The sequence below is a fragment of the Anopheles arabiensis genome, chromosome 3 (assembly GCF_016920715.1).
Source record: "Anopheles arabiensis isolate DONGOLA chromosome 3, AaraD3, whole genome shotgun sequence".
NCBI classification, from domain to species: domain Eukaryota; kingdom Metazoa; phylum Arthropoda; class Insecta; order Diptera; family Culicidae; genus Anopheles; species Anopheles arabiensis.
Window position 1 is genome coordinate 43,505,254 of NC_053518.1, and position 72,089 is coordinate 43,577,342.

Here is a 72,089-nt window from a genome sequence, read left to right on the forward strand (position 1 = left end):
CTTTCCCGATTTGTCCCGTTACAGGCTTGGTGTCATTTGTTGAGAACAAGATTTGAAATTTTCGAAAGAACCTAGAAACGAATTAAAAATTTTATTACGTTTACATTTTTAAACATCTTATAAGATAGAGAGGAAAAAACGAAACCGAAATTTTCATCCTCACTACTTCGCTTTCATCTCGATTTGCTGAACTTGATAAGGGTAGTTCACTCTAGCCGCAACCTTAAACCAGCGTTGGGAAAATCGATTGCTGCCTTCGTGTGCCACCAACGCAAACGCTACATTCATTCATAGTACGATTTTCCCTCTCCTGGCATGCGCATTCTATAGCTCCTGCCCCTTGCTTCTCCTTGCCGTAGCTGCTGCTGCTGCTGCTGTTCATTTCATTCAACTTTTGTTCGCTGTGAGTCGCAGGACGGAAAAAAGGACACGACAAAAGGTCAAGAGGCCATAAGCCGGGTCGCATTGTGCCAACCGAACCGAGCGGGAAAACGCGTTCGCGTTGGGGAAAATTCGTGCCCACGCGCGTTACACCGCGATTGACGCACATTGCGCCTTTGCCGTCATTTGGAACGATTTAAAGAGAGAGAGAGAGAGAGAGAGAAAGAGAGAGAGAGAGAGAGAGAGAGAGAGTGAGAGAAAGAAAGGCAGCTATTGTGTAAGCTAGAGTGTGCCAAACGATCCACCCTACCGTCAACAATGTACGTCATTGCCGGTTGGTTTGGAAAATGAGCTCGTTGGATGAAGCGTGTTCGCCGGAAAAAATAGCAGCAAAAAAGCAGGGTTTTGTCCTTCCTCCCGGGGAAAGCTTTGCCTGGCATCGAAAAATAGAGGCAGTGGTGTTTTTTTTTATTTTTTTCCACTGCGACTGCTGCTCCTTTCCCATGGACATGTGCCACCGTGGTAGCACAATGAAAACTGCCCACGCACGTTCCCATTACAGCGGGAAGGAACGTTTCCATCCGGTGCCGTTCTGTTCTTGCCAGTATGAAGGTGAATCGAACACCAGGGAGGGGGGCCACTTTCATCAGTCTAATCGGTCCCGGGTGGGAGAGTGCGTGAGTGTTTGTCCTTTTGCGATTGCGAAGCCACTCGACCGCGAGGACAATGAGGTGGGTGTTTCCAGCACCCAACACTGCGACGCGTGCTGGTTGATATAGTTTCCACTCGTAGATTATGAATGAGTCGTAAGGCATTGGGCAGGGAAAGGTTGGATGTGGGCAGGAACGGAGCATGTGAAGGCGGTACGGTTTAAAACAAGGTTGCTGAGATACAAGCCATACACAGCTAAGCGGTTGCGTGGGCATCGGGAAAGTGTTTGCTCTTGGATGGTTAATAATACACTTTCAACAGACTGATCGTTGTCCTGCTGGTGTTATCCTGCGTGTGTGTATTATTAGCATGTAATTCATCTTAATGTTTGTTAAATTTTTCCAATGAGGTTACTCACGAAGATGACAACGACAGTTAATCAAAATTGTCTACGAAGGCCGCCTAAAGTTATGCAATGGGCAGAACAATATGAGCTGTTTAGCATTTGCTTCCACTCATTTTAGTTTTCTCTCTAAATATTAATCTACTTTTATTGTAATCTAATGTAAATCTAATTATTGTATCACAATATTACGTTTGATAGAATCATATTGAGCAAGACAATATTCTAAAACATTAGTCATTAACCTGTAGATTGAGATTTAAAAAAAAGAAAACATACACTAACAACCTAACTAACCAAAACCAACAAGCTGTAATGTTGAAGCGATCAATCAATTTATTTTATGAAACCATCGTCCAATTGGAATCCTTTTCCTTCTCTGTTTCGGCTTTCAAAATCAAATGTACATGCCCGTGTACCGAGAAATGGCCAAAGCTGGCCGTAGATTTATGGGTCTCCGTGTAATGAATGGTGGGTTTTTCCCTGTGATGGACTGGGCTGACCTTTTGGACCCGGTTGACCAATACGAACGCGCAATTTATGTTATACAAAGGAAGGAAAGCGGATAATTTTCGATAAAAGGCTTTATTCTGAAAACCCCTTCATGCCTTCTTGGAATCCTATTCCGGGAGGCGTTGAGGAATTGTGGAGTTAACAGAAACAGAACATATATCGTGCTGGCAGGTTCTGATGTCTTCAAAACCATGTCATGCGAAAACCCCGGGCACGAGCTGTCAGCAGACGACCGGCGTTTTATTTTGTGAATGAATCCTTTTTCCCTACCCAGCCGTATGGTGCCGGCGAGAGAGTATTTTACAGCCGTACAGGCCACATCGGCCTGGCGCATTGACGTCAATCGAGCAAATTGAGCTCCAGCGGTAGGATCGCCAGGAATACAGCAGGAGAAAAGGCGAGAGAGATAGAGTGAGAGGTCCTACCCACTGGGAAGGAAATAGGTTTCACGTGCCATCGACTTTCTGTTTTGTTTTTCCGCCCCGTTTTGGAAAACCCAAACATTGGTTCGTGGGTTTGTGCCGTTGCTACGAAGTGCTAAACAGCTAGTGCCTATGTGTGTTCGCCCAGAAGCTGGATGAAAAAATCGATAATTTTCTATTTTTCTCCTCCAGCCTCGTAGTGTCGAAAGGAGCCAGCGAGACGAAACGGAGCACGGAGTGCGATCTCACTCTCACTTCATTCATCAAATTACGCGCGCATGTACTGTAAAAAGGACTCGATTCACAAAACCGTCCTGCTGACGTCATTACGCGAGCTCGGCTTGGTGTTACGTTAGCGGGTTCGTGTCCTTCCCGTTCCCGTTCCTCACCGCGCATCCCCTTGCCCTCACGAAGGGGGTTCGCTTGGGTGCCGGTAACCGGGGCCCGGTCCCAGCAGTTTGCTATTCACAACCCGGTCGACGGCAAACCGGGCAAACGGGCATGCGCAGGACCTTGATCTTTGCCTTGGGTTCGTCCTGCCGGGCGGGCTGCCTTGGCACTGAATCCTGACATTGGGCCGGGCGGCCCTGGAATGTCCCTGAAATTGCGTGGGCGCACCAAAAGCCTTGCGTACACGTGTGTATTTTCACCGGTATCGGCTTTCCTGCGATGAATGGCGAAGGTGGGTGAGTTCCTGGAACCTGCCGAATGACGTAAGTCGGTCGTCCTTTCAATGCCCTTTTGCCGGAGTGTGCGAATTTACGTCAGTCCACTGCCACCCGCGCAATATCGAGCGGAAACCGGCCGGGCAAATTGATCACAAACATCTACCGTCCTTTTTTCCCGGCGTGTCAGGGAAAAGTTGATGCGCTTGCTGGAGCTTATTTTCTTTCGCCTCCAAACAATCACTTTTTTCCCAATCCTGGCGGGGGATTTATTCCTGGGAAACGGGTGGCTATTGTTGTATTTAATCAAGGTAATGCGTACGATTTGTGATTATCTTAATCAACTCTCTGGAAATGCTGCGTGGGCTAGGCAGCAGAATAAACGAAGGTGAAGAGAAAAAAAGCTCCACCACGGAGGGAAAAGCTTAGCTCGAATGGTCTGATTCAGTGTTTTACACTGTCCTGGGGAAAAAGGAGGAAAACATATTCAGCGTAGTTTCCCGGCTGACCCGGCAATGCCACACCCGAAGGCGAACGAAATGTCCTTCGAATTATCGATCTTTCGGTGGTCCAGTCATGGAGATACCGGGGTTTCGGGTTGATATTATCACGTCAACTTGGAGTTCTTTGGAGATGTTTTTTTTGCTTTTCAGTTCATCTTGGAGTTCGATGAGTAACAGGTTTCGTCGAGAAAAATAAAACTTGCATTGTCCGTACAATGCTCTTCGGTTGTATTTGTAACGATTTCAACCATTTGAAGGGCCTTCCAGGTATAAAATGATTAAAACAAAATGTAAAATCAGTACAATTGTTTTGTAAATAATTAACCATATCTGTAGCTATCAACCCGCCCAGCGTTATCTAGAATTTAACAGACATTTTTCCTTCAAACCATTTTCTTGTTATGATTTGTATGCAGCGAAGATAAAAAAGCAAGTCAACGAAATGTCTTTCCCACTTCCCCCGTAAATACTACGAAGAAAAAGAGCAAGCAAAACAAACGTCAGACGAGCGATCTAGTTGCGCGTCGGTTGCTAGGGAGGCTGCCTCGTGCGAATTTATCGTGCGAGTTACCAAGTGCGGGTTTTTATTTCAGTGTGATAATTTGTTGTGTCCCTAAAAAAAACGAAAACAAAAAACATGGTTCAGCTGGGCCGGGTCGGACGGCATGTGTGTTTATTTGCTACCATCAAACTGGGGTGGGCGCCTAGGCCGTTTTGTGTGTTGTGTTTGCGAATGTGATTTGTGCCCCACCCGGAGGAAAGGTGAGTTGATGTTTATTCCTATGCGATGCCGAACGACCGGTCTGATCCGGATCTGTTTTGCTCGGTGAATGTGGAACGAAAATAGGGGAAGAATTTGGCGTAACACTGATGGGTGGTGAGCTGTAGGGGGTTGAGGAGTATATTTTGGATGGAATCGATTGTGGTTCCATGAGAAGAAGGTGGTTACGGTACGGAAACCATTCGTCAAGTTGTTCTGCGAATCTTGGATTGTAAACAGCAGTATACTGCTGTCTACAGTTATATACGACACGATTGTCTGACTCGATTGCATTTGATATGAAGTTCGTTGTCGGACAATCGCTAGTCCTGGAATCATCGACTGAAGAGTGTACTTACTACGATTCATCTTGCTGCCCGAGTCTTCCACAATATCTCTGTTTCTCTCCACCCGTGCCAACGTTTCTCTCCACGATAGTAATGTCGTGTGATTTACATAATTATTCTATAAATAGACGCATCACGGCTGTTCCAACAAAAATATAGTACCAAGAACCTCTTTAATCTTACCGTCGTCTACCTGTAATTCGATGTAATTCGCTTCCATGAAGCTTAATCCACTCTTTGGTAATCTTAATCTTCGTAGGAGAGTCGTAGATGAATGATGCTCATATCTTCAGCGTATACACAGATCAGATTTTTGAAATATGTATTATAAGGTACCCGCCCCCAGTTTGTTAATGACCACCAGAGGCGGATTTATGCATCTCAGGGCCCTAACCGGGGGAACGATTTGGGGCCCATAGTTTCCTGCCATGTCCCAAAGGTTCGAAAATAATAGCGCATTTTTATGAATCTCTTTTTATGAATACCGAATACATAATCCTGAATTCGATAAGCAATGTTTGGTGTAAGAAACAATTCATTTTCTATAGTAGTTTGTAAAAACAAATACGCATTTGGTCGTTTTACTAAGCTAAGAGTCTTTTATATTGAAATTAGTCAAACAATGAAATGATAAACTGTCGTTATTAAAACTCCAGACTTTCCAAATTTCAGTTCTGATCTAGTTGTTCTACCTTGATTCAGTTGCCCTGACCTTAACCAATTTGATCACTGTAACAACCTGACAATTGGTGTAGTACATCTAAAAGGCATAGCTTAACAAAAAAATTAAATTTTACTCATATGTACTTTTGCATATTTAGAGAAGAGTGCAATTCATTTGTTTGTTCAACCATGTACATGAGAAGTGAAAGCCACTACACAAAGTTTTTGTGATTTCCTGTTTCAAAGATACATAAAAATTGCTTAAAATCCAAGCGTACGACAATGATTATCCTGTACTTGCGTATTTGTAGTCTTTTCCTTGTGGTTGAGAACATCGATGAAAATCTTAAAAAAAAAACTTCCCAGGAGCTTGTTGACTTATTGTCAGGAGAGGTTTCATTGTTTTTTTTTTTAAATATGGAAGAGTGCGAAAGTATGTGAAGTTTGTCTAGGCCTTCAAAAAATATCCCAAAACTTCGTAACAACTATTAATTGTTATAAACGTTATCACATTCCACACACTTACTTGTAAGATTGTTCTACTTTGAGAAAGATTTAGTTTTCCGTTCATATCTATCATAAAAAGCTTAGATGGCCAAATGGTGACACGCTACCCTATAGGACAAGATGCTTATTGTTAGGTGAAGAATCGTTAGAGAAGCGGCGTGAAAAGGCTAAAACAATCTTTATGGCCAAACTGATAAAAGGAGAAATTGACGCACCTCGCTTATTAAGCAAAGTGAACATACACGTTCCTCGCTCTAGTCCTCGTTCATCGTCCCTTTTGTATGTAGATAGGCATATCACTAATTATGCGGCAAATGAACCGATATCAGCAATGGCACGCAGTTTTAATTCATTCTATGCAGGAGTTGATTTTCACACATCTATGTCCACTATTAGTGAAGGTCTGCGCTACATTAATCTATAATAACTTACGATATCTTGTGGGGCCATCATTGGCGAACAAGAACTACAAAATAAATAAATAATAAAATAATTGCTTATAAAAGAGAACTAACAAGTGGCAGTTTAGCTCGGAGGCCCCTTTATGCCGGGGCGCCCCGCGGCCGCTCAGTCCGCTTATAGGAAAATCTACATGTAACGACCACCGTAGGAAATGTCATGTCATGATTACAAAAGGACAATTAAGGAGTTTCATAGCTTAATTCGGCTATTTTTAATTTAGTTTCAAGATAGCAAGATTTCAAGACTTTAATCAGAACAACATCCATGAACAGATATCTTTTAATTACAGAGAGGGAAACGCAGCACCAATGAAATACATGCAATACGGCAATAAACAACGCACCTTCGCCAGAATGGCAAATGGTTCTTCTTTTGAATTTGAAAGGAATGTGTCATCATATAAAAATAAGCCTTACAATTCAGATACGTTCTTCCCTCCTACCGGAACTCATCCGATCAGAATGCGGACGTGTAGTCATGTGTACAATGTATCTGGCATCCATTACGTGATTCCACGTTTGGACGCCTTTGCGATCATCAACTGCTTTTGCTGCCCACATTTAACACACACGCACACATGCATTCTCTCTGATGGCGCGCTGCTTTCCAAACAGCATCGTGTGTTTGGGCGCTTCGAGAACCCACCCCAAAACGATGACGCACTCGTTTGGTGATGCCTGGTGCTTGATGATGCCAGAAAAACAAAAACCGGTATTTCTTCTCTCCGCTTCGGGCCATTTCAGTTGAAGAAGTTTGCCACATTCACCCCACCAATAATTCGGATAAGATGTGGGAATCAACTTTCGAAGCGACCGAGCATCATCACCTTCGTTCGCCTGTACTGGTGGTTGATGACGTACCGGTCGTGACGCATACATACTCTGCCTCCTGCCTAAGAAAGGTCTGACGATTCGCGTGAATCGAGCCGAACACTCGCTGGGATATTCCAATGAATCATCTCGGACCGATTTGAAAGGAAGGATCTAGCGCGCGCCCTCCACCGTACCACCGGACCATCGGCTTTCTTGTAAGTGCAGTGTGTTTGATCGGGGCGTGTAACCGACAGTACGCACGCGCCCACTGTACAGGCGGTTTTTGCAAACACAACACTGCTAATGAGGTGATGACGCAGGTATTTTTGCCTGCCTTTGGTCGATGGGCAAACAGGGTAACCGTCGAGATCGTCGGATAGGTGAGACTAACATCTTCACCGTCAACTACACGAACACGATGGTGCAACAATAGTCGGGGAGGAAGCACAAAAACAAAACCATGACCGAGCAAGTATTATTCGATGTTTGCTATTTTCGAGCATCACCCGTGGTTGCACGCCCGCAGCACTCGATGGCGCACGGTTCATTCATCGATCGATCACGGCCAGACAGTGTGGTTATTATGCAGGTTTGCAGCTGTCCACAAATGGTGCACATGGGGCACATGTGCTCTGGGTGGGGCTGATGGTCAACTATTTTAGGTTAGGGATGGGGCCCCCGTTTCCCGTGCCATAAATAACGCATGATGCATCAGGAATCACAATGACCATACTACAGGGTGGAAAGTTAATGATTACTATCCTTAAAAGTCGGTGATCCAAACCATTTCCCTGGGCCAGACAAGATACAAATAAAAATGAGTACTTTACCTGATATGAGATGCTAAAGTCAAAAGCACGTACTCTTCCATGGGGGATTTTCCAATGTACTTTTAAGATTGTTTAACTACAACTTTTTAATCGATTGGCTACGATATGGTTACGTTACGTTGCTGTGTGACGTAAAGATCGGTCATGACTTTTAATTGCAGTCATGCAGCAGCGCACCGGGTCTAGCCTGTACGTAGAGTACGTGCTTGGAAGCATGATCCAGTCTCGGATCTTGGATCAATATCCTGATTCTTGCTGAATTTCCCAATGGATGAATTTCAACGCAAATCGAGTTGTTAAAACCAACCGATCAGCGCACTGTGGGTGGTTTTGTTTGCTTCTGATATGAACCGAAACAACAAACCACACAGCTGGTCGAGAGAGATGAAAAAAAACCCATCATAAACAATTTTGTAAACACCCGGAACAACAACAAGCGGGAGCACGGGACAAACAAAATCGCCCAATTGTTGCCGGTAAACAACGATCACTTTAAATGTTGTTTTGCTGCTACGAAAGAAACAAATTAAGACAGGAAAGAAATGCGTCGCTATTTCTTCGCAAACGATCTTGGCGAAAAGTGTAAACACACCGCTTTAGAGCATTCTGACATCAGCTCACGTTTTGCGGATCTGGTTTGTGTTTACCTGGCTGGTTTTGGTGTCAACAGAATCGGTTTGCTGTTGAAGTTGTGTTCCGGTTTGTACCGGATTGGCGTGCCGTTTGCTGTTTTGCGTATCACTCTGTTGACACAGGACGGTTTTAAGTAAAAGAGGCGGGATGATGACCTGCCTGATGGTCACGCTGTTAAACGGGCAACGAAGTGTAGGAAGGGAGAATGGTAAAAACCTAAATTTACAAGCTACGGGGTTGTATACAACCTGCAAAAATTGCACGCAACATTATCAAAACTGGTCGTCATTTTGGATTAGGTTTTTACTAGTGATGGGAAGTTTGTTCTGTACCGTCTTTCCCCGAGATACGCGACACTCGAGTTACGCGAATTTTTATTTTTGACAATTAAGATGTAAAATCAGTACAATTTTCTCTATTGTTCGTAAAAAAATAGCATTTTTTTCAAAAGTTTTAAATCACTAAAAACCCAGAAATAGAAAAAATGGGGTTTCTACACCAATTGCATCAAATACGTAATAAATTATATAAATGTACTAAATTCAATCAAAAATCATTAATATTCAAGTATATTGTGGCAGTAAAACGTGATATCCGACTTAAGCGTAAATCCGAGTCACGCGAATGTCTCCGGAACGCATTATTCGCGTAACTTGGGGAAAGACTGTGTCTACCAGGTTCGTTTCGTTCCTGCTATTGAACTTCGAACTTAGCATAAACCAAATTGTGATATGTTTTGCTACAATCTGTTCATTTTGTTATTCCCACACTTTATACAGTACAACATTCAGATGAATCCAGATGATTCAATAGAATCAGTACAACATTCCAAAAAATCCATTCTGAATGTAATTACATGCAATTTGACCAGTTTAAAAATATGCAATTAGTAGTAAAACCATGAAACAAAACGCTTTATGTAGCTTTTACCTAACGGAAAGCTGTTAGATAAAAAAAAACTGTTGGTTTGTGTCAGGTAATTCAAATGTCCTTCGTTCAGTTAGATATGTGAAACCAGAGACAAATCGAGTTGTCTAAGGCCGAAAATATACGGACCGGAATTTCGGGGCCGCGGAATTCCACCTTCTGAAAAATGTATGGATATGACAGTTCGGTAAAGTAGCCGTTGACAGTTTGTATATGGGTATGACAGCATGCGGAATTCCTCGGCCGCGAAATTCCGGTCCGTGTATTTTCGGTCTAACACGGATCATAATAGAAAATCAGCAGTTTTGACGCTTTTTTTTCTAACACTCGAGTCACATAGTTGGCCCTTATATCTTAGATTATTGTTTTCTTCATTGTTGTTTCATAACGGAGTATAAAACTTACATAGTGTTGAAATAATGAATATGTTTTGAATCCTTAATTTCTTTGCCACTGCAATAATGTTTTAATAAATAGTGCCAATTTTTCCCCGTGTTCTCTAAACATTACACGGATTTACGATTGATCAAACTGATTCGGGAAAATCGGTGCGCCTCGATCATAGATTTTTGCATTGGTGAAAATGTAAACTTCATCCCAACGTATAATATTTGAGAAACACATTAGTAAACTTAAAGGTCAAAATCATAATTAAATTTAAGAAGTATAAAATAATGAGAATCCCCTAAAAAGCTGCCTACAGGTATCTTTAATATATGCCATAAAGTTATATGTATAGATTTTTTTAATTGTAAGATTTTTTTACATTTTGTCGTTAATCTAAACATTCGAAAATTTCAAAAAAGTGAGCTTTTTGCGTGCGTGCTCCTTTACAACGCTATCTGTTGGCATACAATAAAACAAAACTTGCGTACAAGATTCAGATGATTGTCTACGATTTACTGATTCTTGATCAACGTGAACTTAGGCGGCGCTCTGGTAGCCATCAAACGAGACGTCCGGTTCGAACACACTTATAGAATTTTACAGGTTCGTGACGATATTTGTCTTGCTTGTTTGAGAGTGTCTGGTGGTGCATATACATATACAGTAGGTCGCTGCTAACCGGATGTGTTTTACTGGAGTTTTTTTTTAACTGGAAGTTTGCTAACTGGAGCGATTCTCAGTTAAAAAACTCATAAATGTCAAAACATGAAACATCCGGAACCTTACGAAGAGAAATTGTGCAAATGTGCATTTTTCTCACAAATTTAACCTCTCCTTTAGCGGTTACGTACTATAATTATTTACCAGGGGTTGTCAAAATTTTCAAGTAATGGGGCAAATTGAAGAATTTCACGTACACTGCCGGCCAGTTTTCAGACAGCAAACATTATTTTTGTACATGCTGTTTTCAGACTACAGCTTATGATTTTATATATTTTTACCTAGGTTATATTAAGTTTGGAATGAATTTTCAGTCACTCTGTGGTTTGTAAACAGTTTTGTATTTAGATTATTTGTACATTATTTAGGAATGAGTTTACCGTTGATGGTATTACTTATGAACAAAAAATCAAAATATTGTCTATATATTCTTGCTAGTAAACAACATTAATTTGTTTTTCTCATTGATTAGTAGTGAACTATTCATCATGTAAAAGCAGTTCTCAAAAATATGATTGCACAAACAGTAAATGCATCAACTTAAATTCGGGAATTTGCAAAACTATTACGTTCCTTGCTCTGATTGTTTTGCCCATGAATGGCCAACAAGGTCCAACATTTTTCCATGTCAAATTCTATTCGACAGATACTACACCAGTTCCTTAACATTTCTTTACTATTTTTTCAACATTAGTGTCATTGAGTGTCATTTAAAACTCCTTATGTCAATTAACATTTGTACAATACATTTAGATGTTTTCTTTTTGTATTCATTAAAATGATGTTCCAGTCTCCAGGAAACTTGAAGGCAATCTGTGTTGTTTTCTCTTACCGGGTCTTACATATATGCACAGCATGTACAACTGTGCACAATTTTTAATAATTTTAACACTTCATCAAAACACAATACCGGTGCGCTGGACTTAAAAAAATGCGCAAAAACATTCATCGCACAAAAGTACCTATAATGTAATTAATTTTGGTGTGTATTTCACTCGGTGGGGCCGCCCGGTCACTGAACAGTAGGCACCATATAACCAAAAGCGGGTTAAAAGTAATGTTCATTCCATACATGATTTCGTAGGTACAATATAGAGTTGAAAATTTAAATTAAACAAAATGTTAATGTTGTATGAATATATAACAATTACAGTAATAATTTATAAACCCTATTACCTATAAATGTTTTTCTTTGGTTCCGTAATGAACAGACGGGGTTATACTTAATATACCTACCCGAACTGCCAGTTATTGCTACGGAACGACGATCTGGATAGAAATCGATGTTGCCTGATCTTTTAGAAGCTTTTTTATAATACATCGCCGGGCCATGTTCGGCTTTTTTGTAATATATCGCCAGGCAAAAATATATCTTCGTTATCTTCATATACAATATTTCCTTAATAACGTTATATAACTTGATATTCAAAGCATTGCAGATACGCCTTCTAATAAAGATGATAAGCTATATATAGGTGAAGAAGCATATTGAGACGTAGATTTTTTTCTTATTGAAATTATAAATCATATAGCCGGTAAATAATTATGTTCGTAAAATGATTGAACTAGGTAGAGCCTTACGGAGCTTTCTTGTATTCATTTAGCAAGCGTAAGACAAGGTACTACGGGGTATAATTAAACGAGGTAATACTTTCATCAAAAAGTCTCTTTTATTCATATGATTCTCTTGATCTATAAACAGCATGTTTACGTCATTTATATCTCTGATAATAGTAACTCTCTTCACCTGCTCATTTGTCCTCTTATTAGTGACTTTCTTTTAATGAACTACAGTTGTAATAAAATTAAGCTTACATGGTATATTTGGCATGCTAGTAGAATTCTCAAATATTGATGATCAATCATCATGTTATCGATGATGATCAAATACCATGATCAAATTTCATCAACAACTGCCCTAAACGTGTTTTGTCAAGTGTGTTTTGCCATTAGCCATTCTTCTCCAGAAACGCTTTGTTTTTTTTTTTTTAAAGTGTCATTAAAATACCAATATCTGCCAAAGTTGCGTGAAGTAGCAATTTCTTTACATATCTTTTGTTTAGATGTAAAGTTTTGACGTGGTGTCTACGGTGTTTTGCGGTGTTTAAATTTGGCATGATTTCAAAGATACATGATTGAAAAAAATTAGAAGAAGTAGTGCACACTAAACTCTTTATGTTCGTAAGTAATTGACATATTTTCATAAAATAAGCCTGCCCTCTCTTGTTGGCCTACTCACAATAGAGCGCATCGGTGTGACATGGCCCGGTTAACAATTATTCTCCAGGATGCTCGGTCCCTGGCTGCAGCCTCCCATCCATGTAGACACCCGGGCCAAATTAACCAGTTAACACACAACCATTTTTAACAGCAATCAGTAAACTGAAGCCTTAATGGCATTTCATCTTCTATGTTAAAAACTACGCGTTTCATTCTCCCGTTCCATAATTTTTCCAGTTCAATCCTTAAGAGCACTATTGCTTCCATTTGGAAATCCATGTTTTTTTATTTCCATCCGTAGAAAGAAAGATGAGTATAATTTGCTGCTATTATTTTAACGTTCGTGGCAATTACACAATCCACCAGAACTGCTTAAATATGTTCCATTATGATTTGCACTCTTAAGTTAACGTGTCCGGGTGCATGGTACTAATAGGTCTCGAAAGTCTGTATAGGGTACATGTACCAATAGTGGTGCAATTTTTGGTGGTACAGATATGTTTTAATGGATTTAAGGTGTTAGGAAGGACAATTTCTGAATATTTTAACACATAACAGTTGGAATATGTTTTATCTTCGCAATCACAACCATTTTTACCATGAAACACATCAAATTTACCAACACAACATCATCAACTCATACCCAGAAGAGTTTGTTTGATTTGAAGTCGATTTTTCACTCAGCCAAATAGGCGAATTTTGGCCTTCGTTTGGTAAATTACTTACAGAAAGCTCAGTTTTGTTGCTTATTTTAATGAAAACAGTACGACATGTCAAAAATGTCGTCGAAAAAAATCTAAAATTACCTGTTTTTATTGATTTTTGAATTAGGACCACTATAAAAACATGCCTGTTTGGTGTACCTATAATGGCACTATCGTAAAAAACACTTAAAAATACGTAAATATGGTCAAAAGCCAATGATTTTGAATGAAACAATATCATTTGATAACAATTATGTTCAATAACTAATAATTGCGTTGTTATGTGGTCATTTAAAACGTTAACAAAAATATGAGTATCGTTATGAAATCCTAAGGATTTTGGAAAAATGTTGATACCTTTCACAAAATAATGGATTTTTCGGTCACTAAGAAACGGAATGGCTCCATTTCATTTTTAAATCCTTTGTAAAAGGCTAGAGAACATTTCACACTATCGTAAATAACTTAACTGCTGTTAATTTATCGTATGAGACGCATTTTAGTGCAATACCACCACTATTGGTACTAGCACCACTATAGGTAGGTTTACCCTAGGCCTCATTCAGGGTTTCCGGTATTTTTTTGATTTCTATTTCAGGTTCAAGGATCTCACTTAGCATAAAGTGGAAATCATACTCTATATTAAAAAAAAAACCAAATTTCGTAAATATAAAAGAAGTCTCCAGAATGGTTATTTAATTACTCTAATGATTAATAACTCTAATCTTGAATAGTAATGAAAAAATACCTAGGCAGGATATTACATCCATGTTCTAGAAAGATGGGCCATGGAAGGTGCACATAAGCTTTTAAAATACTGGACGGGTTCGATTTCCATCTGTAATCCTCCGATCTTATCGTAACAAGCAGTGCTGAGAAATGTCACTGTCAATTTAAAAAAAAAAATTGACTGAAACAAAATCCATATCAACGTCACGTACTCAATTGTGATAATCAGAGGTGATACTCAGAACGGTTGGTGTGACTAATACATGCTCATAACATGTTTACGAACATCGATGTCACTGACATAGTCATGAAAAATTCCTACTGAAACAAAATCATTTAAGCGTCACGAGCTCTACTGTAATGATCAGAGGCGTGCCTCAAACAGTTGGTGCGACCATCACATGCTTGGTGACATTGTGTGCAACCAACTTTTGGTCAGTCACTTGGTCGCGACATTTTCAGTCGGTGATCATCGCGATGGTCATGGGAGATATGCGGTGCGTGCGAGTGGTTTCAAGAAACAAAATGAACATGTTTCTCGCTCTGTTTGACCCGACAGATAATCAAAACAGATAGAGGGAGAAAGCAGAGCCCACGCGCCAAGTATATTCCAAGAATGTCGTGATTATCGCTGACAACAATGTCGTGACCAAGTGAGTGACCAAAAGTTGGATGCTAAACTAAATGTCACCAAGTATGTGATTGATTCTCCAACTGTTTCAGTATAGTCACTGATCATCTCAGTTGTGTACGTGATCTGATCTGAGCTTCGTTTCAGTCATGAGTGTTGATGACTGAAACAGTGGCATTTGGCAGCACTGTTCACAGCCAGAAAAAATCATGATAATGCTTGCGCCGGCATTAAGCTAAGCTTGTCAGTCAGAGTATCGCATTGGACTCAAGAATTCATATGTCGTGTTCAGCATGTCATGACGCACTTTTATTGACTATCAGCAATGAGCATCAAGCTACCACGGATATGTTCATTGTTTTCGTTGGTGAAAATCTTAAAATTTGGTCGAAAAGATTTATAAATAAGAGATAATTAAGTTCAATAAATTAAGTTTTATTTTATCGAAGATTTTTATTTTTATGTTACTGCTATTTTATAACTTTAGATGATGCTGGTGTCATTTTTGTTTAGAAAATACTATAAATGAAATACATCTATTTCTATGTTAACCAAATATCGATTTATTTATTCACTATAAAATACACAAAATTGCATTCATTGAAGCTAAGCTGGTGCAAAAACTAAACTCTTACTGATCTCATTCATGGAAATAGATTCCAAAAACCAAAAACATCAAATATTAGTTAATTTTCAGTGCACGTTTTCTCCAAATGTGAGCTGTTACAGATGTTCTACGCAATTCAATAATTTATAACCAATAATGTACAAACCCAAGCCTAATAATGATCCTTCAGTCACATGCTTAGGGTAATTGCACCGCAGTTGTTTAGCTTTTCTCATGTCAAATTTCATTTTCCTCGCCACTTAGATTGGGCTTCAAACATACAGCACAGGGTTCTCGTTTGGGGTAATTATCATTCTATACTGTGGTCTTTTGCTTTAATGGTGTGGGACCGGGGAACTGTTCACGAAATGCATTTCTCACTTTGCTCATGGCGGTACGTGCTTTAGGCAAATAATTAATTGAACTGGAACATTAATCACTATGCAAACCCGAAACCAGCGGTTTGTTCATTTGTTTGCAGTTTTTCTCGATGTCGGATCGCTAATCAGTTCTATTTAAGGTAGTAAACACTCCCAATGGAAAACCATTAAGTGTGTGTCATTAATATATCCTCGTGCACTCCGTGAAATCGCAGTTCAAATGCAGATAGTGGTTTCAATTAAACGCATAAAATTATGTTTTAAACCAGCGTGCCAATGTGAAAATGACAAAGACTGCATAATGATCAGTATTTCATTAATTTATCCAATTTTCGCCCCATAGCGAGAGACTGAGAAATCTTTTAAAATTATAGAATTTTGTAGAAAAATTAGGCATTCTGCTTGCACATCAACCCTAACTGACTTTGTACGAATCCCTATAATCTCCTCCCACATTCACCCGGTATTTGTTTCCCTAATGTTAGTCACGGCAGATCTGTTGCACCATCCCATAGCGTAAAAGCAAAAGTTTGGGTAAAGTTTAGTTTTTGTACATATCACATAACACTTTTTCCATCGGCGTGTTCCCGATCGTTTTCTGGAAGTAGATTGACTCTATTTTGTGTGAGTTGACTGCTCTTAACAAAGGTAACATCAAGAGCAGCCGCCCGAACCGCGCAATTTGCCCTGGAAACTGTGTACGCGAATGCTGCGCTAGCATCACCTAAAACAGGTGTAAAATCAATATTTAAATTTCTGAGCTTTCACTTCTTTAACCTACACAACTTACCTGTGCCTGGTCTTGCAGGTTTTCAATTTGTACCGGATCTTTGAGCCCTCGCGCCTCCGAGCGAAATAACACAATAGCTTTCATACAGGCGAATTCGGCCGGATCTACCAGCACCGATTTGAATCGACACAGAGTGTCATTGAGGATCCGCAGATCTTGTGCCAACTTTAAATAGAAGCAAATCGATAAGCACTTAATATGTGATATTTCAATTAACTTGCAATTGTAAACTGTCATTTACCTGTCCTGGTTTAAAGAAGCCAGAATTGTTTGCACTGTTGCAATGTTCATTCAATGAGAATAACGTACAGGCCGTCGTGTCGATGGGCATACACCACTGGATGGCGTTTAATAGAAACAGTTCAGCCCAGGACTCTTCAAGCAAGATAACCTGCAATAAACTGGTTTGTTAATCATCAATTGTATTACCTAACATTATATTCTATCTCACCTGATCGCGGAACGTAAGACTAGCGAAACTAGGTAGGTTTTTAGCCCATTTTACAGCCATGAATAGAAGCCGGGCACTCGTTTCATAAATAGTTTCCTGGAAGTTGAACATCTGTCGAATGAAATAATTTAAATTGTCAGTAATGTAAATTCAACCAGAAATGTATCGAATACCCCGATTTGAATTGTGTTTTTTTTTGTATTTATTTTAGTTACTTTATGAGGGTTATGATTTACTAGTTACGATTCGCATGTAGTTCTTATGTAGTGTAGTGTAATTAATCGCATGTAGGGTAGTTCTTTTACTTTTCGTCTAAAGCTATTTTAGATATAAAATATTTGAGCCAACTTTTTGTTAGATTTAAAGCCCGGGTTACAGCTTGAGTGAAATTGAACGTTAAATTTTAGGATTTTCTGCTATATTTCATTTAACATGATTTATTAATTTATTTAATTAATTAATTCATTTTATGTTTTATTTCAATATGTTTTTCAGTCGAAATATTGGGGAATAAAATGTTCTTTCTATTGGTGTACGTTAAGCCATATTCCGATTAATATTTAATGAAATTCAGCAAAAAAAACTTTCACGTTTACTTTCACGCAAGGTCTAAATCGACCTTAATACTTCGGGCGATATTTGAATATTTTTACAACAAAATCAAATAAATTGGGGGACAAAACATTATAAAATATTTTACTTTTTAACTAGTGAATTTAGTTTTTCAATGAGATATATACTAAATTTATTTGCTTTTAAGCCTAGATCTACTTGTGCCTCCAATTTTGTGAGTAACCTGATTTGTGATTATGTACTATTCTAAATTTACGTTGTAATTAACCGCTACTTAATATTATTAGCTGCTATACTCACCGGTCCTTGTCCATAAAATGGATGATTCATTAGGCTGGGAATGGTGTTATTATTTTGTGGTTGGTCCGTATCTTCATCGTTGGTTACGTCAATAGAATCATCTATCGAAAATGATGGCATATGAAGCAGCAATTAAATAAAGCCAAGTTTTAAGCCCTTAAACCAATGCTTGTCTCAGTCATATGTCCAGGAAAAATAGTAACTGCCGGTTTTACATACATAAAAATCTTCATTGTACCGCCTTTTCCATATGACACCGTCAAATAGAAGTCACCCTTTTTTAAATATCGCTGTTTCATAAATCCTATTTTTTCTGTCGCCGTATGATGCATTCGGCTGTATTAAAATGTTTTGAACTTTTAGGGACGATATGCAAACGAAATAAAAAAATTAATAAATTCAATCAAACCAAAAATTACTTTCACCGTGTTGGTCCATAAAGACGGAGATGAAAGATTATTATGTCAATTCGAATACATTTTTTCCTTCAACCTGTAGGGAGAGCTTTAGCTACGAAAAAAATAGAAATCGTGGGGACACGTGTAATGTAAATTTTCAATAAAAAAAACCTGAGGTATAACATCGTTTCCAACTGATCTCCATTCTATAATTGGATTCAATGTAATTATTTAAATATTTGTACTTGATGTTGACCGGCAGGTCCTGGAGTTTATTCGAAGTACGTGTCGGTTTCTAAAAGACCGGACGGGTTCGAACCCTATTTGGACCCTGGAAGACCATGCGTAAGACCTGAATATTCAGTAGTATGATACTCGATAAGTCTTGAAAGCCTTTGAAAAGCTAAAAAACGTTCTAATCCGTATGACGTGACGGGTAACGTCGTTACGCCCAATAACAAAAACCAAATAGTTAACTAACATTGTATTATCTTTAACATCTGACCATTAATTTAATCAAATAAATTAAGGATGGTCAAATATTTTCGAATACTTATTAAACGGTTTGAAACAGATACAATAAATTCAAATCAATTAGCAAATCGCACAATCTGCAAATCGATTTGTCAAAACTGACAAATTGCAATTAATCAACAGATATTCCTCACTGGATCATTGTAAGTTGAAATCAATTTAGCTATTTTTTTTTCTTCACACTGTTCGATTGTTAATGTGCGAGAGAAAACAAACGGTTTAAAAACAACTTTTATAATACGTCACCTTGTCTCTCATCTATGCGATCCATGCGTTTCCTAATTCGATTTACGATCCATCTTGAATTTCAGTTACAAAAAAATCAATTACTTGAAATTTCTCACACACACTTCCACTTTTTTCCAGTTTCGTACCCGTCATTTCACCAGCCGTGACCGTTGCGTCGGTCTGCAAATCCCTAGAGGGAACTGCCACGGGAATAAAAAAAAACATTTTCCCTATCCCTTTTTCTCCTTCCAGCTTTACAGTTCAAAACAAGATTTTTTTATGAAATTTCCTATAATCCCTGTCGTGGGGCGTCACAGGATCATACTTAAGGGCCCATGGTACATATCGAAATAAGCCTTTCGGGAGTTGCAATTGCACATCTGGGACTTCGATATTTAACTCGACAGCGTTTTAAAATGATTAATGAATCACTGTTGAAAAGGGAAAACATTTTGATTGTTTGATTGCTTCGTATAAGTACACGATATGACACTAATTATAGAAAGATTATTACTAATTATCTTAACGTAAATTTAAACGGTAACGTGTTTAGACATGAATGGTTATTATTTAGCAGCCTTTCATGATTTAATCAATGGTTTAAATTCATTCGAGTAAATGTAAATTCCAGCATATTAACAGAACATTGGGAACAAACATGGTTGGGTCGTTCGTACGTGAAATAAAATTGTTTATGATACGGTGAACAAAGTCATCAAACAAGATGTCCAATAATCTTTTATCTAAAACTAAATAATGCAATCTGTATTCAGAAGCAAAACTAAGCTGACATAAGCATTCTTTCATTTAGTTGTGAATCGAGCATAACTGTTAAATCACATGGAACAAAATCACAGAAAACAACTTCCCTATTCTCCACGTCCCTTTTATCACATGATGGGCACAGTTCAGCATAACAGCATAATGATTTACCAACGCTGCTCATCCCTCTGAATGGATATTTCGTCTGTTTAACTACCAATGCTAAAGATTTCGTTCACTCTTTTAATCGAAGGGAGCGTTTTTCTGTGAGGTTACCATCACACATGCAGAAATGTGCAGTTACCCTTCCATGTGTTACCCAAACCCGATAGTGGTGACTGATCCCGCAAGCTTTGTGAGGGACAATTATTTATGCGGTATTAGACTACCCTCAGGAAGTGACAAATAGTTATTTTATACCCTCGGGAATGGTTATTTCATAACTCGCAGTTTCCGATGGGCTACCGATGGGTTGCAAGGTACCACTTCATTAGCCAAATTAATTTTTCTCCAAAAGTTGAACTCAGGACATTGTTTGACCCTTTCCATTGAAGCAATTGATTAAATTATGAATATACCATTTTATGACTTTCTTGTACGATTACGCCCAACGCAGGATGTTCATTGCGCAATGGTCGACAGTGGTGTGAAAGTGATAAAATTTTCATTATCCAAATTGAGCGATCCACTCTGCATGTGTAGCACTGCTTAACTGTCAGTTATTGCAAACATTCCCATTTGCCACACCTCGTCCACCACTTACCGTCGTTATCGTTCATGTTGTCCTGCTCCAGAATAGGACTGGCCGAACCGCACGAAGATGAGCTATGATGAGGATGCTTTTCAGTTGCCATACTAGTGGCTCCCGTCACATAGCTACCCCCAGTGCCGAGTCCGTTTACCGGTGTCCCATGGGCCGGCGACCCAGCCCCACTCGGAGACTGATCGCCCGCCATCGAATGATTAGAGGAGGATGTCGTGTTGAGATTTTCCGTCGAGCTGGATGAAGCATTTTTGTTATTGTTGCTGTCGCCACTGCCACTGTTCATCAGCACAACGGTGTCCCGGTCTCGATCGGAACCATTTCCACCCGAATGACTCAAACCGGGCGTGCCGTTATGGCCCGGCATCCCCACGCCGTTCAGATTCATCGAAAGTCCGTTCGCTAGCCCGTGCATAGCGGCATGGTGTGGATGGTGAGGATGATGATGCGGTAGACTGTTTACCAGCGAGGACACCTGGCTGTGATGGTGCAGAAATTGGCTGGTCGGTAAGGCAGGCGTTGGTAGGATACTTGGGCCATAGCGGGAAGGTGAGAGCAGTGCCAGTGAAACTGGAGGTCTAGAGTGGGATAAAATGGAAAAATACTGATTCAACATATTTCGTCTCACTATGTAAGCAGTTATTACATAAATGTCTGACTAGTTTAATGTTGAAGGGCGTTTATTGTCACTACGTTATGCTTTGTTTGTTTCTGAATCCGTACTTGTGCTATTGCATATGTTAGCCACCTTGGTGGATAGTGCTCAAGGATATGCAATATTTTGAATTATGTATTCAGCTTTACATTGTTTACCTGTCTATATGACTTTTGAATACTTGTTTATTATTCTTCCCCGTAAAAATGTATTTTATATTTTATTTATATTTTGTTATTTATTAGTAAAAGGACTGGATGGCGTGAATTAAGATAACAAACACTCACCCAAACACTCCGACGGCAACGGCTGCTTCCCTCAAGGCACGTCCTTGTTCCATATCCCGTAGTGCTTCTGGTCGGATTGTTGCTGTATTTCGTGGTTGACGTTCATTTTGCACAGCTAGAACGATTCACAAAAAACTACCTTATTACGTACGTGTCGAAGAACCACAGAGTGTGGGAATTATGACGTTACGAGGTTGAACGCAGCATTTTTGGTGACCCTTGAAAATTAAGCACACGTTATTCAATCGCCTAAAGGAGATGTAGGCGGGATTGAACCATTTTTCTGCATAATTAATTTCGCCAGAAGACCCCTTATCGTTAGCGCGTGTGCCGAAAAATATGTATATATACGAGAGCATTCATATCGACATCACTTCAGCTTTGTTTCTTTCTTTAACTGTTTTAACTTTTCATGACCAAAGTACCCCTGTAGTTACTTTGAGGACTATTACAGCGATGTTACCATATTCACACCTTCCAAACATACGGCGAGGGATCGGCACGTGCCAAAGATGTTGCAGAACAGCAGGATACTGTTTCTGTAAATACCTCACAGTGTGGTTTACGCAACCATTAACAAAAGATAACGTTAACCCGACCGTTTTATGCAAACGACCTCTCTCCAATGCATCTTCTTGTTCCAACAACTCATCACCGATCTTTTGACACCTCGCGCACGTACATCGAAATTCTGAACGTCGTTGTTTCGTTAGTTCAACCCTCTGTCGGATTCCTCCTCTGTTTGCGCCCGAAAGACAAACCAATTTGTTACACAAAAATAATTAGAGCATTGTTCACGTGTTTACCCTTGAAAACCGCAGCGAACGCGTATCAACAAATAGAACCTGTGACACAACCGACCTTGACCAACAACGGATGTAAGTGGTGCTTGTTAAGGTGTTGGCCGTAAAATTGAAAGTAAGATCTCATTTAATGAAATTTGTAAGCTGTTTTTAAAGGCAGTTCAAAGGATCAGTCAATGGTATTGGCAAATTATGTTCTTCATTTTGTCATGTATTTCAAAAAACCAACTGGCAATGCGTGAGGAATACGTGACGGTTTCGTGCCTCATTTAGGTGCGCCGGTGGCTAAATCAGCTACGAATCTCACTCCATTTTGCTGGAATTATTAGTGATCAAACTGATAATCGCTTAAGGGCATCTTGCTTGTTTGTTTAGCAGCTTTACAAGGAGGAAAACGGTGTACAAACGAGTACAAACGTTCAGAAATCTACGCTTGAAATTAACATATAGGAATGAGTCTAAATTCTTATTTTTTCATAGTGTTATAATATAATATTTCCCTGTAACGAAGTTTACTAGCTCTGTTTTTCCTTTTTAAATACATTTTAATAATTGACTGAGCCGTAATCTTTGATGTTTACTCGGGTGCGGGTTTAACCGAGTTGCTTTTATTACAGCATAACAGGTTGTTTCAAACCGTCATATAACCTGTGATTCGATAATGCTACTGGAATGTTTTGTTTATCAAATAAGACCAAATTGCCATACATTATATTCCAAAGCACAGTATTTTTTAAATAAATAATTTGTAAAAAAATATTAAAAAATAACAAAACAATTGTTAGATTGATATGTTATTAACATTAGTTTTTCACAAAACCAAGTTGAAGCTTTATGCTAGATTTGTTAGCATATTGTTAAAAATCTACATCATTGGAATTAATGATTCACAAATCTAACGTTTTGTGTGTAAACATGAACTTTTAAATTGGAGCTGCCAAACTTTCCGAGGGAGGCTCGAACCTAATATTTATACTTTTAGGATGATTTTTAACTTAGTGACTAAAATCATCATATCCGTGATTTGGACCTGATACCTTTGAACAGACACTTTAGTATTATTATTACTTCTATTATTAGCAACTCAACAGCTCTACTTACCATCCTTGTTCATTCCCATCGTAAGGCATTTTTTCAATCGACACGCCTGACACTGATTCCTGTGCGCTTTGTCCACTGTACAACTTCCTGTCCCGGCCTGGCATCTGGAGCAACAAAAATGAGGAAACACTTAAGTTCATTGGAATTCACAATCACTTTCGATAATGCATCACAATTGCACTTTATATCGTTTGATACAAATTTACCATTCACTATCTCATTGACACCGGGTCAGCTAAAGAAACTCTTTCATACAGCAAAATTGCACCAACAACGTAAACAACAGTGGAAAGATTTATGTTCAGCATATTTACATACAATATACAAAAGGTGCCTTCTAAAGATAGTGATATCGATGAAACAATCTTCCGGTAAATTTGCTGATCTTTTCTTTTCATGCGAACCGATGTTCCCCAAGTGTTCTGTCCAAGCAAGACTTTGCATTACGGTGGTATCACGCACAAGCAAGCTTAATACAAGCAAGCTTAATACATTGTCTCTTTCGAAAATAATTTTAGCTGATTAACCAAAATCTAAAACGCCGAGTAAATACAGATATGATCTCTTTCCAAATTAAATTTAGATCGGAATTGCCAACGCTAAAAAGTACACTCAAATGAACCTTTTTCCCGCAAACGATGCAACGAAAAAAAATATTCACTGCTCGACAGGTTCATAGTGTCAAAGTAGCAAACACAATTTTCATTCCATTAAATACATCAAAATACTGCTGACATTGAGATAAAATCAAAACTTAGAAAATACAAAGCCGTGGATAAATACCATTGCCCTTTTTGTCTGGATTAGTATGGTTGGAATGTGTTATCGATGTGTTGGAATAAAGCAGATTTGGTGCAGAATAGCCATGAGGTATAATAGGGTATTCGGCTGCCGGGGATGGCAAATGCGAGAACAAGGAAACAAAACATGGAGCAACATATAATCTGCACGTTTTAAGGTATGTACAGTAGCATAGCAGTACCCGTAGTAGTACCCGCGTCGAACATTGTATAATCGTTCTTGCATTAATGATATGCATTTAAATTTCAAACGTTTTGCAAAAAAAACCCATAATAGATCCGACTAGATATAGATACTTACATATAGTTCAATAGAAAGTAATAAAAAAATTTTGATCAGAGGACGTTGACGGAAATTTGCTTCGGTGGTTTGAAAAGCTTAATATTTTCATCGAAATTGTATTTCTATTACAAATAAACGCTACTCATAACGATTATCACTGTTTGTTTCACTACGCCTTTCAAAGAGCTTTCCCCTTTCGGTATTACCTTTTCTACACTGATTCCGCATGATATATTTCTATATTTCTCCTCTCGCGTTTTCGCTGCGGACCCTTATTCGTTCAATTGTGGTATTCCGTTGCTTTCCAAATCTTGCAAATGTTCCTTACAACTGGTTACTCTTAACACGTATCACACACTGCATCACTGAGCATAGCAAGATAACACGACATCAAGCAACAGCTGGTGAAGTGTGTTTGTGATAATATTCATGATTACTCACAGAAACATCAAAATGTCTGCCTCAAGCTGTATGTTCATTCTGTCTACTCGATTCTTCCCATAGTTTATTGTGGCTGGTTGGAATAGATATAGGAAATGTATTTCCCGTGACAAAGCTTTGCATCGAGATGACGCAGGTGCAACACGACAATTAAGTTTATGTAACTGAGAAACAACGAGCATCTATCGGTCATTGTGTAATATTCTGCCTTAAAGTATCCTCATCCAACGTATGATTTTTCCAGACGTGGTGAGGATGTTTAATTAAAAAGAAAAGCACATACCAAGGTATTGAACATAATTACTAAAGACTTGATAAAAATGGAATATTTGATTATGGATTTAACAATTCCTACTAACATTTGAACCATATTTTCAAAGCGCACTTTGTTTTCATGCTTCCAATATTTAATTCAATTCAAAATTATCATTGAACAAGTTTTTGAATAACAGAGTTATAAAAATACGACGCGGTCTATGAAGAACCGAAAAGTTTACAGTTCCTATGAACAACATCTAACTGGAGTCTGCATGGATTATCAGCGTTGTGAAACCATAAAATATCAATTAATCATTACACCATTTAGTGTTGGGGTAATCTTATAACACCCTTTGAGCATTACTCCTATACCCGGGCTGGTATTCACGCTTCAAATAGTGCGAACGCAGAATAGAGCGGAACACAACCTGACATAAGGTAAATAGCCATAGGAAGGATCACCATTGAATCCTTCCGCAGATCCTACACCAAATGGTGATGTTTTGCACCCAGATAGAGAAGAATAGTATCTCTCCTGCTAGTCATTGTCAATTCACATGAGAGACAAGGGCACGAACTATACCACGCGCCCGCAAGCACCAACCAGAATACAATTGAATGGAAACATCTGATCACTTACTGCCTAATCTGTCGATCACCGGAAAGCAACTAGCAACTATTGCTACTTTGAACGAACAAACAGTCCGTTTCCGAGGAGTAAGGGGCGGATGGTTGATTAATTAGAATTTAATTTATTGAGTGGCACTCTACCTCTACTGCGACCGACAACAACGGAGGTGCATACTTAGAAAAAGCGTAAAATAGCCGCCACTCCCATCAGTCATCGGTCACGCCAACTTGGTGGTGCGCATTGATTTCGACAGGGGTTGTACGTTAAAATGATACAGGGATTAAGTTGTACTATCTCGGGTGCTCTTGGAAATATGCTTTCCCTAACGAGGTACAGGGAGTATAAGCATTAGAAAAAAAAAGAAACCAAACCATCAGGGGTTCCTTTCACCGAAGCATTGATAAATATTGACCAGATTCTGCTCGAAACGACCCTCCTAAAAGGCAATAGTTTAAGGGTGCTATGTCGCTGTGTTTTATGTGTAAATAGGAAGTTATCGGAAAACGTGGTGTTTTGATTGGAAATCTATTATTCTATTTGCGAAAGGAATTGGGATTGTTCGTTATCTTTGAAAGCCACCAAAATTGAAATATTATTTATGTCAACAATATCAACACGTGTTGAGATTACGAAAGAAATTTGTTTGCATTTGGTGATTTATGGTGTCAATGTTGATGTGATGTAGTCGGGAATATAGAATTGTATTGTTTTATAGCAAAAAAATGAAAATAGTAAAATACTTTTGAAGTATAGTTATAGTCCTAGCATAACTTTCTTGAATTTCATTTTAACTTGAAATGATATAACAAGAAAATAATTTTCACTTACCGATAGATTAATTTCCTACGGACGCTACGTTTGAAGAATCCAGAGCATCCATTGCATGCCAGTATGCCATAATGCTTCCCAGAGCTTGTATCTCCACAAACGACACATATTAGACCAAGATTTTGAGCCTTCCTCGCCGAAGAGCTCGTGCTTTCGTTCACATGTTGTGGTGGCCAAGGCAGCAGTCGATTCTGTGGCGAATAACATGATATCGGCGATCCTCGATGTTCTAGTGAAACCGAGCAAAGATGAAGACACAATTACCATTGGCGCACTGTTCAACAAGGTTGCACAACACTCAATTCTTACCTCCTTTTCCCGACATTCCATTCTCGATGCGCGACAATCCTCCATGAGTACCATCTTCAATGCCGAATCCTCGACCACCGTCGTCCTTCTCAAGTTTATCGTAGAACTCGGCGATGGAGCCCTTGCTGAATCCTGCAAAGAAAGCCATTCCAGAACGATCGCGATCAACACCTCTGTCTGGCACGAGTAACATCGTTCTACCCCGGCAACCCAATCATCATCCCTCATGTATCTTTGATTAGCATCTCACGCGATATATTTGCTCAAACAGCTCCGTCTCTTTTCCACCTGAGATATCATTGACCTCGACGCATCACATCCAACCCACATCGGCAGAACCATCTTGCTCGGCACGACAAACAGCGTATCGGACGGTGGACAAACAGCAACCCCCTCGCATACCCTTGCGCGGCTTCACGCAAGCTGATGCATGGCACTACCCCACTGTAACGTCTTCCGCTACGAATAAGAAATTAACTACTGTTGACTCAGCGGCCTCTGCCAAACAGAAATGGTTACTTTGTAGAGCTGTCGCATGGTACATGCACACGCTGAAAATTTCTGGAAGAGTCTCTTTATGTGAGTTTGATTTTGCTATGGATAATAACTTCACTTAATTCTTCTTTAGACAGTTTTATATTCCACAAACACTTTGGTAGTCATAGACATCCATAAAATCTAATTTTCTCTCCAATTTAAACTGAATTATCAAAAACTTATTTTTCTTACCCTTGAAAACGTGGTCAAAGTTAAATAACAATCAATTACCTAACGCTCACAACCAAGATAATCGAGATAATTCCTGGAACTGGCAGCCATTTTCGTCTCGTTGGCTCATTTTCAACCAAGTCCACTCGATCCGATGAGACCATTTTGATTTCAAAACTTCATTTAACGTCATAAGGCCGCTCGCCTCGAATGAGTTTCAAATTTGCAACTCATCGTTTTACCATCTGTGACAACAAAACCTCGCAGCCTCCATCTCCACTGTCTGTCGATGATAACTCATAAATGGATAAGGTCACCAAGAAGAATGAACATCCTGCAAGCCGGTGGCAACACAGCCGATATAACACTCACAGCCCCGATCTGCCCAGCTTCTTTGTCATAATCTCTTTATGATTTTGTTGAATTCAAGTCGTTATACTGCTCTCTTTCATGGGTCCCAGTTTTAAAGTGTGCCTCCAACGCTGATTCAACAAAACCGCTCAATGGAACGAGTAAACTTGCCACAGGCACAATGTTTCAAAATTCCCATCTCACTAAGCAACTTTAACGTCTCCAAATATACATCCAGCAACTGTATCAACATGCCGTCGGATGAAAACAGCTCAATTTTGTTGGATGTTGTCGTAGCTATCGAAGTCAAATGAAGCGCACGAGCTTTCCCCTTTGCGAGAACTTGCTTGCGGTTCATCATTGGTACCACCCAATCCCCGGTACTTAAGTTAAGCATTGGAAGAAGGCCGGGTTCGCTATCGGTCTCATTTTACCATAATAGTTTGATTGAAATGAATCTGATGTAACAATCTTCACAGTAATCTTTTTATGGTTAAACAAATATTTTTTTAGATTTTCAACCTTACTAACAGAAAATAATGAACAACCTTACTAACTGAAACATGAACAGTGGCGGATTAACATGTGTTAAGGCCCTAAGCGTTTACACGACTGTAGGCCATTCTGAAGAGTCGAATAAGAAGTTTTAAGAGAAATTCTAAACCACACAAAGATTGTGAACCAAATTTACTTGTGAGCTGGAAGTGGGTTTCTTTTTTCGGTCCCTTCGAGACGTCTGGGCCCAACGTGGTCGCATGGAACATTCATGAACATTCTTCAAAAACAGTTTATCGATTAGTTTCCAAATATTTGTTTGAGATTATTATTATTAGGGTAAATGTACCAATAGTGGTGCAATTTGTAGTGGTGCCGATGTGTTTTAATGGATTTAAAGTGGCAGGAAGGACAATTTCTGAATATTTTAACACATACCAATTGGAATATGTTTTATCTACGCAATCCCAACCATTTTTATCATGAAATACATCAAATTTACGAAAAAATACATATTTTTGTGACTGCTTCGTTGCACCTATACTGGTGTTATGGTTCCTATAGTCGTCGTATTGTGTTCCTATAGTGGTGGTAAACAAAGATGCATAAAAAACGGTGTAAAATATCAATGAAACTTAGTTTCGAAGCTGTTTTCGTATGAATAGCAAGGATTACTGCCATAATATAGGTTTCTTGAGTAATTTTATCGTAAAAAAATGTATAAATTTGACCAATGAAACTATTGACAAAAGTAATGCATCACATCTGTCGTCAACCTACACCCGGAAGAGCGTGCTTGATTTGAAGTCAATTTTTCATTCAGCCTACAAGCGAATATTGGCATGTGTTTGGTAAATTACCTACATAAAACTCATTTCTATTGCTTATTTTAGTGAAAACAGTACGATATGTCAAAAATATTCTCGAAAAAATCTAAAACGACCTGTTTTCATTGATTTTATAACTATAGCCACTATAGGAACATGCCTGTTTTGTGTACCTATAATGGCACTATGGTAAAAAACACTTAAAAATGCATAAATATGGTCAAAAGGCAAATAATTTTAGTAAAACAATAACATTACATAACAGTTATGTTGAAAAACTAGTAATTGCGTGGTTATGTGGTCGTTTAGAATGTTAACAGAAAAATGAGTTTCGTTATGAAATCCTAAGGATTTTGGAAAAATGTTGACACATTTCACAAAATAATGGATTTTTCGGTCACTAAGTAACGGAATGGCCCCATTTAACTTTTAAAACCCTTGTAAAAGGCTAAAGAACATTTCACACTAACGTAAATAACTTAATTACTTGTAATTTGCCGTATGAACCGCATTTTAGTGCAATACCACCACTATTGGTACTACCACCACTATAGGTACATTTACCCTATTATTATTATTATTATTATTATTATTATTATAGCTATTTTTATTGTTATTATTATTTGTTTAAAATTACTCTTTTTTAATTGAACACTCGCTGCATTATACAGAATCTACCCTATTCTTACTTACCACTCTTATTATCCTGCAGAACCGTCGAGCTATCCATATTGCCGTTTTTCTTGTTAAATCGAAACATTCAAATTCACTTGAACTAACGCTCTGTTTAATCGGATGTAGTGCTTTTAACATCCGAAAAACTTTTAATGTTTGAAGTTTCCGAAATGATTGTTTGAGTAAGCTAATAAAACAATTACAACACATTCGAACAAACAATTTTGATTGTTATCTTATTTGCAATCCATTTTCACCTTTTTAACAATAGAGATGATCAAATTAGCTTTACTCACTCCACTGTAGTATTTTCTTAATTAAACTCCTTTTTTGAACTGAATACTTGTGTCCATTTTAATTAATTCATTTTAAACTGCAAACACTTCACTTCACTTAAAATCAAGCAAATCCTTTAAAATGATCAAATATGCTCTCGTAACAAACACATCGTACACAGAAAGCATTCCACAGAAATCAAATGGCAATCCGATTAACTTTTGACACACATAACTTGGATACAATGACGAATGCACTCATACATGCCTTTCCAGCATATAGCAAACCAAGTGAATCTTTGCAAACGTATTCAACGACGTTTCTGTGTTAGATACACGTTTTTTATGTTACCTTTATTCAGGATTCGAAAAAACAACACTTTCACTGTACAATTTTTTGTATTCCAAAAAGCCTATGACACCAACATCAAATTATCTTTGTTAACTCTACTGCGTTTCACAGCTCCGTTTGGATCCGTCACCACCTTCAGCTACAGCCGTCAGTTCATCTACTAAAAATCACTCAGTCTGATCGAACACACCGAACCAGTTCGCCTTCGCCAGTTCCGTTGACACAACTGCCAATCTTTCGACATCGGGGCCCCGTCACACCGATGCTTGTGCTGCTACTGCTTGTGCCTGTGTGTGCACTCGCTGACAGCATCGCTGACGATCGGGGCGAAAATTCATGCCATCGGAAATCTATGATTCGTCCTCTCTTGATGTCGAAAGTCCACATTTGTTACCTTTGCCGCTTGTAAGCCCTAAGCTCTAACTCCTCCCTTATTGGTGCGCCTCTATGTACACGATGTGCGGTGCGGAAAAGCGTGGAAAACAAAGGCATCACTGAGGGGAGGTGATAAGCGTTCCCTGCCCCTTCGCAATGCCCTCTGGCGAGATACTGCGATGGTGTATGTTTTTCCGCCCGATACGAGGCCCTTTCGCTCACTCTTTCGTTGGCTGGCGGGAATGGCATCCTACCTCCCGGGGATGGCTACGTCAAACAGTACGCTTTTGGTAGTGATATTGTTGCTTTTTGTTGGCTGTTATCGCTCTTCTTTTCTCGCCGGTTTTCATCATGCTGTCTCTATCCAAAGTGGAGCAAATACAGGCGAACAAAATGTTCCATAGTGTATCCATTCCGTAACCCCAGACTCAACGCCATTCGAACGTCATCGTACACAGCAGTGAAAGGGCCTAGTACACAACAACAAAATACAGTGGATACCAAACTTTTCTTCAAATGTTTATTGATTTTTTACATTTATTATAGCTACATTAAAATACTGATATTTTAATTAATTTGTTCATTGAATGAATTTTATCAGATAATTTTATCTATTCTGATAAATATTGACAACGAAAAAGAAACCACATGAAACATCATATCAATGTAGAAGTAAATAATGTCAAATATTATGATTATTCCTCTTTCGTTCCAAACCATCTCAAAACTGTTTTTAAGATACAACATATTAATGCTCGTAAAGCATCTCCAGACATGTGTACTCCTGTTATATCGTATTAAGGAAATCGTTATAGAATAGGAGGGACAGCCACTGTTCAGTTCTCTCACTAGGTGGTTCGATGAATCTGGTTCATTCCGGTATTTTGCAGCTTCATAGGTAAACATACCCCACTGAAACTGCCATCTGTACTCACATGAAGTATTTTTTGCTGCTTTCTGCCATGCAATGAGTATCTGTTTAGCTCATTACTGGTTCTTCCTCATGATTATTGCTAGTATACCACTTAACCGAAAACTCAGAGCTGTTCACATTTGTCTTGTGCTGAACAAGTGCGGCTTTTACTTTGTACATTTTGCTTGCCCCATCAAAAAGGCTATGCGCATGCTACTTCTCTACAGAGTGCAACGCTGTTTGCATCGTTTACGATTTCTTCTTCTCCCCCTGCTCTCCTGGATTATGATGTTGTGCAAGCGGGAAAATGAATGTCCAACACATGAAAGATCTGGGCCTTTTGAAAAGCGACTCAGATGAATCGTCAACATTTGAATGTTTGTTGCCGCTGATAAGACCTGGTCGGAAGCACAAGAAGAGAACGAGTGTTTGGTATAGTCAGCTGAACTATGACAAGCACTTTTTCCCAGTTTTCCACAACCTATATCGCTTCTCCAGCCTGCCTTCATTCCTCTCGGTCATAAACCGTCTGTTTCGGACTTATGGCCGATAGAGACACGCCTTCGAATATGGGCGGAGCTACGCAATGGACAACGTTATCGGTACAGGCATTTAGCAGCACAATCTTGTGACTTTTTGTAAGGCAATACATAACAGCCCTCGGTGTGGCAGCAGCAAAAGAGCAAGAGCGATGCAAAAAGTCAGATTATATACTGATCAAATGCCTAACACCGTAAAGAAGGATTTCGTGCGACAGTTGGTGTTCAATGTGGCTCGAAAGCACATGAAAAAAAGGCTACTAGGTGGTTAGTAAGGTTAAACATAGATCGAAAAAGCAAAGCATAAATATTCAACATTGCCAAAGATGTGGGTTTCGCTCCTGGGACATAATGTGTATTTGTTCACTTTATTTCTCTCTACACATTAAGGGCAACCGATTTGCTCTGTTTTAAAGTTCCCTGAAAACTTTTTTTTTAATCAACACTTGTGTTTGATGACCCAAACTACCCACAATCACCGAACAAGAGTCATTTCGTGCCCAGCCACACAAACATTGGTTGCAAAGAGCGATCTCTTCATCGATCAAATCCGTCCTCCTCGCACCTTAGGACGTCAATGCGGCGTCATCTAACGTTTTGCTCGCTTTGCGTTGATGTATTGATTTTTCACTAAAATAACTCGGTCCTATTTTTTTCTCTTAAGCATAGACTTTCTGTGAATTTGGAGTTTTTCGCATACATATTATTCTATATGGTGCTGCTACTCTCGACGGCCATTCCAAAAGTCAAATTGACAATAACGGGCATCTGTGTCTGTTTTCGCCGAATCGTACGTCGTGTAGTGCCAAGCTTGCATTTTGGTCGAAAACGTTCTACCTGAACGTGACTCCATTTGACATCGTGTTGCACTTGCATTCTGACTGTTTGCAGCATGCAGATGGATTTTTTGTCGCCTCCAACTCAATGCTCTAGGAAAGGACAATCGATTGCACTTTGAATGTCGTGTCGTACGAACGAGCGGACATGTGTAATTTGCAAACGGGAGACACCTGATAACTGATGCCATTGCCATTGCACCTCGGAGGCTTCTACCGAGCTCGAGTAATTGAGTTTGCGTTGCCGATAAACTGATTAACGGTGATCATCATGACGCTGCCAGTGACCGTGTACAGTAACAACACAAGAAACATGATGGAACCATCCAATGCATACAGTTGTGACCCGCGGTTAGCATACGTTTCATTGCAGCAATGATGGCGTTTATTGCATTCGCGGCTCAGCATGCCTTGTAGTGCGATGGACATTCACGAAGTGCTTCCAAATGGAGTGGAAAATTAAGCGACGCTTATTCTGTTGATAGTGATTTCTTTGTGGTTGCATTCGCGCTCAGAAGAATTTGGATGGGAAATTTTATATTCGGTGGTGTGTTGATACAGCTTGTTTGGAATAAAGTTGTATTATTTGTCTAGGCTTTATTTTCTAAATTCCTGTATATTTTTCGATCGTTTGCTGATTACACAACAGTTGTTGTTTCTGCAAAACCAACAAATATTGATATACCGTTATAAGAATTCTAAGAAACTCAGGGCCAACAAAAGTATGCTATGCATAAGTTTTAATCGAATTTGTGGATTTTTTCAGACATGAACAATAATCCTGAAAAAAATATATTAGTTTTAGTTAACTTCTTCAGAAAACGACATTAAATGCAACTAAATTGAAAACATTACATTAAAGTATATTAGTAAAATAACTTTTACATTACAATAATAGATTCGATCTGTCGATCTCATGACAAGACAAAATTTCTCTAAATTTTTTACCAAAACATTTTACCAACAACAAACAGCAGACAAAATTTGACACTTTCATCACTCGAACTCTGATGGTCAAAAAAGAGAAGCAGTTTCGTTTAGAAGCATGTGTGATCAAAGAACGGCACCCCGTAGCGTCTAAAACGGAATCCGTGCGGCAGTTTATGGACGTCGTGGAAACTTTTTCCGAGATTTACAACATTTTGGCACTATTAGGCAACAATCAGAGCATTGAAAGAAAGCCCAGTTCTCAATGGCCGACGTCGCTGAGTGACAAGAAGCTCCAAAAGAGGCTGGACATTGAAACCGAGGGACAGGGCGCTACATCGTTGCCTTCGTTTGGCCGGGAGGTCGATGCAACCGGTCGAACTGTGAAATAGTACCTGAGAAACACGAACAGCCAAACTAAGAAGCAGAAATCGCGTCCACTTGCTTCGCAGCGACAAACAATCACCTCAAAACTCAATGCGACCATTTTAGGTGAATTCCAGAGGTTTTTCGATATGACACCGTAGTCTTTAAGAGGCAAATGAGGCCAACCGGCTCAAAGTCTCTAAAAAAACTCTAGTCCGCGAACTGGTCCAACATCCCCCCAGCTGTGTCCCATCAATTTTTTTCGTAAAAATATGATACAAAAGTTCTACTCCAACAATATTGTTGCGAAAACTTAGGAGGAATTGATAAAAATTGAAGGTGCTTAAAAGATGCCTACACGCAAACGTTTTAATTTTTTAATGAAAATGTTAATGAAATTAAATACCCGAACTCCTGGAATGTGGAAGAATATAATTTTTGAGATAAGAACTTTTATAACTTTTTTAAAACACCGTAATTTTTTTGAGGATTTCTAACGATACAAATCGTCAGCCAACCTGCCTATCAAAAATTCATGTTGCTATGGCACGACAGAGTCAAATTCTTTATGTTGCTTTCCACTTTCCGAACAAAAAGTGATAGATAAACGATTTGTAATTATCGTAATACATAGATACAAACTGTAATGAATCGTAAACTACACAGATGTTCAATTCGAACATCTAAACACACGAAATTACAGCAAACGAATGATAGCATTGATAAGTGATTGATACTTAAGCTCATTAAATATGTACATATGTTAATATTAATATCTACCTATTATGCTTTGAATTTGTTAGTGTTAGGACAACGGAGCAAGCCATAGGTCAGGATAATGGAATTGCAGGATACAATAGAGTTGCGGATCTGGGCGAGAAATGCGAAGACAATAACGGAAACGGTAAGCAGGAATGTCGAGATCTAAAAGAGCGTCGTTGAAGGCCTCTAACATCGATCCTTTTTATTTCGTTTTAATTTTAACCCCATTTTGCACGAGGTCCTCACTATCTTCCATAAAGGGGCATTCAAAAAAGTCAAACTCAATATTGAAATAGTGCACACTCCTGCAGCCTTCTCGTCATTATGTTAACCGCATTACAGTTAAGAAACCAGAACCGATTCGGAAAATCGGAAAAACAAACACTTCAAGCCCATGGGACCGGATACTGGATTCAGTCTGTTAGATTTGTCCGGTCAGTCAGTCAATCTGCCCACCTTTATATCCGTCATTTCCACCAGAGACCACCAGTTGTTGTTGGGTAGGTTAGACGAACGCAAAGCCCACTACAATACCTGGCATACCGCCGTCGCTTCGCGTAGAGATGTGAAATGAATTTCATCAAATTTTTCCGCTCCTGCGTTTGACGTGTTAACCCTCCTCTCATTCACCCTCATTTCGTTCCTGTGGTGCAGCGTGTGCCTTTTCGGTTGGCATTTCTGCATCCGCATGGGTGGGTTAGGGTTTCGGCATGTTAGCATTTCTATACTTCATTCACGCCGTTATGAGCATTAATAGTCTGATTTTATTATGTCAACAAATTTTCGCACAATGCCATAACGAGGGCAGCTTTTCAATTGTGGTCACACGCACATTACATGTTTTACTAGTCATGCTAGTTATGCGCACGTGTCAAACATGTATGCGTATATTGGTTAATGTTTTATAAATCTAAACGCAACTTTTAAAACAGTGTGCTTGAACGCTGAATGCAATGAAAATATAAACGTGCTATGCAAGTAAACTTGATGACCATTTGTACCAGTAGTAACAGTAGTATCAGTTGTAAAAAAATCAAAATGAAAAATGCATTTTTTAAACGATTTGTTTTTACATGCATATCAGCAGCGTACAATCTATTTTGAATCATTTCAAATTCATAACAACATTCCTTCCACAATATCATGTCGTGTCGTAGAAATTTTGTAATAAAAAAGATCTACTAGTACGACTATTATTTGGGACCTACGCGTAGGCCGATAGTGGTAAATAAATGCATTTTACTGCTGCAAAGAAAAAGAAGTTTTTACCATTCTTTTAAGTCAGAATATTTTATTTTTGGCTTGCGTTTATAACATCTATAAGACAATTTATGGATGATGAAAGATCCTTGTGCTAGCTGTTTTCAGCTTTACCTAAAAGTACGCTGCCGCACACCATCACGATTGTCCAGTTTAGTTTATGTGATCGGCAAAGCTGTAATTTATGTTGATTGAATTACTTCACTCTCGGTGGCATTCATAGAAATATCCTTCCGGGTACCGGGAAGACCTATCGTAGAGATTTGGCACACGATTCGTTAAGTCACGTCGAGCCTGCTGGTGGCAACTTTGAACTCGACAAATCAAATAAAAATAAATCAAATCACCCAACACTAAAGAGACCCGGATGTCATGTTGTCGGAAAAGGATGTCAATTGCTGCTGTTTACGCGGTGAGATCTATTTTTGTGTGATATATTCCTAGTTTCTTTTCGTGTTGTTAGTTACTTCCTGTTTGCTTTATATCGCTACCTCTACTAGGGTAAGAAAGTTTCACAATCTCACAGGATACAACACAATTCATACGTTATAGGGAATAAAAAAAAAGTGATCAACGGACGCTAAACAAATAGATATAGGTGCAAAATATGGTTATTACCAAGTTAATGCTTTATTTTAAAAATTTAACAAATATCAGCAAGGTACTGCCCTATTCCATTCTACAAAAGAGCTGAATGAGGCCAATTGGCTCAAAGCCTGTATAAAAATAAAGTTTAAAAAAAACCTTTGAACAAAATTTAAAAAAAAATCATTTGTTCGAGTTATTTAAAGGTACATACCTTTGTACTATATTTCAACATGTTATAAATAGGTTGTCTATGAGGTACGCTATGAATAAGGACCAAGCAATTTCCTCGTATCTCATATATCCGCGTAAGTCAAATTTCACGGTTTAAAGCCTCTATCTATCTTTCCTGTAAGTGTACTTGTAGTGTTAGGTTTCTATGGTAAGTAGCCACTAAATTTATCATTTGATATGATTTTGATCAAATATTACATTTCTGCATCTTTTTTATTTCATATTTGTGTGAAATCACTAAAATTTGTTCAAAGAACTGTTAAATAAACAAAACTGCGTATCTAAAAATTTGCTTTTGTACCGCGTGAATCAGGATGAAACTGTATACCAGAGATGCAAAAATACGGAAGAATGAATCCCATGCAGTGGATTTAACGGTGAGCGGACTGAGTGGGCTTCATGGACTGAGATCTTGGGGCCTCTTGGACGGTAAGTCCGCATATAAGTCCAAAAGGTTAATCCAGCATTTGATTTTGTCTACCCATAAATTGTGTTCGCTTGCAGAATGAATGACTAATTAGAAGAAATTGTTATTCAAAATTGTTCCGCTAGGTACGCTTTGATTGATAAACAAAATTATCAGTTTTCTATGCAAAAAGAATTAGGATCCAGCTTTATTTATGCATTAAATTCAGCGATCAGATACACTGTTTAAAAAATGTTGTTTAGATTTTTTTTATAAAAAATAACGAAATAAGCATACATGTTTGTCACGTGCGACAATGGAAGTTTGACCAGAGCAAAACAAGTATCCACCTCCTATTGTCACGTGTGACCACAATTGAAAAGCTGCCCTCGTTATGGCATTGTGCGAAAATTTGTTGACATAATAAAATCAGACTATTAATGCTCATAACGGCGTGAATGAAGTATAGAAATGCTAACATGCCGAAACCCTAACCCACCCATGCGGATGCAGAAATGCCAACCGAAAAGGCACACGCTGCACCACAGGAACGAAATGAGGGTGAATGAGAGGAGGGTTAACACGTCAAACGCAGGAGCGGAAAAATTTGATGAAATTCATTTCACATCTCTACGCGAAGCGACGGCGGTATGCCAGGTATTGTAGTGGGCTTTGCGTTCGTCTAACCTACCCAACAACAACTGGTGGTCTCTGGTGGAAATGACGGATATAAAGGTGGGCAGATTGACTGGTTGATTGACTGACCGGACAAATCTAACAGACTGAATCCAGTATCCGGTCCCATGGGCTTGAAGTGTTTGTTTTTCCGATTTTCCGAATCGGTTCTGGTTTCTTAACTGTAATGCGGTTCACATAATGACGAGAAGGCTGCAGGAGTGTGCACTATTTCAATATTGGGTTTGACTTGTCTTGAATGCCCTTTTCTGGAAGGGAGCGAGGATCTCATGCACGACGGATTGCTAACGATGATGATGTTTAAGATTTAAAAGTATGATGCAGCCAATAAAGTTACATTAGAGAGTTTGGAATGTGAAACTAACCCTTATAACTAAGAAGAAAAAGAGTTATTGGCATGACGGGCGTTAATGTTTATGTTAACCTGGTCCATTTGCAAACAAATTGCATTGAAAAAATCAGACTTTTCTGTTTACAATATGAAAAGTAAGGTGATGTCTTAAAAAGAATTTCAAAACAGAATGTTTCACTAGTTTGCTAATTCTCTTCGAAAAAGAATATGTTTAAAATAAAAAAAAGTTGTCTTTATAGCACCCTACATCTTTGAGAATCGAAATCGATCAGAGTTATGAAATTGTACCCTCCGACATGCTACATTCGATCCATGCATTACCGATTCTCGGCTACATCTGATGTAGCGAGCATAGCATAGCAAGCCTTTTGCCCTATCAATCATAAAGCAATCCGGTTTTATTGGATTTCAATCCCAGCACGGTTCAGTGCACATGAAACCAACGTTCATCTGTATGCAAAATCAGTACAACCCGGCGCGGGTAGGTACAGCTTATTGGACTGATGTAACTCGATATACTGCTTTCCTCCAACCAGAGGACCATTTCACACTGAGGATATGCAAATAAAGTCAAAAGCTTCTGCGATACATCGTCGCACATTTGTCTCCATGGCCATTTGGTGAGGTAAAAGCGTAGCACCCGACCTATCCAGACAGACACAAGTATTCAATAAAAGTTGCTCCTCTAGCTCAGAACGCCCATTGAGTCGTTTCGTTTCCGGAAAAGTCTTTCATCATAATCGAACTCGTTTCGAAGTTGACTTCGATCGTCGATTGCACCGTTGTCCTTACCATGATTGCTCACACTGTGCACGGGGAAGTCGCTCAACTGTTGTCGCTTGCAACGCTCCGTTCTCGAAAGCCTCCCTGGGATACTTTTACGATGCCGAACCATGGCCAGTGCCTCTCAATCAACAGGAATTATGTTTCCAGCGCTATCTTTTATGTATAATTTATATTCTATGGTACTTATGTATTAGATTAAACCACCGCCATTTAACATCTGCGACAAATTTTCAATATTCCATTAATGTGGGATGTCTCGTGGGGTGGATGTGGCTGCTTGGGTGGGTGATAATAAAAGCGAACGCCCAACGCTTCCAATTTTAGCCTGCAACAGCTCTCTGATGGCACTTTTGCATCGTATTACCGTTTGGTAAATTGTGGTACGTTAGGAGAGCCACCGTTGGTTGAATAAATAGGAAAAAACAGGGATACTCATCATCGTTAAGCGAAGAGGAAATGTGGAGCAGGACGATGGCGGATGAAACTTTTTGTGTCTCATCTTCATGATGATTTGGTGGGGCTTTTTGTGTTATGCACGTTGCTGAATGTTAATGTGGTTGAAAGCAAGAGAGCTTACTGAGACTTGGTTTCTCTTATATCTGACTGATAGCGAGGGAATATATGCGATATCATCGCACTGGAAGGGTGTGATTCTATGACACAACTTATATGAAACAAATTACATATCGTACAGAGGGAACACGGAAAAGTACCATAGTGCAAGTTGAATATAAGATTAAGTAGCATTAGGAGTTAGATTTATAATGTTTCCCAACTATGGACTGTTGGTTGTGGACTGGAGATGTGCTGGTAGAAATGTGATTTTAGGAGGATTGATCTTTTTTTAGGGGCGGTCCCGTGGTACAGACACAACTCGTATGACTAAATAACGTCATGGGTTCAAGCCTAGAATGGACCGTCCCTCCGTAGAAAGGACTGACTATCTGGTTGTGTGGTACTGAATAAGTCTAGAAAGCCTCTACAGACCAGCATGTCCACGTAACGCAAAATAAAAGAAGAAAAAGAAGATGTTTTCGGTTTTTATAAAAATACGGCAACAGTAGATCGTTCGTTGGTCCTAACGTATCTTACGAAATTTAAATTATTGACAAGAAGCAGCACGGATAATGAGCTTTTGGTAAGTTTTAAAATATTTAAATATTTCATGCCATCGTGTAAGCGCATTGTCCTATCACTATTTATGAAATTGTTACCGATAAAGTAATCGATAGTAGCGAAAAGTAGTAATAGAAACATAAATATATACGTACCTTAGATCGCAGATTTCCATGGCAGATAGTCTTCTTCTTCTTTTTGGCACAACAAAATCTGTTGGTAAAGGCCTTCCGTATGGGGGCTCGGTCTATTTAAGGCTTGAATGCTTGATGCGCATGTTTATAAGTCGTACGAGTTAACGACTGTGCCACGAGACCGGCCCCAAAAGGGCAGATAGTAGATACAGAAATATGCCCTTTTATAATATGGTAAAGTACATTCACATTAGATGATGTCACGTCTCCTACTAAGAATATCTTAAAAATATTACTTATTCGACTACAGAATGGTTATCGATCACAAAACCACTGATATTGGCTCTGTCAATCAACAAATTACAGCATGTGCTTACTTATATCACGCAACGCTTAATCCGCCCCTTATTTTCATATATTTCTTGAAAGCAGATCTTTGAATCTCAACCAAGCCAGTAATTATAACAACTCAATAATAATGCATTGAAGAGACTTTGAGTCAATACTGAATTATTAATAATTATGGGCGATTTTTAAATGCATTCTCTTCTTCTTTGGTACAACATCCGCTGTCGGTCAAGGCCTGCCTATACTATACCACTAGAGGGCTTGGCTTTCAGTGATTTTTTTTATTACCACAGCAGGATAGTCTGTCCTACCTACCTATGGTGGTACGTTCCATTCGGGGCTTGAACCCATGACGGGCATGTTGTTAAGTCGTATGAGTTGGCGACTGTATCACCAGACCGGCCCAAATTTTGTAACACTAGAACCGCCGGGCTTTTCAACCTCACTAGAACCGCAAGATGGGACAATTTTGTCCCATTAGTTATGTGTAAATATTTAGACATGTTTATTATTACCTAAGGATTTCTTGTGGATAGATAATGAATAAACATTATAATTAGGTTAAATGAAGCTTTATTAGCAACTCAATCAATGAAAAAAACGAATTGTGATCATATGAACCGCATACCAAAGATATCAAAGCCAGATTTCTGTAGAATAATATAACATTACAGAGCTTCTAGTGATAAACTCCTTATGACAATTATATTACGGATAATTATTGCTTACAGGGTTAAACAACAGTAAATCTAGGCTTATAGCTATAAATTATTTAAACAACCAACTGATTCTTCTTCTTCTTCTTTGGCTCAACAACCGATGTCGGTCAAGGCCTGCCTGTACCCACTTGTGGGCTTGGCTTTCAGTGAATAATTGATTCCCCCCCCCATAGCAGGATAGTCAGTCCTACGTATGGCGGCTTGGTCTATTTGGGGATTGAACCCATGACGGGCATGTTGTTAAGTCGTACGAGTTGACGAGTGTACTACGAGACCGGCAACCAACTGATACGTAGGGTTTTTATGATAATGAAACAGGTCTAATTTTCAAAGTTGTTTGGATATAGGCAAACGTCTATGACTCGCTTTACATTACAAAAATTCGATGTCAACACAGCTCTAAATGGTCAAAAGAAGAGGACAAGGCTTTTTTCGAAAACAAAAGGAACACCTAGATTAATTATTCATCTTTTTTTCATCAGAACCTGGCTCACATGAAACATGAAAGTGATTTGCCTAGCTTGAAAAGAAAATCTCGTCTAGATATCTTTTCTGTTGTAAGTTCTTTGCACAAACCCCAATCATTGATTCCCACCAAATCCAGAAAATTAATAAAAATGAATGAACAGGCCATCTTCTACTAGCACTTTTCATGGAGTACTGTCTACGCATACTTTCTACCCAGTGCTGCCAAACTTGCAGAAGCACATCCGTCACTCGTTGACAGCAGATTTACTAGCCACTTCTACGTATTTTGCCTATGGGACAAAAATGTCCCATATGGCGGTTCCAGGATAAAAATGATTTTTTTAAAGAATCATATGGGATACAATTATTTTTATGAGCGCATTCGAAAGATCGTTCAAAATAAATAAAAGTCAGAAAACTTCAATGGTTTGTCACGGCGGCAAGCGGAATAACACACCTTTTTCGAGTGCGATGGGACAAAAAAGTCCCATCGGCGGTTCTAGTGTTAATGCATTAACATAATACAAAACAATTATTTTTGGAAGTGTCTTTATAGTTATAGTACGTCACTAAATTTTTTTTTCTAAGTAGTCTTGTAATAATTCGCTGTTTTATCTACCTTTCCTGGCGTTTTAAATACATAAAAAAGTGTTGAAATTTTTCAACGTAATATTCATTGTACTGTTTTTTCGTACTTTTATAACTGGAAAAAATAATCAAAGATACGTTTCAGAGCTTTAGCTTACCAAATAACCAAAGATACGTTTCAGAGGATGTATACTTTGTTTTCGTTGGTATCCTGCAACTATCTACATTACTTGTGACCGGCCAGCATTTATTTTTTAGGATGCTCGGTTCCTGGCTACTTTTTTGTATCGATGTAATCACCAGATCTCCTGCAACTTTTTGATATGCCTGATAAAGGGTCACTGTCGAACACCGTTTTGGTGGTGCATAAGTATGGTCATAACTCATCTTCATAACAGGTACTAGCCACCGTATATTGCCCCAGCTATCCGACTACGTAACCGTTACGATGTAGTCGTACAGAATGTAGTTCATCCATGGCCTCCATATGCCATCATCGAATACATTGCCAAGGATGATTAGGACGATTGATCGCTCAACACGCTTAAGCCGAAAATGCACGACGCGCATTTAAACAGTTCCGCAGAGATATCCAGTATGAGCATCTCTGCGTTTCCGCGGTAGCGCGTTCGAAGGACGTTTCATTTTTATGGCTGGATTGTTATACGTGGTGTATTTTCGGCCGTAGATTATTTATTTATTTATTTATTTGCAACCGTCACTAGGATGGTCCAAGACTCTTACGCATAAAGGACCATTGGACGAATCAGTGACATCTTACATTACGTGTGTTGTCGAAGTCTTCAGAATCTCAATGGTTGACGAATAACTTACACGACATGATTCCACAGAAAAATGCGTTTCCAAATTTTGTTGCTTTGTCCGAAGTTCACGGGAGGATGATCCTGTAAGCAGTAATTTCGTGTTCGTCTCATAGTCTCATCTATGCAATTCTTGCTGCTTCAAGTGTTAGTCTGATGTGCGCTCCTTGCCCAAACTTTTGCTATCGTCTTACCAATGATGTCATTATCATCCACGAGTCAATGACATTGGGGCGGTCGGTAGATAATAGAGGCCCAATTTTGACTCTGCAACCTTAGCTGGTTAAATTCGAAAAAAATCGACTTCTTCTTCTTCTTCTTTGACGCAAGAACTGTTGTCTGTCAAGGCCTACCTGTACCACTACTGGGCATGGCTTTTAGTGACTTACTACTGATTACACATACCAGGATAGTCAGTCCTAAGTATGGGGGCACGGTCTATTCGGAGCTTGAACACATGGATGGGAATATTGTTAAGTCGTACGAGTTGACAACTGTGTCAATAGACCGGCCCAATTTCCCAACCCGGACCAACAATTTCGATAGCATGCTCAATATTCAATACTCTATCTTGAAACCAACTAACAGATAATGCCTAGAGATTTGGCATTTCCGATATTCTTCGATCTTACAAGTTGTATTGAGTACTATGATGGTACAAAAAATCGAGCATTCTGCCTGATCAGTGCATAGTGGGTGGATGACGCTCTGCATCTTCTCGTCCGGTGGTGCTTCCTTCTCCGAGATTTTCAAACTGACAGTTGGTACATTTCGACTTGATGCTGGTAGCACTATACATTACAAAGATGGCAGGTGTACCTTTTTGTCTACTACCTCTGAAACTACTCATCTATTGCTGCCGGTGTGGCTACTGCGTCAACTGGTGCTGCTGTTGGGCACGAGACAAACGAAGTTAATTAATAAGCTTTTGTTTACACTAAATTTCATTCTATATTTTTCTTTTGTTATGTACAGCTCAGCCAATTTCATGTTAGATGGGTTTTTAAATCATTTATCTTTATATACCAATGTAAATACTAATTCTAAAATACTAAATACTAATAATAATTTACGGTAACGGTACGGCATATCTTACGCAGAATTTTTTTAAATAAATAAAAAACGCAAATTTTTAGAAACTCTGCAGGACAAACAAGTTTTTTGATAAATTTTCTAGTTGATTAGGAAACATACAGTGAATATCCATCCCACCTCAAGGTATCCTGAGTCGCGATTTCAATAATAACCTTCATTGGTCAAACTATGCGTACGCAAACCATGAGTCAAAAGAGTTCCTACTTCGCGCTGGACGTACGTAAAAGGTTCATGCAAGATACAGTGAGAGCAAATCGCTGCCAGCGTCATGTCAATCAGTTTATTGGCAACGCAAACTCAATTACTTTAGTTCAGTAGAAGCCTCCGAGGTGCAATGACAATGGAATCAGTTATCAGGTGTCTCCCGTTTGGAAAGTACAGTCCCCTCGTTCATACGACAAGGCAATCAAAGTGCAATCGATTACCCTTTTTCAGACGGAGGCGACAAAAAATCCACCTGCATGCTGCAAGCAGTCAGAATGCAAGTGCAACACGATTTCAAATGGAGTCACGTTCAGGTAGATCGTTTTCGACAAACACACAAAAATTGAACTGTTCGTGAATGACTATACGGAGGCTCGTCGCGTTTGCTTTGATTTTTGGGTGAGTTCTAAATTACTACCGATAGTCGCAAGGCCATCTGAAAATCTACATTGCACAGAAACGCTGAGAGATATTTTAGCGAAAAATCAATACATCAACAAAAAAGGAACAAAACGTTACAGGTTGTTGCACTAGGCCATCATTTGAGGAGGGTGGATTTGATCGATATAGAGATCTCTTAGTAGTCCATGTTCGTTGGACAGAGCGTGGAATGACTCTTGTTCAGTGATTGTAACCATTTTGCGTCATCGAACACAAGCGTATGTTGAATGGTTTGGTTAAAATGGACTCTAACCCGTGACTTCAGAAATTGAGTCTTTTATTCAAAAGGGTTCGCGATTTGCAAAAAGGTATAAAACGAGAAAATCAATAAAAAGCAGAAAACACCCAGGACCCACAATTCTTTGCTTTTTCGATCTATGTTTAACCTTACTAACCACCTAGTAGCAGCATTTTATTTTTTTTATTTTCATGTGCTTTCGAGCCACATTGAACACCAACTGTCGCACGAAATCCCTCTTTACGGCGTTAGGCATTTGATCAGTACATAAGCTGACTTTTTGCATCGCTCTTGCTCTTTTGCTGCTGCCACACCGAGGGCTGTTATGTATTGCCTTACAAAAAGTCACAAGATTGTGCTGCTAAATGCCTGTACCGATAACGTTGTCCATTGCGTAGCTCCGCCCATATTCGTAGGCGTGTCTCTATCGGCCATAAGTCCGAAACAGACGGTTTATGACCGAGAGGACTGAAAGCAGGCTGTGGAAAACTGGGAAAAAGTGCTTGTCATAGTTCAGCTGACTATACCAAACACTCGTCCTCTTCTTGCGCTTCCGACCAGGTCTTATCAGCGGCAACAAACATTCAAATGTTGAAGATTCATCTGAGTCGCTTTTCAAAAAGCCCAGATCTTTCATGTGTTGGCCATTCATTTTCCCGCTTGCACAACATCATAATCCAGGAGAGCAGGGGGAGAAGAAGAAATCGTAAACGATGCAAACAGCGTTGCACTCTGTAGAGAAGTAGCATGCGCATAGCCTTTTTGATGGGGCAAGCAAAATGTACAAAGTAAAAGCCGCACTTGTTCAGCACAAGACAAATGTGAACAGCTCTGAGTTTTCGGTTAAGTGGTATACTAGCAATAATCATGAGGAAGAACCAGTAATGAGCTGAACAGATACACATTGCATGGCAGAAAGCAACAAAAAATACTTCATGTGAGTACAGATGGCAGTTTCAGTGGGGTATGTTTACCTATGAAGCTGCAAAATACCGGAATGAACCAGATTCATCGAACCACCTAGTGAGAGAACTGAACAGTGGCTGTCCCTACAATTCTAAAGCGATTTTCATAATACGATAGAAGAGGAGTACACATGTTTGGAGATGCTTTACGAGCATTAATATGTTGTATCTTAAAAACAGTTTTGAGATAGTTTTGAACGAAGCAGGAATAAGTACTATTGTATGAATGAAGCAAAGCATAATATTTGATATTATTTACTTCTACATTCTACTACTTCTACATATGATATTTAATGTGGTTTCTTTTGCGTTATCCATATTTAAACCGCTCTTATTCTTAGTGGAGTTACGAACGCTTATGTAGAAATCATGACATGAACAAATTAATTAAAATATCAGTATTTTAATGTAGCTATAATCAATATAAAATTTTCAATCAACACTTGAAGAAAAGTTTGGTAACCACTGTATTTTGTTGTTGTGTACTAGGCCCTTTCACTGCTGTGTACGATGACGTTCGAATGGCGTTGAGTCTGGGGTTACGGAACGGATACACTATGGAACATTTTGTTCGCCTGTATTTGCTCCACTTTGGATAGAGACAGCATGATGAAAACCGGCGAGAAAAGAAGAGCGATAACAGCCAACAAAAAGCAACAATATCACTACCAAAAGCGTACTGTTTGACGTAGCCATCCCCGGGAGGTAGGATGCCATTCCCGCCAGCCAACGAAAGAGTGAGCGAAAGGGCCTCGTATCGGGCGGAAAAACATACACCATCGCAGCATCTCGCCAGAGGGCATTGCGAAGGGGCAGGGAACGCTTATCACCTCCCCTCAGTGATGCCTTTGTTTTCCACGCTTTTCCGCACCGCACATCGTGTACATAGAGGCGCACCAATAAGGGAGGAGTTAGAGCTTAGGGCTTACAAGCGGCAAAGGTAACAAATGTGGACTTTCGACATCAAGAGAGGACGAATCATAGATTTCCGTTGGCATGAATTTTCGCCCCGATCGTCAGCGATGCTGTCAGCGAGAGCACACACAGGCAGAAGCAGTAGCAGCACAAGCATCGGTGTGACGAGGCCTCGATGTCGAAAGATTGGCAGTTGTGTCAACGGAACTGTGCTCAATAACTCGGACTGGTGCACTGGTGAGCTGGAATGGTATTGACATGGTGTGCCCGATATGACTGAGTGTTTCTAGTGGAACAAAGAACGATAACTTGCCGTCGGAGGCATGCAGGGGTTCTTTTTGTTTTAGCCAGAGCGCTGTATGAAGAACATTTCATATGCAAAAAGCGAAGAGATGTTGAAAATACAAAAAAGAGATTCACCAAAAAATTTCCAAACCAAAGTCAATGAATACCATTGGCAGCTTTTAGCCGAACGTTTTGCTTTGCAGATTCTGATGTGCAATTGCAGTTGTTGTGTTGAGTATTGTGTTTACGTGTGTGCATTTCTGCAACGTACCAGGGTCGTAGAAAGTGTCGAAAGTTAATCAGATTGCCGTTGACCTGACGACATACCAATTGCAGCATTTGGTGTACATTTGAACAGTACTTTATTCAGTACCTTTGGAGAGTTTGCTATGCCTTTCTCTATCATTTTTTGCTTTATTGTAATTTTGTTGAACGATAAGGACAACTATAGAAAAAATAATAAAACTCGTAGCTAAGTTGTGGTTTAGATTGGAAGATAGAAGAGCAGAGTAAGTGAAGATATTTTTTTCATTCAGAAGCAAAGGCTTCGGCCTTAATGCTTTTAATTAAGTTTTATTCCCACCGAGACAAACACAAATGACTGATCCAAAGGTCAATGAATATTTGATTGATTATGCTACGGTTTTGTTTAGAAATTTTAGAGAAAACACAATGATGGAATATACAAAGGAGAGTTATTGAATGTCATGCATAACTGTAACATATCTAACAGACTGCTAGAATTAATACCATAAAACAATAATGTCAAAGTATTCTTTAAATGTTAATCAATTGGTTATACAAACGACAAAAAATACCTAATATTCCATGTTAATGACAACGAGCGATCCCGCGAGATATTGGTAATGGTTTCTTTGAGGTGTTGATTATGCAAACAGTATGCCAATGATAACAATGATTACAAACTACCGTCTTATAATCTCTGGTAGGAAATCTGACTGTTACACTTTACTTTGGAAAAAATTGTACTGATGGTGTAAGAACGCGAACAACCAATACGACACTACGTTGCGATCATCCGACGGCATGTTGACTCAACTGTTACTTGTGGTTATATTTTTGGTACTTGTGGGAAATTCACGTGATTGGAATGTGGGAATAAAACAGTATTCGTTCTACTTCATATTTGTTGATTCAGCATTTGCACTGCAATTAACGCGACACGGGCTGGAAAATCGCGACGAGACAGTTGTAAAACAGTCTGCTAAAATAGCACCAATAACAGAAATTGAAAACAGATTTTGAACAAACAAAATTAACAAGCCTGATTTTTATTACTGTGGCTGTTTGGCAAAACATTATTCATTCATTTTCTTTGAAAACTCTTTTTTGGGATAGTATTTTGGGATTTGCTGCATATTTCATAGATAGATAACAGTCATAGTAAATCAGCGATTTTGTAGCATAAAGAACTGAAATGATATTGACAAGCAAACAAACAATACTATATCAAATGAACATTAGACTACGTTACTCTGTTTATATTAAACTAGTTAAAATGGCCCGGGTACAGTGCACACAAAGTCGGTTAACTGCGGAAACATCGTCAGCGTCTTCTGCGGCGTCATTTCGCGCAGGTGCTGATCAATGATTCGCAGAGCTTTGAGGAGCTTGACAGCTCGCAGCTTCCGATTCTGCTCGGAGTCTTCAACGGGGTACCGGTCCATATTTTGCCGGTGAAAGTCTTCACAAACGTGTTTCACGTTTGCGTCCTACAATAAGAGAGGATTATGGGACACTTCCTCAGACAATATAAGGGCAAATAGGTGACGCAGATAATTGAGCATTTTAAATCAGACTGCAACCTGTAGGGTCCTGGATATTTTGGTGTCGTACTGCAGCAATCCGAACATCAACAGTACACCATGCAGCCAATTAGTCTGGCGGTGGCGCACGATCTACTGGTTACCCGTACCAATATACCAGGGAAGCTGCTGCAATTAATTTTAAACTTACCTGTACTTATTTAATCTTTCTGCTATTTAGATCACTTCATACATATTACACAACTTCACATACAAATGGACGATATTCTTTGACGAAAACATCCTTGTCGTCTTTCGTCCAACGCCTACATCGATGAATCGCTATGTCGGTACAAAGTGTGCAAGAAAACCAACACGCTACAGAAATCATCCAAGCTATCCGCCCCTAACATCAACTCACTAACCAACATCGTCTCACTATAGAGTGAAAAAGTAACGCTCTATAGTGAGAGATTGAAAATGAGAACCTTTTTGTAAAATTTGTTATAGGATTGCAAACCAAGTAACAGTTGAACACATTCAAAATAGGTCAAAACGAAACGAAATTCACCCTACATAATGAGACCTTAACAGAGGCGACCAACATGTGTGTGGAACGCTACAAAGTAATCATTTCTGTTTGGAAGAAGCCGCAGAGTCAACAGTAGTTAATTTCTTATTCGTTCTGGCGCAGTGGTACTACGCATCAGCCCGTGAAACCACGCAATAAGGGTGTGTGAGGAGTAACTGTTTACCCGTCGTTGGGCAAGATAGTACAGCATATGTGGTTTGTATGTGTCGAGGTCAATGATATGTCAGAAAGAGAAGAATTTGAAATGTATAAGTAAACATATCGCATGAGATGAGATACGCGATTATCAACGATGATTCTTTATACATAAGAGTTAGGATCTGCGGATGAGGATATTCGAAATGCTATAATTAGAGTGCCATAATTTGGCGGCCATCAACGCGTTGGTTGGTGTGCGTGAGAGGGCAACAGGCAAAAATGATCGCCAGAACAGCGGGAACCTTCTTCCACGAACGGCAACGGTAGCGATCGGACGCGCGCACAATCCGCCTAGTTTTTAAGCAATTCGTTCAAATAAATTTATATGAAGAAAAATATTGCAACTAGTGTTGGGTCAAGTAACTCTTTTGCAAGAGCGGAGCGCACCGCTCTCGCTCTCTAAAGTGTGCGCACCGCTTGATGCGCTCCCAGGAGCGAAGTTTGGCACCTCATGGAGCGCTGCACACAGGAGCGATTTTGCGATACGCTCCCAGGAGTAAAGTTTCGCACTTTACTGAGCGCTGCACGCTGGAGCGATTGTGCGATGCGCTCCCAGGAGCGAAGTTTCGCACCATACGGAGTGCTGCAAACAGGGCTGCGTATGTGCGATGCGCTGTCAGGAGCAAAAATGCTCCCGCAAAACGCCGGTGTTTAAATTAAACACCGTTAAATTAAATTTTAGCACCGTGTGTGATAACTAGGTCTCGCTGCCACGTTACGCCAGGGTGTGAACCGTAAGACCAAACGGGTGATTTTTTTCTGCATTGACTATTCGACCACAATAACGACGATGGGCACCAAACTACTGAGGAGTATTCTAAGATGGATCTGACTAATGATTTGTAGAGTGTGACAAGACATTGTGGGTTGAAGAAATTCTCTCAACTGCTTGCGTATAAATCCTAGCATTTTGTTCGCTCTATCAATAATTTCGACATGGTGCACATGAAAGTCAAGTTTACGGTCAAGAGTAACTCCTAAGTCTTTTAATGCACTGTGTCAATGTAATTGAGTACCGGAGATGCAGTAACTAAACGCTATTGGACAATTAAAACGGTGAAACGACATGGACAAACATTTATCAACAGAAATTGTAGGTCGTTGTTCAGGCACCAGTCGGAAAAAGAGTCGATCGATGCTTGCAGGACAAGACAATCACCAAAACACCTTACAGGAAGAAAAAGTCTAAGTTCGTCTACATTTCCTATAACAAATTTTACAAAAAGGTTCTCATTTTCAATCTCTCACTATAGAGCGTTACTTTTTCACTCCTATAGTGAGACGATTTTGGTTAGTGAGTTGATGTTAGGTACGGATAACTTGGATAATTTTTATACCGTGTTGATTTTCTTGCACACTTTGTACCGACATAGCGATTCATCGATAGGCGTTGGACGAAAAACGACAACCATGTTTACCTCAAACAAACATACGAATTTTTTTTTTTATAAAAATTGTTTATTTAAAACAACTTAAAATCTAGTATAACATTTGGAACTTGGGATACACGTAAGGAGGACGTACAGGTTTTACAAAGAACATTTAAGGATCTCTTCATCAATCACAGCATTGTTGTTTCCAACAATGTGGATGATGTAATTTGCAAACAAACGTAGGATGGGAATCCTCTTACGTATACTAATGTGACTTAAAATAGGCAAGAGGAGGGATGGGAAGTTTAGGTTGTGGTTGGGAACGATGGCTTCTATAGCCTGCATTAGTATGCTCCAAGCCCCAGCAACCCTTGAACACAGGGCAAATCTGTGCTCCAGAGTCTCTTCCCGAGAGCAGAATGAGCAGGTTGAGGAAGCACGATTCATCCTATCGAGCAGCAGTCCGTGAGGCACCTTGTTGTGCACCAGCAAGTACAGCATCGACCGTTGATGTGATGATAGTTTGAAGCTGCTGACGTTTTTCCAGATCCATCGCCAATCAGTGGAAGGTGACTCCAAAGCCACTTTAGGGTCCGAAAGTCTGTCGATCATCATTTGCCGCAAACTTTTGGTCGTGATGGTAGGTACCGAAAGGTATGCGATCTGCTGGATTACCGTCCGAAGGCAAGGATATGTTGTAGCAATGGAACCTAGGTTTGGGGGATTTCCAGCATAAGCAATGTGCTGAGCCCCGACTTTTAGGTATCGCTGCTCAGCAACGTACCGATTCACCAGCAACGCCGTTGCAGTTATCGCGGGAATGTGGAGATTGAGACCACCTCGTCTGCGTGGGAGGGCCAATTGCGTCAATGGGATTCGAAATCCTCCAGACCCGTCCCATAAGAAAGACCGCACCGTCCTAGATATTAAATCTATGTCCATTGACCGTGCACTACACACCGATGCAATGAACCAAAGTTTGGGCAGAAGGAAGGTGTTTAAAAGCACCACCTTTTGAGCCAAATTCAGGTTACGGACACGGTGCAGCCTGATCAAATGCCGGAACTGTTGAACAGCGTTTTCCCAGTTATGCCCCATGGCCTCCCGTATGTTGTTGGTGAACAATATGCCGAGCAGGCGCAGTCTCTCTACTTCCCGCAGCCACGGTACATGTATTGGGGAGGCTGTTGGTGTGATGTGTCCTATGTCTAGTCCCGTAGTTTTTTCCACGTTCAGTTTCGCCCCAGCGGTTCTGCCGAACGCTTCGATAGCTGCTTTCACTTCCTCGAGTTTGGAAAGGGAGGTTGTCACCACCGAGATGTCGTCAGCATATGCGTTGATCAGGTCATCCTGATCGCAACAAATGCTTTCTAATCTGGTGATGAGCGGATTAAGGTAAAGGACAAAAAGGTGCATGGATAAAGGATCGCCCTGTCTGACAGAACGTCGGATGGGTAAGGATGGGGAAAGGTTTCCATTCACAAGGATACGGGAGGAGGATCGTTCACCAACTGTTCGCAAAAGTCGCACTAGTCCTGGATTGAAACCCAGAGAAGACATAGTCTGCCACAAAAAACTTCTATTAACCCTGTCAAAAGCCTGTGAAAGGTCAAAGGAAACGAGCTTACCACACTTTCGTTGATTCCTGAGATCAACCACCCGCTCCTTAACAGAGAGCACAGCTTGAAAAATGTTGCAAGGTTTGTTGCTACATTTTTGCGCTATCGATATTATCCCCCACTTCCTGATTATAGAATCAAGGCGTAGTTTGATAATTCTCGACAGAAGCTTGTAGTCCGTGTTAAGCAGGGATATGGGCCGAAAACAGGAAACGGCGCCCGTACTTCCTCTTTTCCCCACGAGAACTATGACACCGTCAACAAAGTCCCGTGGAAACCCACCTTCAAGAGCCTCGTTCAAAATGAGATGTAATTCCCTATGGATTATTCCGTATGCACGAAAATAAAATTCCTTAGGGATACCATCAGGACCGGGAGACTTTCGCGACGCAGATTTTTTAATTGCATCCATTATGTCATCAGGTGTGATCTCACCCATGCAATTATTATTGGTATCACAATCCTCTGGAATGATTCGACTGCTGGTAAACGTGTCGTCCGTAGCTAAATCTTCGTCAGAGTATAGTTGTGTGTAGTATGTGTGAATGTGTTGTCTGATGTCTCCTTCTTGATCAATCACTCTGCCATCTTCAGACAAAAGTTTGTCAATTACGGTACGAGTTCGCCTGCGTTCCTCAAGTTGAAACGTAGACACACTCTCGCCAGCAACGCGTGTCTCGTTAATTTGTGTGTATTCTTCAGAGAAGCGTCTTTGAAGAGACAAGATTTTACCCTTGACTCTGTTAATGTTGCTAAGCTCCACAGGGTTTGTTATGTAATTATTGTAAGAGTTTTTTAAAACTCTATGCAGCATGTCCATACGCAAGCGAAACGAGGAGTATTTTTGATTCGTCTTCCAGCGGAAAAACGATTTAATTTTTGGTTTGGCGAATTGAATCCACCAATCCATCCAGCAGCTGAAGTTCCTTCTTTGTCTTTTCCATACATTCCACTTGCATCTGAACTCCTGCATATTTTCCTGTGTTAGAATATGAGGCCTTAGCTGCCAGTATCCATTGCTTCGTGATCTTGAGCAAATGTTTACTGGAAGGCTAACTCGAACCGTCAGAGCTTTATGATCAGAAAAGGCTAGTACGTGTAAGTCAGTCGTGCGTAAGTGTGTCTTGAGTGTAGATGATACGTAGCATCGATCGATGCGAGAACCCGAGCCGCGTGCGATGTGGGAAAACTCCACTAAGTTACCTTTGAGAGCCTCCCAACTATCACACATCCCCATACCGTTTACAGCGTCCCTCAGAGCAAGGCTGATATTTCTCTCACCCGTGGCGTCCTTTTGATTCAACACACAGTTAAAATCCCCTGCAAGAACGACATGCTGACATGCATTTCGCAGGTAGTACGCTAGGGTACGATTGAAAAACTCCTCCCGCTCTGACCAACGCTGACTTCCAGAAGGAGCATAAACGTTACAGAGTGTAGTAGTATTCTCAAGACGAAGGCAGATTATACGAGAGTCTAAACTGCGTTCGACGTGAGAATATTTGAGGTGTTCCCGTAAAGCTATCGCCGTTCCACGTTTATCAACATTTACATTCGAGAGCACTTTGTACCCAGGAAGCGAAATGTTGCCATCATACACTTCTTGTAAGAAAATAACATCTGCGTCAATTGATCGAACAAATGAACGCATCGTATTTATTTTTGTCGTGTTTGAGATGGTGTTTAGATTAATAGAAACAAACAAAAACTTTCGTATCGATTCATTTCTAATAATTTTCTATCCATCAGTGTGTGTACTAGTAAGTGTAATTGTCTGTGCATTTTTCGGTGGTCGGCCAGGTTTACGCCTGACTATTCCCTCGATCGATGCATTAGACGTGTCACTGTCTGTGTCGTCTACGTTTCTGCGCTTACCTTTAGTATCAGGGTCAGGATTGGTGGTGGGAGGTGTGGGAGAGGGATCTCGAGGAATTTTGAACACAGGTACAACAAGCGCCGTAGTGCACTCGTATTCCTTCCCCTGTGCTGATGATGTCGATGCTGTCGGTGCGCTGCTTGCTTCCGTCGGAGCCACCGTCAGAGCCCTCGGTGCTATGGTCGGTTCCGTTGGTGCTACGGTCGGAGCCTTCGGTGCTACAGTCGGAGCCTTCGGTGACACGGTCGGAGCCTTCGGTGCTACCGTCGGGGCCTTCGGTGTCGCATAGACCTTCGGTGCTATGGCTTTGCTAGCATGCGGAGCAGCCGTATCTTTTAGCGTTTTTGCCGGAGCCTTCGATGGTGTATTGTTTCTGGATGCTGATGCTGGTGCTGTTGCTTTTGTCACTCCGGCATATGACGCGCCTTGCTTAGCGAGGCTGCGCTTGCTCTGCATGCATCCCATACCAGTATGTTCGGGCATTAGGCAATACCGGCAGTATGGATTTTGCCCATTGTAAGTGACAGTGGTGCGCTCGTCTGCGATGGTCATTGTTGGTCCGATTTGGATTGCCGGTGATCTAAGGATGATCTTTACCGCGATAATCCCGGTTTTTTTCCCCGGCACTTTACTATCCGGACCGTACTCCGTCTCGGTGATCGAAACTACCTTGCCGAAACAACACATCGCTGTTTCTATTTCAGCTCCCGTGACATACGGTGGAAGCTCGTGCAGTCGCACTTCCGTTGCACCGTCTTCCAGTAGAATTGGCAGCGGATAGGATGTTCCGTCGATCGTTAGGGAATGCTTCCCGTGGTGTTGTGCAACGATCAGCTCCGCTTGTTGCATCGTTTCGGTCTCAAGGTAAACGATTGCCGTCGAGGTGCACAATTGAATTCTTGTGACGACCTCTCCGGCTTTGAGTGTATCGACAATAAAGTCAATCACCTCTGAGCGGGAAGGGCGTCTCGGAATCCCCCTCGTACACTAATTTAAAAGTGTTTGCCCTTATGGGCCGTGGTTTCATTGTCTCCATGACAATTCGTTCGCTCGTTTAGTGTCGATAAGTACTCTTGCTGTTAGAAAAAACACGTCTGATCAATTCAGCAGTCAAGAGCCAACTAACTGCTTGCGTATAAATCCTAGCATTTTGTTCGCTCTATCAATAATTTCGACATGGTGCACATGAAAGTCAAGTTTACGGTCAAGAGTAACTCCTAAGTCTTTTAATGCACTGTGTCAATGTAATTGAGTACCGGAGATGCAGTAACTAAACGCTATTGGACAATTAAAACGGTGAAACGACATGGACAAACATTTATCAACAGAAATTGTAGGTCGTTGTTCAGGCACCAGTCGGAAAAAGAGTCGATCGATGCTTGCAGGACAAGACAATCACCAAAACACCTTACAGGAAGAAAAAGTCTAAGTTCGTCTACATTTCCTATAACAAATTTTACAAAAAGGTTCTCATTTTCAATCTCTCACTATAGAGCGTTACTTTTTCACTCCTATAGTGAGACGATTTTGGTTAGTGAGTTGATGTTAGGTACGGATAACTTGGATAATTTTTATACCGTGTTGATTTTCTTGCACACTTTGTACCGACATAGCGATTCATCGATAGGCGTTGGACGAAAAACGACAACCATGTTTACCTCAAACAAACATACGAATAATAATATGTTGTGTAATATTTATAAAGTGATCTAAATAGTTTAAAGATTAAATAAGTACAAGTAAGCTTAAAATTAATTGCTGCAGCTTCCATGGCATGTTTGTACGGGTATCCAGTGGATCACACACCGCTGCCAGACTGATATCGTTATTGACCGCATGGTGTACTGTTGATGTCTGGATTTCTGCAGGACGACACCAAAATATCCAGGACCCTACAGGAAGCAGGTTCATTTCGAATGCTCAACATCTGCGTCACCTATTTTCCCTTATATTGTCGGAGGGAATGTCCCAGAATCCTCTTTTATGGTAGGACGCAAACGTCGTTCGGAAGACTTTTACCGGCGAAATCAGAGCCGGTGCACCGTACACACTCCGAGCAGAATCGGCTGCTGCGCGCTGTCAAGCACCTCAAAGTGCGGCGACTCATTGATCAGCACCTGAGCGAAATAGCGCCTCAGAAGACGCTGACGATGTTTCCGAGTATGCCGCAGGTATCCGACTTTATGCAGATAGGACCAGACCTGCTACAATGCGCCTTATCTGTTGCCGAAATATTTTCCCTGGTGGACGCGGAGCACTCTTATGCTATCGGTGTGCTGGACAACATATTAGTATACGTGAACCGTTTGAATAACGAATAATAAATTACCATGTAATTATCGCAGCAGTGGATAGTTACGGTTTAACAGAACATTCCAGCCGAGAGAAGACCCATGGAGATAACTTTGTTTTTGATGGACCTGGTAGCACCGGGAAGCCGTTTCTGTTCCAAACTATTATTGCGTACACGGGATGCCAATCAAAAATTGTAATCGCAGTGGCTCCAAATGGAATTGCTGCTCTGCTACTGACCGGGGGACGTACGCTTCACTCTTCATTCAAGCTATCGCTATACCTGGACGCTAACAGTTCCTGTAACATCCATGTATAGTCAGCACAGGCTGAATTGATGCAAAAAGCATCACTGATCTTATGGAACGAGACATTCATGAGCAGCTGCTATGCTCTAGAACAGGGGTCTATAAACTAATAATAGGCTCTCGAGGACCGCATGCGGCCCATGGGCCTTAGTTTGGAGACCAATGCTCTAGAGGCTCGCGCCCTCGATCACGCCCTGCAGGACGTTATGGGAAATCGCCGAACGTTCGGTGATAAGGTGGTGCTGGTATGTGGCGACTTTCGACATATATTGCCAATCGTTTCGCTTGGTACCAACGTTCAGGTCCTGCAGCAGTGCATCCGGCGGAGCATGCTGGGAGGCAAATTTGGGGCATTGTGTTTGCGGGAAAACATGCGTGTGCCGACAGCCCAGACTGTTCAAGATGCTGAAGAGCGGAAAGAGTTAGTAGAATACGACATTCCCGGGATTCGATAAGGCGTATGCCAAGATACCACGGGACTTGATGTTACCTGGAACATATGACCCGAAAGATCAAATTTATCGCAAACAGTGTGTATTTTGATAAAAAAAATTTATTCCAACCGGTACACCACTCACAATTCAATTTGTAGTATATTAAATAAAGAAAATTATCAAATCATATACGCTGCAAAGTTTGTTACAAATAATATTAGCACACAAAAAATTCTTTTACAAAGGATTCAAAAACAAAATGATTATTTGAAGTGCAATTCTTATATCGTTGATAAGACGTATATGTCGCAATAAACGTTGCGTAGCCCTGTAACCGGGCCATTTTAACTAGTACCATAAACATTTAGATTCCCTTACTACAGTAGTAACGTCATTGAAAAATGGAGAAAACAGTAAGGGTCCAAAGTTACTACCCTGTGTGTACCCATTCCCTAGATGTCATGCTTTCAACTTTGACGCGATATCGATGATTGGTGAGGTAAAATTCGAACCACTCCACTAAAGGGGTAGAAAATCCAAGGCGAGCAAGCTTCGCCAATAGCAAGCGGTGATTCACCTGTTCAAAGGCGGCCTTAAGGTCAGTATAGATGACATCCATCTGGGCTCCCGAAACGAATGCTGCATGGCAGTTAGATACAAACTCCACCAAATTGGTGGTCACACTGCGACGAGGGAAGAACCCGTGTTGGCGTGTTGATATCGTATTGTTATGACAGGGTAATTGTTTCTTCCAAAACGGATCCAGTACTGCGCCATAGGCAAAAATGGAGAGACCATCGCTGAACAGTGTTGAATTGACATTTTATAGTATTGGACCACTAGGAATGTACATTATTTGATAACAGCTGTGTGTAAAGGTTTATTTTTATCATAGACCACGCAGAAAAATAATGATAAAAAAGAAAAAAATAAATGACAATGAACACATCATATCAATAACTATTATGATAAAACATGAAAATAAAAATGTCATTTTGTACTATTATTTGCTAGAAAATGGAATAACAGTTCAAACAAATTTATCAACAACCATCAAATATAAAAGAACGAAATTATTTTTTCCTACGACGTGTACGAAGTTTCGTGATTCAGAACCACATAGTGTCTATCGATTTTTTTCACCTGCGTCCTTTGAGTACAGCAGGATTGTTCTGGGAATATGATTTCCACAAGAACCAGGTTTTCGGAGCTTTGGTTCTATAAATCATACGAAACATAATCCTGCTGTAATCCATCCTCAACTCTGGAGAGTAATAGGGAAGAATATACAAAAAATGGACATACATTTTCATGCAGCAGTTTGATGTTTGCGTCGTGTAGATAAAGGTTCTAAGGGTTTGTTATTTGTTGAAGTTCATTTGTCAGTGTTGAGAGGAATCCGTTGGGATCGCCATTTGTAAGATGGCAGTTGATTTTATTCGTGGGTTTATACCTGAAGACGAAATACAAAATATGAGAGAAAAGATCACTTGAGAAGTATGAACTAGGATATAAATTCAATCTTGGTCAGTTTAGTCAGCATCGCAATCTGAGATAATGAAAAGCCGATTTGTTTAATATTGTTGAAATCCAATGGGAAAACAACGACACCGGAGATCAAACAGATTGTTGATTATAGATGAATATATATTTTTTTCATTGCTTCAATCGACTTGTCGTATCGCACAGCACACAACACGACGGTTTTTGTTGCTTTGCTAGTGACTTTTTTTATTTCCATGGTCAGTGACGAAATGTGATCTGAAATTTTCACCATAATGTGGTGATCTGTGTAAAATCATGAGTCATGCATTACACGATGCAATGCAGATTTCCTAGAAAAGAAAACTGAACATTGATTTACAGCATAGGCTATCAATCTGGTTGTACGTTTATAAACATATCATAACTTCATCGATGTAGCTCTACTGACTCTACTCTCGATTACAAATAAACTTGTCCAATATGGTTTACAATGAAGAACAACAATTATTTAATGTGTTGAAATTTTAATATTTTTTTTATAATAAAAAAATAAGCTAGACACTATATGATCATTAATTAACATAAATAATGGACACGATAAATATAAAAAGAATGATAACTTAACACAGCTCACGAATTGTACCCGGTTTGTTTGTTAGCCATTTACAAACCAATCAAACCATAATGCAAAGTTAACCTAGCTTCGGACGGTAAGGTTCGTGCATACCTTCTTCTTCTTCTTCTTCTTCTTCTTTATTGCCATAACAACCGTTGTCGGTTAATGACTGCATATACCATTAGTGGGCTTAGTTTTCAGTGACTTATCGATTACCTATAGCAGAATAGTCAGTTCTGCCATATGGGGGCACAGTCCATTCACGGCTTGAACCCATACCCATGACGGTCATGATGTTAAGTAGTACGAGTTGACGACTGTACCTCGAGACCGGCCAAATAGCATAAAATATCAGTATAATTACTCAGTATAATTCACAATGAATATTTGCAAAAAGAGTGACAAATGTGTTACGCTGATGTGTTGCAGATTGATAAGTGGAACTTGGATTTTGTTGTTATTGGACAATGTGAAATGATCAAAACATGTATGCAACGGCTCCCATTGAGTTATGGAAAACTCCGCAAAGCAATGTTTAACACCGGAACCAAATAAAAACCTCCAACAAATTCAAAACAAATATCTGAAGTGAGTTCACCTCCGCAATGACAATGCAGAAACACGTAACGTGAGTGATAAACCAACCAAGCGAGCGAGTGTCTCACAAAACTTGATTAGAGAGTTTTTTGTGGTGTTTTGGGTTTATTTTTGTGCGGTTTGCGTTGCAGTAGTAGTACTTTTAGCAACAATCTGGACATGCCTTGTTAGAAGAATGACATGAATAACGGAATGCAAAATTATAGACACTTGTCAAACGAAAATCATTCCGTTTCTTTTTCAAATTACTGAATCAACACGAACGTTTGTAGCCATCAAAACCGTTTCGGTGTGTTGATTGCGAGCGGAGATTTGTATGTTTTTGTTGCTACACTTGGGCGCTGTAAATTTAACAAGACACGTGTATGCATTTGTCCTTGTTTATCTTCTAAACGAAGGTTGTATAATGTTGAAACAAGATGCCTCTAAAGTTTGCTCATTAATAATGCGATCAAAATGGATCGGCATTGGTGAATGACTGAGCTTATAGTATACACAAATGAGGAACTGTTGGGCTAGATTGTTTTGAAGAGATAGAACCTGCTTTGATGGGGATAGTTGGAAATAAAATAGCAAATAGCGTATCAATGTAACAGCGTACAATGTATCTAATTTTATAATATTATTTCATTTTTTTAATGTCTTGTCTTGACCTGTAAATGTAACAACAAATTTCTTTTAAAAATCAGATTTTTTATTTTCAACAGCCGGAGCAAGAAACTTCATTCAGAAGAAGCATAAGCTTTCGAAAAGGTATTTTATTTATAAAATGCTTGAGACATATCGGGACAATTAGATGCCGTGAAGTGTAAAAAAGTAGCCAAACAATTCATGCCGACATGTATGAGTCCAACTGTCATTCTGTGTGGTACGATGGCATTCGAGGAAATACCAAAGATTGAACGCACCAATGAATGTCTTGAAAATATTTAACGTGAAACAGATTGTTTCTGTGTGGACGTCTTATCGAATATCATCTCAGGTCATCGATTTTGGCTTCATCTTTCACGGCACGACGCTGATCAGTAGCGGGTTTACAGTCTCGGGGGCCCTAAGCAGTAAGAGTTGTTGAGGCCCCTTTGTACATGATTACCAGGGGTATTCGACATCCGTCTTTGATTATGTAACATTTTAACTTAAATTTTGTTGCTTCCGGGGGGGGGGTGCTTATGGTTCGTCTAGCGCGGGGCCCCAACGTCCATAACCCACGGGGCCCTCCTTGCTAATACAGTGCCATATTCTATCAACTGTTATGGAATATGTACTAAAGATTCAGGGCGGGGCCCCGCAATTGCTTACTTTGCTTACCGTTAAATACGCCACTGACGCTGATGGTGGTGTTGCTAGGGGCACGGTATCAGGAAACTAAGTCTTGAAGTAATAAGTTTTGAGATCAATTTAAAGAAACAGTAAAAAAATCATGAGAATAATCATTAAAAAAAAACAAAAAACAGTAAAAACAATGAAAAACCCAGTATTGTGTAAGTTAATTTTATTAGTAATCAATATAATAAATAATGCACAAGATTATACAAACCTAAAAAAAATTAAGTTTTCTTTCCTTTGTCGTCAATAAAATGCAGAATGGTGGCATCTTTTTTTTAAAGGGCACAGGTTTTATTTGTATGTTTATTCAAATGATCTCATACCTTCAATTTTTGTCCAACACCGTAACAAGCACCATCGACACCAGTTGTCGGCCAAGGCCGTCGTTACTGAAGGTTCCATTTATTGAAACGATTTGTTGGCCCGCGTTCGCTGCGGCTTTCCGGGGGAAATGACCAGTGGCGTATTTAACGGTAAGCAAAGTAAGCAATTGCGGGGGCCCCGTCAATGAGGGGCCCCGGAATCTTTAGTACATAATCCATAACAGTTGATAGAATATGGTACTGTATTAGCAAGGAGGGCCCCGTGGGTTATGGACGTTGGGGCCCCGCGCTAGACGAACCATAAGCACCCACCCCCCCCCCCGGTGGCAACAAAATTTAAGTTAAAATGTTACATAATCAAAGACGGATGCCGAGTACCCCCGGTAATAATGTACAAAGGGGCCTCAACAACTCTTACTGCTTAGGGCCCCCGAGACTGTAAACCCGCTACTGGAAATGACGTGTACAATGTTCTAATTATTTTTGTGTAACAAATTGGTTTGTCTTTCGTGCAAAAGCAGGCAAGGGGAAATTCGAGAGAGGGTTGAGCTAATAAGACAATGACGTTCAGAATTTTGGTGTACGTGCGCGAAGTGTTTGCGGGCTGCATGAGCAATCATGTCAAAAGATCGAGTAGTTGGTATAAGAGTGTTCGTTTCATAGAGGTAAATACCTCTCCCTATACTTGTTATAGCCTTTTGCATAAAACGGTCGACTCTTTCAGATTTTTTTACGTTGCTAGATCAGAAATTCGAGTATTTGTAAAAATGTACCCTGCTGTCCTGAAACATGCGAGGCACGTGCCGATCCCTTTAAATATGTTTGCACTTGTGATGTATGAATGAGACAACATCTAGGTATAGAGCTCGACTTTTTCCTAGCTTCTACAGGACCCCAAACTTTTCGTTAGCGAAGAGTTAAAATGGCCAATTAAGAAAATAAAACTGATCCAAATCCGTATGCAATGTGGTCGCAAACATACTCGTTCAGTGGCAGTCATTTGTTGAGTATAACAGTGAAATACTAATGCATAATGTAGTTCAGCAATACAACGGTGTACTTAAGTTCTTTTAAATATTCTTCAGAAATAGAAGATATTGTTTTGTGTTCATTGCAAGAGATAGAGAAAAAATAGTTTTAGTCACTTTCGGCATCTTGCGAGGGACTAGGTTATTCAATTGTTTTCTATTTTGTTTCTGGACTCTAGACCTAGTTATGGCCAAGACACCATATATGAACAACGAACTACAACGAAGAGTGCTCAATATAGCAAGATGATGTGTGCAACAATTATCGATCGAATAGCCTAGATCCTAACTCAATTTACTTAATGAAACATGCACAACATCTTTCTAGGGACGCATAAAAGAAGGCCATAAAACGCATATTCATATCTATTTCGTTGCTCACCAGGCTTTAAGGTGTGTTGAACGGCACGAAAAGCGATTAAGAAGAGTTTGTATTTGTTGTAATTAATTCTGGCCAATGAAGTGCAATATTTTGCAGCGGTACCATCAGCAAGAGCTAATTTTAGCAAAGTTATGGCAAAAGTTAACTTCTGGGGGTGTTTAAATACCACATAAACAATTGTTCCTTCCGGAGTTTGTATGGCCAGTCGCACAAAAGGGCAAATCCTAATTTTATAAGAAGCTGTGAAGTTGCTGTCATTTATTGCCTTTGTGTTAAAGAGTGAACGAAACTATAGTATGAGAGTTCAACAGGTTAGATAAGGAAACGTAGCGAAGTTACATCATTATGCTGTTATCATAAATAATCCTACCCTCTTTTGACAACAAAATGAAGGAATAAGCCCATCAACTTTAGCAGTTTTACTATTTGCCCTTGTGCATTTTTGCATTATAGTGAAAGTTATGATTGTGTCCATATAAAATCGAAATAAAATTGTTGGAACAACCAAATACGGCTGGGATGATTTAGTGCGTGATGTAAGGATCAGTTAAACTATGGTTTTCAGGGGCCAAAATACTTAGCCGGAACGGTAATCAAATTAGATAAACCTAATGGCTTGATTTTTCGGCTTAGCGATTTTCACCTTCCGTCAATAATATGGTCCCCACAACAATTTAAATCCAGGATTGGAGATGTGTTTAGCTTTAATCCTGGTCCTTATCAAATGAATCGTCTCTGGTCATCACTACAAATCACTACAAATAGATCGAACCATAAAAAATCAGCTGCTACTTGGTTATATTAGTCTCCACGCTAGCCGTAATAAGTTCAGCAAACATTACAAAACCGCCATCTGGTCTTCATCGACGGATCAGTGCACAATGATTCCACTAGTTGTGGAATCTAATCCAGAATCGATAATATTAAAACATTTCAATCTTCAGCGTAGAAGCAATAGACTTAGTCAGCGCAACCTACGAAGGTCTGCGCTGGGATGAATCCAACGAGATCTTCACTGACAGAGTTAGTATCTTTTATGAACATGAATCTAAAACCACCCATTTCTAACCACTTTAAAGAACTTCAACCACCTATACATACAAAAAATTATATTTTTAAAATTGGTTTAAATTAAAATTAAAATTAAATTAAACTAAAAAAATTCAATGATTTGGTAAAATTTGAATGTGGTGTAATCATTACGTTATAATTTGTCTATTACTTCGTTCGCACAATGTAAGATCCTTTACGATGTACTCACGATATACGATATATGAGCACCACATCAAGAGAAATATATCTAAATATACATTCAATAAATAATAGATATTTGTAAAATAAAAACATAACATTAACATGTTCGTCATGGGTTCAAGTCCTGAAATGATCGTGCCCCCATACGTGACTAACCTGCTATGGGTAATCAATAAGTAACACAAATCCCACTAGTGGTACAGACAGGCCTTGGCCGACAACCAAAGAAGGTTGTGCCAAAGAAGGAGTAAAAGAAAAATAATTTGAAAAATTCATCAAACCTATCTTACACAGTTGTTATGACCATTGAGATTTATTGATAAATTGTAACAACCATTGGGATGCATTGGTAAATTGTTGTCAAATTCAAACGATTTACGAAAGTATTTTAGTTTAGTAAAACGAACAGTTGTAAAGAATTGCATATTTATTTTTCAAATAAATATAAAACTATAAAACTAAATGGTAAACTAAGTTAACTTACATGAAAAACTATCTTATTCATCATGTTGTGCATGAAGCTGTAAAGTGTAATTAAATCTCGCTTTGTTTGTTTTGGTGGCTTACGAAAAAAAAATTGTATATTCTTTTAGAGTTATTTGGCAAGATCAGCCATGTCGTATTATTCGATATGTATATTCCAAATGTTAATCTCTTTCGTAATCGAATCTAGCATCTTAAGTCATTTTGTATAACATGCTGAATTTTGTTGGTTCATTTTTTACCTTATCAAGTAAAACACGTTCTTTCTTTTTTGTCATTTCATACCCTTCTAGCCGATGGCTGATCGAGCAATCCGACAAAGAGAAAAAAAAACATCACAACATCCACAAGTATGCCTTGTCATCATGAAGACTTCAGAAACTTCCTTCCACCATCATGGCATCTAGATCAGTCCAGCTTTATTTGTGGGTGATTTGATTTATTTTGATTTGATTTGTTGAGTTCAAAGTTGCCATCAGCTCTCACGCGACTCGACAAATCGTGTGCCTGCTTCGCGTGCCAATTCCGACGACAGCTCGACACTTCAGTGAATCTTCCACAAAAAGTTGTATACTCTAAGCGTGGATAGGGAGGTAATTCAATCAACATAAATTACAGTTTTGTCAATCGTGGAGCTAAGTTTGGCATTTGTGATGCTTCATAGCGATGCAATTCAATGGAAGTAAAGTTTCATGACTAAAAATGGCAACATCTGGCAAAAGTGGCAAAAAAATGTTGAAAACGCAAGCTCGAACAATGTTTGCATCTTTGTTAAAATGAAACGGTTTGTTTTATTTTTTGTATACATACTTTTCACTTTTATCGATGTTAATTTAAGTATTAGTTTTGCAAGAAGCAACCATACATAAAAATAGGAGAGATCCAGACATTATACGTTACTATTTCATAAAAATGCCGGCATCAAGATTAGATGGAATGAAATCCCATTCGGGATTGACAGACTTTTTTTCGTCGTGCATGTGTACTTCTACCATTTAGGCTCTACTTGTTTTCTGAAATTCAACAATTTGCAATGTATACTGAAATAACCTAATTGAAGTAGAAAGAATAGGTATTAGAATAATTTTAATAATTTGCATATTTAAACTCATATTTACTCATATCATATTCATATTTTAAAAAAATATAAATAATTGTTATAGAACTATTTGATTAGTTAAGCAATACGAAGTAAGTAAATTAAGTAAAGTGAAGCGCTGTTAAATGTTCATGTTTTTACTTTTTTTATTGTTTGATAAAAGCTTCGAGCCTCTTGGTTGATATTCACCACATTATTTTAGTCGAATAATCTAAAAAAAAGGAAGATATGCAACAAAAGTTCTACACAAGGTCTATTATTTTTAATGCTTACTATCAATTAGACGGAATAAACATACCTCCACTACATCACCTCCGCTCTAACTTCGCCTGTACCTATCGTCAGTTGTGGATCCATGAGAAAATTTGATGGCATAATCAAATTAGACTATTAATGCTCATAACGGTGTGAATAAAGAAATGATAACATCCCAAAAACCTAAACCACCCGTGCGCATGCAGAAATGCCAGCCGTAAAGGCACGCGCTGCACCGCAGGATTGAAAGGAGGGCGATCGAGAGGAGGGTTAACACGTCAAACGCAGGAGCAGAAAAATTTGATGAAATTCATTTCACATCTCTGCGCGTAACAACGGTACTGCAGTTTGCTTCGCAACCTCACCCAACCAACACAACAACCACAGTCTCTGGTGGAAATGACGGATACAAAGGTGGGCAGATTCACCGACTGCCGGACAAATTTGAGTGACTGGTCTCATGGGTTTGAAGTGTTTGTTTTTCCGCTTTTCCGGATTGCCTCTAGTTTCAGATGCAAACCACTTTTTGGCGTGAAGGCTGGAGGTGTGTGCACTATTTCAATATTGGTTTTGTTCTTTTTAAATGGAGAGAGGATCTCATTCCCAACTTCTTGGCAATGATGTAAACGACGGCTGCTGTCAATCAATGCACAATAGATTGTATGCAACGTGGAACTAATCCCCGTAAATGGGCTGAAGCTTAACTACCGTAAACAATGTATTTAGCGAATTCAATTCTTACGCAAATATGTACGGCAACTACTGAAAATAAAGTCAAACTAAGGAACAATAACAAATTATTTTTATTCGTTGATTATTAGCTATTGAACTAACTCAAAAAGATGAGTTATAATCAAAAGAATAATAATTCAGCAATTAGATCTTTATGAACCGTTCCTACTGAATAAAAAACGAGCAACTAATAAATGATAAGTGAACAATTAACTCAATGATAAAGTCTTATTATTGTGACTAACAACCGAATGCACTCCGATCGAATTTGATTCTTTTTTATTAGCTTAGTGCTTAATCCGCCCCTGATTGATGTGTTCTAAGTTTTGTCTTTCGGTTGTAATTAATTGTCATTTCTCGAACTGTTGCTGTATTTCGAGACTGAATTCTGAGACTCTTAACAGTATATAATCTTTGCGAAATAAAAAAACACAAATAATAGTTTCTTTTATACAATTTAAGGTTATCATACATTTACTGCTTAAAGTTTAATGTTATATATAAATTAACAAATTAACAAAGCTTAAGGTTATAAATTGATAACAAATGAAGAAATGTAAGATGTCTAAATTACAAATTTCAAGAAATTGTCGACGTCATAGAATTTCGTGAGCTAATATTCTCATCCAACCTAATACACTATACATATGGGATTGGTACATAACATTATTTGCCAAATCTCAACTAAACTCACTACAAGGTGGTTTAGGTATGACGGCTTCTGGTAAACAATTGAAAATTTTATCGGAAGCAATGCACTATCGACTCCCAACTACACTTGACACAGTTGACACAAAATAGCAAGCCTCTTGCCCCATCAATCATAAAGCAATGCGGCTTTATTGGATTTCAATCCCTACATGGCTCAGTGCACATGAAACCAACATTCATCTGTATGCAACATCAGTACGGATCGAAATGGGTACGTACTGCTCATTGAACTGATGTTCTCGTCGCTCTTATATCCTCCAATAACGGTACAACCATAGCACCGTTTCATACGACCGATATGCAAATAATGTCAAAAGCTACAGTGCTATGGAATGCCGGGAAACATTCGTTGCCATTGCTGTAGCGTTCTGGCGAATCGTCCAACAGATTCCGGAACAGATGCAATAAAACTTTGTCCTTTAGCCTTGAACACTCGTGAGGTCGTTACGTTTCCGGAAAAGTCTTTCATCATCATCGGACTCGCTTTCGAGTTCGTTCGACGGTTGAACCGTTTTCTTTTCCAAGATTGCTTACAAAGCACGGGGTAGTTGCTCTTTCATATCGCTGTGTATCGTGATCACTGCTCAAAAGCCTCAATGGAATACTTTTATGGCTATGTACAAACATTACGTGCCTCTCAATCAACAGGAATTATTTTTCGAACGCTATATTTCATATATAATTTATATTCTATGGTGCTTATATATCAGATTAAACTGCCGCCATTTACCAGCTGTGACAAATTTTCAATATTCCATTAACGTGAGGCGTATCTGACTGACTGAGGCTGAGAGTGTGGGTGACGATAAAAGAGAATTCCCTACTCTGAGTTAAGTCGGCAACAGCTCTCTGATGGCACTTTTGCATCTTATTACCATTAACGTGCGCTACGTTTCGGTCTCCATTTAGTTTCAACGTGTACGGTAGGCACCATAGGTTTGTGCTGCAGAAGTAGGAAGGAAGCGGTATGATCATTGACTTAGAGCGAGGAAGAAGCGTAGGGCCGCATTCTGGAGGAGAAAACTTTTCCCCTCTCATTGTGGCGCCTTGGTGATTTGCTGGAGCTTTTGTGTTATGCACGTTGCTGAATGCTAATGTCGTTGCTCAGAAATGGTTTCTCTAGTATTTGACTGATAGCAAGGGAACAACATGAATACGGTACTATCACACAGGAAGGACGTGATTCAGTGTCTAAGAAATTTCCATCACGTGCAGTGTGATACCGGAAGAGTAGCATAGTAGAAACGGAAGCTAAGATTAAGTAGCATTAGGGGTTAGATTTATATCGTTTCCCTTACGCTCTTGCCAACGGTGAAATGGGTTTACTGGCAGAAGAGCAGGGAACCATATTTATAGTTCAATGAGCGTTTCAAGAGAATGACTACGCTCTTTGGTACCAACATTTAATTAGTGGTTGATGCTCCAACGAGAAGTGTTTCTCTAAGAGGTTAGACGAAGATCTTAAGTATCGTAAGAAAGACGGAAATGTCTTATGGAATTGGGTTGTATTTAGGATTGTTTAAAACAATAAAAACAAGTGATAAGCTGCTATCTCTGTTTAATCAAACACAATCATGGCTTTATCAAAAGCTTTAAACCATGATTTCGGGTGTTTTAGATCCTTAAACTCCAGCCAAACATTGAACTTGAACACTACAGTACTGGAATTTGTACGAAGCTGTTACAGGAGCGTTGCGTATGCTGTATTAAAGCATTCCATAAGATTTCATAAGATTGATAAAAATCTTGCTTTTATAATAAATGTGTAAGCTTTGTTAAACCAGCCTGACCATTTGTACCAAATTTCTAAAACCTATAAAATTTCAAATATTGGCCTCATTCTACACAACACTGATAGATTTAACCTTTTTTTTGCGGTTTCGAGATGGGGTTTATGGAATTTTGGCGACTTCCTAAAGCTTCATCGTTTGTTCTAAGAATCTATGTCGTATTTGATTTTTACATATATTTATTTTAATATTGCGCCTATATTTGATTGTCCTACTTTTATTCATATGTTATTATTTTACATAATTGAATATTTTGTCTTCGAAAGGCTTGACACGACATTGCTCCAATGCTTCAGCTCAACCAACATGTCACTCGATAAAAAACGCTCCATTGAAATGATGCGTCTCACGAATATTGTAGAAAAGATATCGCAATAAACTGATGTCGCTTTGATTAATTTTCCAGTCCATTTCCAGGAAGCACATCGCGAGTGACCACGTGGTACGCTGAACGGCGAACTCAATAATGGGCACCATTGCTCCAATGAATTGTATGCCTACCGCGAGTCACACGAGTTTACGTTCTGCGTTGGAGGGTCCTATCAGCGTCGTGCCAGATTTTGTGACTGTGAAACAGTGAACGATCGCTGCCAGCATCATGATGATCATCGTTAATCAGTTTATCGGGCACCGCAAACTCAATTACTCGAGCTCGGTAGAAGGTGCACCTCTGAGGTGCAATGGCATCAGTTATCAGGTGTCTCCCGTTTGCAAATTACACATGTCCGCTCGTTCGTACGACACGGCGTTCAAAGTGCAATCGATTGTCCTTTCCTAGAGCATGGAGATGGAAGTGACAAAAAATCCATCTGCATGCTGCAAACAGCCAGAATGCAAGTGCAGCACGATGTCAAATGGAGTCACGTTCAGGTAGAACGTTTTCGATGGACTTGCAAGCTTGGCACGGTTTGTACAAGTCGAGTGGAAATATACAAAGAGCAGGTGCATGCTGTGTTTGGTTTGATTTTTGGAAGAGCTGTCAAAGGCAACCGAAAGTCGCAGTCCAAAACCATACAGAATAGTTTGGGAAGAAAAAAAAGAATTTTCTTCGGACACATTTCGCTTAAAAGCCAAAGATAGGATTGAGTTATTTTTGTGAAAAATCAATACATCAACACAAAAAGGGCAAAATGCTAAATGATTGACCGAATTACGGTTCTACTGGACAGGTTCGATCGATAAAGGGATACCTTAGCTACCCATATTCGATGAGCTGGGCACGGATGGCTGGGATGAATGACTCTTGTTCGGTGATTGAGAGTCCTGGCGTCATCAACCGTAAGTGGTCGCAAAAAAAAAGGATCACTCTGGCAGTAGAAAGCTGTGGAAACCGACAGCAAATCTCGGATCTAGAAATGTAGGTAAAAGAAAGAAGAAACGAAAAACAAAAATAGCAAAGTTAAATGGAAAGCAGAGAACAACCACGACCCGCAATCTCCTT

The 72,089-nt window shown here is 39.5% G+C and overlaps 2 protein-coding genes across 2 annotated transcripts; both read right to left on the reverse strand.

Annotated features, from left to right (window-relative positions):
• Positions 1-15,433: 15,433 nt before the first annotated feature.
• On the reverse strand, positions 15,434-31,100 carry LOC120903889 (photoreceptor-specific nuclear receptor-like). Its single transcript, XM_040313555.1, has 11 exons — positions 30,127-31,100; positions 27,053-27,184; positions 26,744-26,972; positions 23,503-23,606; positions 21,599-21,713; positions 20,657-21,234; positions 17,972-18,072; positions 17,099-17,209; positions 16,889-17,038; positions 16,648-16,812; positions 15,434-16,581 (listed from the first exon to the last, which is right to left on the reverse strand). Exons 1-11 carry the CDS (start codon positions 30,191-30,193, stop codon positions 16,399-16,401), a joined length of 1,935 nt encoding a protein of 644 aa, XP_040169489.1. The 5' UTR covers positions 30,194-31,100; the 3' UTR covers positions 15,434-16,398.
• A 22,308-nt stretch (positions 31,101-53,408) lies between these two features.
• Positions 53,409-56,382, reverse strand: LOC120899876 (DNA-directed RNA polymerase II subunit RPB1-like). Its single transcript, XM_040306165.1, has 2 exons — positions 55,533-56,382; positions 53,409-53,413 (listed from the first exon to the last, which is right to left on the reverse strand). The coding sequence occupies exons 1-2, from the start codon at positions 56,380-56,382 to the stop codon at positions 53,409-53,411; spliced, it is 855 nt and encodes a 284-aa protein (XP_040162099.1).
• Between the last annotated feature and the right edge of the window lie 15,707 nt (positions 56,383-72,089).

What these genes read in the sequence shown, in the direction of transcription:
- LOC120903889 (XM_040313555.1), bottom strand. Translation starts at nt 30,193, where the DNA reads ATGTTTCGATTTAACAAGAAAAACGGCAATATGGATAGCTCGACGGTT. An exon ending in TCTGCAGGATAATAAGAGTG is followed by an intron (nt 27,185 to 30,126) that starts GTAAGTAAGAAT and finishes CTTTCTTTGCAG; the next exon opens with GATTCAGCAAGGGCTCCATC. An exon ending in GATGGGAATGAACAAGGATG is followed by an intron (nt 21,714 to 23,502) that starts GTAAGTAGAGCT and finishes GAATCGTTCTAG; the next exon opens with CTGTGCAAAATGAACGTCAA.
- LOC120899876 (XM_040306165.1), bottom strand. Translation starts at nt 56,382, where the DNA reads ATGCAACAAGCGGAGCTGATCGTTGCACAACACCACGGGAAGCATTCC.